Below are 60,948 nucleotides of genomic sequence, written 5' to 3' on the forward strand. Positions count from 1 at the left end.
GCTTCTATGGAAGATATGAGAACAGACAAGCAGTTGTGCATGCTGGGGGTCGCAGTTTCACAATTTTTCCAGTATTAAAACGTAAGAAAAATTATACAAGTGTGGTATCAGTGTTGTAACAGTACTGACCTGGAGAATTAAGATAACAGGTCAATTTTACTGCATAGTGTACAGTGTAAAAAATAAAAACTTTTATCAGAATTACGTTTTTTCCCAATTCTACCCTATTTGGAATATTTTTTCTGCTTCCTACTACATGGTTTACAACCGTAAATGGTACCATTAGAAAGTATAACTTATCCTGCAAAAAATAAGCCCTCATAAGGCTACATGAATGGAAAAATAAAAACGTTAGGACCATGGGAAGGGGGGGCGTGAAAAACGAAAATGCAAAAATGGAAAATCTCAGGGTCCTTAAAGAGGACCTTTCATCAGTTTAGCCCTAGTCTAATTATGGTCTTACCTCATAGGGCGGCCCCAACTGATACCATTTTTTCCCCAAAGAATCCCCCCCCCCCCCCCCTTCGTCCGATGTTGGCCCCGTTGATTTCGGCGCCTTATATTATAATGAGCCGACTCGGTTATACTAGGCGGAGACAGTTTCGCTGGGGGCAGTTCTCTTCTCCCTGGCTATGAGCGTATCCAATCAGAGTGCACCGCTCTGAGCCAGGGAAAATTAGCTCAGTGGGGGCAGCCCTATAAGGTAAGACCATAATTAGACTAGGGCTAAACTGATGAAAGGTCCTCTTTAAGGGGTTAAACAATATTTGCCTGCCTGTTTTTTGTCAATCAAACCCAACAGAGAAGGGGTTCAACCAAAGGACCCACCATGCAACTCATTGCAACGTCCGTTGACAATTTTTCTCAAGCCAAAGTCATCCTGAACTAACTCCAAGTTAGGACACAAACTAAAGAGGAAATATCAGAAGAAATATAAAAATCAGCGGCTCACCCTATATACTGAATGGACAGGGTGCTCACCTCTCGGTCCACCCAGACCGCACGAAAGGAAAAAATGTGTAATAAGAGAATGAGGGGCACTCCGTATAAGGGAACAGGAGACAATAGTTAACAGTACAAATTTAATGTCGCATCAGATCATTACACATAAAATCAACCAATAAGATAAATAAGATCTAATAAAATCTGTATCACAATTAAGGCAGGCTCCTGAATAAATCGTACTAATTCAAGAGTCCATGAAACGCCAAGCATCCGATGTTCAATCACAACAGATGGTGAGGGCAGATTGCCGTTTCCAGGATGTATCTTTCAAATGTATCACAAGGGGGTGCAGAATCTCATCAATGTCCAATATGTAACAACCAATATCAGGCGATACTTTAGTCAGGTACTGAGCAAAGATGCTCTCTTGTGTAATAACACAGTAGCAGCCGAAATCTCTTACCCTCTGTGTCCGCTCCGCTTACATGGAGACTCGAGGTAGCGGCTGAATGTAGCTAACGCGGCGTCCCACGTGGTGTAGAGTCTGACGTGACGTCTCACGTGACTCGCCAGCTTGGATTGTAGTAGCGTATTCCTATGACGCTCACCAGCTCTGTGTTAGACTGGCTATATAGATGACCCCGACCGAAGCAATCACTCAGCGGTCATAGGCCTGGATCCAGTTCCCAAATGTTCTTGCAACTTTTGGTTTCTTCTCTGAGCCCTTCTCTAAAAACACTCCTTGTCCACTGTAATGTGATCAACTGAAAGAAGAGACCAAATATCAATATAATCATCTGCAACAATATTTGCTTTCAAATCCAAAGATGGGTCACCAATGGAGCAATTCCACAATGTCACAAAAAGCAAACCTGGCTGATTTGTTTTCAAAGTGCATCAACCTAGCTTTTAAAACAGATACAAAATCCTCATTCTTAGGCCTCATGCACACGACCGTTGTTGTGGTCCGCATCCGAGACGCATTTTTTGCGGCTCGGGTGCGGACCCATTCACTTCAATGGGACCGCAAAAGATGCAGACAGCACTCCGTGTGCTATCCTCATCCATTGCTCTGTTCGTGGCCCCCGCAAAAAAAAATATAACATGTCCTATTCTAGGCATTTCTACAATAGGCCGCCCGTTCCGCAAATTGCGGAAGGCACACAGACGGCTTCCGTTTTTTGCGAATCCGCGGTTTGCAGTCGTGTGCATGAAGCCTTAGGAGCAGAATGGGAAATGAGAGAAGACCAGACAGGCAAACAAGGGCAGTGTCGGACTGGGGTACTTAGGGCCCACCAGTGTAACTGATTCTGGAGGCCCACCTTAGGGCTCCTGCTCACTAAGTTATTTTTTCCCATGTCTGTACTGTTCACTTCACTTTAAAAAAAAATGACTCAGTGTGCATTCCGTGTCTGTATGTCTGCATGTGTACCACCCTGGAGTTGTGTTACGAAACTCTTTTACCCCGCTACAACCTGTTAAGAGTATTAACCTTGTCATCAAATGGAATTTAACATACAGTGGGATGCAAAAGTTTGGGCAACCTTGTTAATCGTCATGATTTTCCTGTATGAATCGTTGGTTGTTACGATAAAAAATGTCAGTTAAATATATCATATACAGTAGGAGACACACACACACAGTGATATTTGAGAAGTGAAATGAGGTTTATTGGATTTACAGAAAGTGTGCTATAATTGTTTAAACAAAATTAGGCAGGTGCATAAATGTGGGCACCACAAAAAAGAAATGAAATCAATATTTAGTAGATCCTCCTTTTGCAGAAATTACAGCCTCTAAACGCTTCCTGTAGGTTCCAATGAGAGTCTGGATTCTGGTTGAAGGTATTTTGGACCATTCCTCTTTACAAAACATCTTTAGTTCATTCAGGTTTGATGTCTTCCGTGCATGGACAGCTCTCTTTAAGTCACACCACAGATTTTCAATTATATTCAGGTCTGGGGACTGAGATGGCCATTCCAGACCGTTGTACTTGTTCCTCTGCATAAATGCCTAAGTGCATTTTGAGCAGTGTTTAGGGTCGTTGTCTTGTTGAAAGATCCAGCCCGGTGTAGCTTCAGCTTTGTCACTGATTCCTGGACATTGGTCTCCAGAATCTGCTGATACTGAGTGGAATCCATGCGTCCCTCAACTTTGAGAAGATTCCCAGTCCCTGCACTGGCCACACAGCCCCACAGCATGATGGAACCACCACCATATTTTACTGTAGGTAGCAGGTGTTTTTCTTGGAATGCTGTGTTCTTTTTCCTTCATGCATAACGCCCCTTGTTATGGCCAAATAACTAAATTTTAGTTTCATCAATCCACAGCACCTTATTCCAAAATGAAGCTGGCTTGTCCAAATGTGCTTTAGCCCACCTCAAGCGGCACTTTTTGTCCTCTGCATCACTCTCGCATACAGCATCTCCTTGTGTATAATGCGCCGAATGGTTGAACGATGCACAGTGACTATCTGCAGCAAGATGATGTTGTAGGTCTTTGGTGCTGGTCTGTGGGTTGACTCTGACTGTTCTCACCATTCGTCGCTTCTGTCTATCTGAGATTTTGCTTGGTCTGCCACTTCGAGCCTTAACTTGAACTGAGCCTGTGGTCTTCCATTTCCTCAATATGTTCCTAACTGTGGAAACAGACAGCTGAAATCTCTGAGACAGCTTTCTGTGTCCTTCCCCTAAACCATGATGGTGAGCAATCTTTGTCTTCAGGTCATTTGAGAGTTGTTTTGAGACCCCCATGTTGCTACTCTTCAGAGAAAATTAAAAGAGGAGGGAAACTTACAATTGACCCCCTTAAATACTCTTTCTCGTAATTGGATTCACCTGTGTATGAAGGTCAGGGGTCTCTGAGCTTACCAAGCCAATTTGAGTTCCAATAATTAGTTCTAAAGGTTTTGGAATCAATAAAATGACAGCATGGCCCAAATTTATGCACCTGCCTAATTTTGTTTAAACAATTATAGCACACTTTCTGTAAATCCAATAAACTTCATTTCACTTCTCAAATATCACTGTGTGTGTCTCCTATACGATATATTTAACTGACATTTTTTATCGTAACAACCAACGATTTATACAGGAAAATCATGACGATTAACAAGGTTTCGCATCCAACTGTAATATTCTCACAAATGTGCATTGAAAGCCCTGTTACATGTATATTGTTGTCATTCTTCATGTTCACCAGCAGGTGGCAGCAATGTTCTTGCAGGGACTTAAGCCAGTTTAGTGTTTCTAGTCTGGAATAGCACATTCCAGTTTAGCTCCCCCCTCTGTGAGCAGAAGTGGGTTGCTCCCATATCCTGCCTCATGGGGAGGGAAGGAAGTTACATTAGTGTGCCAGCCACCCCATCTAGGGGAAGGCTGTGCGTGTAGGAGCTCCCAGATATAGGGATCCAAAGCCAGGATCTTGTTTCGGCTGAGACATTGATCATCATTCCCAGCCTGAGCATTGCAGCTTCAGCTGGAAGAAGCAGGCAGACAACTCCAGTTCCAGGAAGAACCATACCCTGTGAAGCTAACTGTGAGTACAGACCAGAGACCAAGGAGAAGCCATATTCCTCCTCAAAGCTAGTCAGTCCTCACACAGCAGAAGATAGAGTGCAGAAGCCAGATTCCTGCAACATTATCGAGCTAACAAGCAGACGTCCTTTTCCTGCAAAAGCTCCAGGTACATGATAGAGCAGAAGATATATTCCTGCCACACATTGCCAATACCTGCTGGGACCAAAGACTAATGCTGTACCTTGCTTGGATGAAAGCTACAACTAGTAAAGACAAGTTTGAACTTTACCAAAGGTCTGGATCTCAATTTCTCCTGCGATATCCTCTATTACTCCTACTAGCACCACACTCATTTTATTGCAAGTGAGCCAGGATCCAGTAGTCCAGCCGTACCCAGGTAGGAGACACTGTTGACACAATTACTACTACCATACAGAGACATTACACCACTCTGGCATTCCTAACCTGGTACGTGAGTTACAACACCTTAAAGGGCCCTGTGTTAGTACCCTGCGCACGCTGCAATTATACCCATATCCTGACCCACTGCATAATTTGGCGTCTGTGTAACCGCACCATGGTCCTTGCTCTATTGCATTTTTGGTATCACGAACAGGATACGAACCACATTGTGTGCCTATCCCTGCTACAACAGGATTGATTGAATTGTGTGCTAACAGAACCGGATCCAATTGTGTGCCAACAGGATCAAATTGCATGATTCATAGCTCTGCAAGATCTGAGGATTGTGCCAAAACCCTAAAAATTGACTTTATTGCTTTGTTGTTGTGCCAGAAAGCGCTAAAATGTGCGCCCCAGCACTGAAAGGGTTAATTCGCAATATTCACAAAATGGCGCCGCTTCTTCATGCCTTTCAGAAGCGGGAAAAGTCAAGAACGCCCTCTCAAGAGCGCGAAAATGCCGAATACGCCCCCTAGAAGCGGGAACTCTAAAGCCAGCCCACCAAGAACTTTGCATTGTGAGCCAAGGGAGTGCAGATTCCTCCCTCTGGCCCCCACCCTCGCTTCCTGAACGCACCCGACAGAGGAGCCAAGGAAGATGGCACTCCCTTCACCAAAATGGAACCAAATGGTTATCGGAGGAGAGCCTGTTTATGAAGACCATCTGCCAGAGATTCAAGTCTCTTAACTGGTGAAGAGAAGTGGTCCTTCCATCTTTGCAGCGCTCCCGGAGGCAGTGGATCCCTCCGCAGCTACCGACTCAGCAGACCATACCGCTGCCAGCGCCGAAGACAAGACGTCCCCCATGATGGCCGCCGGCGTCAAGCCTGCTCCTGCGGATAGCAACACCAGGCAAGCTGCCCAGGCCCTGAACGTACTTGCATCACCGACAGCATCTTCAGCTTCGGAGACGGCCCTGATGACGTCACCTATCACGGAGGAACCCGATGCCCACCCGCGACATCAGGTAGGAGCAGACGCGCTCCCTGAGGCCCAGGCCCGGTCCGAACTGCCCCTGCACTGCTCCCGGTGTGTCCCGATACCACTGATAGGCCCAAGCCTGCTCCACGATGGACACATACTGGTGCGGCGGAGGCGGCTGGAACTTCCACTCCGCCGCACAGAGCTAATACCGCCAGAGCGGGATGTTTGAATCCAGAGGTACCACTACCTATGCCCAGATGGCCTGGGAATATAAATCAGCCTTGGAAGAGTGGGTGAAACAAGTTATAGATGATCCCCAGCCAGGAGACCCTAAGCTAACCAGATGTACTGGGACTGTGCTCTGGTTCTCAGTTGAAAGAGGAGTGGGATTCCTCCAGGACAGCCATTCAGGGGCTGAAATATTTGTGGGCCGCTGCCCAGGCCCGGCATAATTTGTACGCAGGGTATCAGGTGGAATATACCCCTATGCGCTCAATCCAAGCAGTGCAGTTTCTAGGGAAAATTTATCTCAGGGCGAGTGTCAATAAAACTCCCCCCCCCCCCCCCAGACGCCGGACAATACAACCTCTGCGCCATGCCGTACAATAAACAGTATAAGGCTCCATTCACATGTTCGTCACCCCTATAGAAATGCCTATTCTTGTCCGCAGCTGCAGACAAGAATAGGACATGTTCTATCTTTTGCGGAGCTGCGGACCCAAAGATCGGGGCCGCGCTCCGCAATTGCGGATGCAGACAGCACACTGTGTGCTGTCCGCATCTATTTAATCCCCATAGAGAATGAATTGGTCCGCTCCCGTTCCACAAAATTGCGGAACGGGTGCGGACCCATTTTGCGGACGTGTGAATGGAGCCTAACCCCTACACAGAGGTATACTGTATATTGTGGGGCACAGTGTAGCGGTATACTGTGTATTGTGGGGCACAGTGTAGAGGTATACTGTATATTGTGAGGCACAGTGTAGATGTATACTGTATATTGTGTGGCACAGTGTAGGCTATGTGTGTATAACATAAACATATTTCACATGAAAACTTACAGTTACTTGGCTTGGCCCTTGGGGATCTCGGACACCACTTCCACACTTTGGCCGGGGGCTCGGCGCAGCTGATGTGTTTTATCCTAATGAGAAAGATTTCATAATAAGGATTAAGGGGCAGAGGGATAGCAGAGCAGAGAGAGGCTGGTGCTGCTCCTAGGGGGTCATACCATGGGGGAGTAATAAAGCCCACCATAATTCCCCCCAGTAGTAATAATTCTCCCTATAATGTGCAAAACATACCCCCTTGTAATGCCCCCAGTTGAGCTAATGTTCCCATAATGTGCCAATATAAAATACCCCTTCTCAGTGCCCCCGTAGATGACCCCATAGTGCTCCTCTCCCCCTTCCCCATAGTACCCACCATAATGTGTACCAGTATAAAATGCCCCTATACAGAGCCCCCATATAAAATACCCCTTCTTTTTAGCCTCTGTAGATGTCCCTATAGTGCCACCCAATAAAGTGCCCCAATAGATGCCCCCAATCATGTACCAGTCATAAGAGCCCCTCACCATCATGTGCCAGTAGCCTGAGTGCCCCCTATCATTTGCCAGTAGCCCCCCATCATGTGCCAGTAGCCCCCCTATCAAGTGCCATTAGCCCCCTATCAAGTGCCAGTAGCCCCCTATCATGTGCCAGTAGCCCCCCTTATGTGCCAGTAACCCCCCTTATGTGCCAGCCCAGCAGCCCTCCTTATGTCTGTGCCAGCAGCCCCCCTGTCTGTGCCAGAAGCCCCCCTTATGTCTGTGCCAGCAGCCCCCCTTATGTCTGTGCCAACCCAGTAGCCCCCCTTATGTCTGTGCCAGCAGCCCCCCTGTCTGTGCCAGAAGCCCCCCTTATGTGCCAGCAGACCCCCTTATGTCTGTGCCAGCCCAGCAGCCACCTTTATGTCTGTGCCAGCCCAGCAGCCCCCCTTATGTGCCAGGATTGTCATTTTTACATATAAAAAAAATAATAAACTTATACTTACCTCCTCCAGGATGCGATGCAGCCTCTTCCGGCCTGTGTCCCTCGCTGGCTCAGGCGGCGCGATGACATCATCACGCCGCCTGCACCGCCCTCTGATAGGCTGTCGGCCTAGTGCTGGCAGCCTATCAGAGGAACAGGGAGGGGACACACCTCTCCCTGCCCTGCCGCATTACAGACGTTTGTATCGCCGTCCCGAGGACGGCGATACAGATGAGATGATTTTGGAGATGAGTGAGGGCTTCCACAATGGAAGCGCAGCGCTCATCTCCTGCTGTGCACTGCTGGCGCCCCCCTTCTGACAGCGCCCCGGGCGGCTGCCCGGTCCGCCCGCCCCAAGAAACGGCCCTGCTCATAATTAAAAGTGAGTATTAAGGGAACTGTTCATTGTATAGTGAATATATATACACCCAATACATCTAATCGCTCTTATTTTTCTTCCATCTTGGAGGTTATCTCTAGCTGGGATGTGGTGGATGGGAACTTCAGTGTCGTTCAGGATCTGATTTTGGATAGGTCGGGTACTCAGTCTCCCCCACCTCCCATTACACATAATCCTATACAGTCCCTTGTGGATCATCTGGATCTTTTTAATCCATGATGCACTCAGCATTTGGTCAGTTATTACACGCCCAACTCTCATGTACACAACTCCCAGGCTAAGATAGATTATTGGCTGTTATCATTGTCCTTACTTCTTTTCCTCTTCCAAAATTGTAGACATTTATATCTCGGATCATGCCCCAGTAGTTATTAAAACGATCTTGCCTACTCCGATTCCGCATTCTAGGAGATGGCGATTTTCCTCTTATCCTTTTTGCTCTGCATAATTGAAATATATTCTAAAGGGGTTTTGGGAATCCTATAAACTAGATAATGCTGCCTACCTCGACAACATTAATCCTTTCTGGTCTGCTTTTAAAACTGTTTTATGTGGCCAACTAATTTCCTACATATCCCACAAATGAAAACGGTAATGGAATCTACCTTTAGAGTTCAGAAAACTCTCACTTGGGCTTATAGGGAGTTTAAATTGCTCAATATCCCAGAAACCTGTTGAATATATCTAAATGCTAAGGTGTCTGCAGATGTGCTGGCTCATGAATTTAGATTATCAAAAACACAAATATTATCGCTGGGGGAATAAACTATATAGGTTTTTGGCTTCTCTTACCAAACCATTTCATGCATTTACTAGAGTTGACAATCCAAGAGCCTCCTCTGGTTCTCTGGTGATGCATCCTAAACACATTAGTGAAGAGTTTAGAACTTTTTTTGCATCTCTCTATGATAAACCCTCTAATTGTACAGACGAGAACTCTGCCTTTTTGCTTCGGGCTCAGTTGCCAGAGTTATCCGAGGATCAGAGGGCTGTCTTAAATTCCCTCATACGTTTAGAAGAGGTGCTCCAAACTATGAAAACCCTGAAACTTTCCAAGGCCCCATATTGTTTCCTCAAAAAGTATCACAGACGGGTTTAATAATATGTGTATTACAGTTCTCCAAAAACCAGGAAAAGACCATTCCCTATTAGGATCTTATCGTAGATAAGATATTGGCCAGTAGACTGAAACTTATTTTTCCTGGTATCATTTGCCCATTTCAAATAGGTTTTCTTCAAGGGAAATAAATCTATTACATTTAATATACGGATGGCAATCTGTGCTATATCGCATTTTTGCTCTCAAAAATACATCAGGAGTATATTAGTTGGCTTCAATGCAGATAAGGCGAGTGTTTTGTTTCCATCTTAATAGAATATTAACTCTACGCAACTTTGGCAAATATTTCTACGGTGCTGTCCAAATAATGTACTTCCAACCAAAATCATTGATCTGGGAAAATAATATCTGTTGCTCCTTTTTTCCAGTACATATGGGTGCTAGGCAGGGATGCCCTCTTTCCTCGATATTATCTAACATTGCATTAGACCCCTTGCTATGTGCTGTACTGACCCTGAAACTAAACTATTGGCCACGGATGATTATCTCCAACCCAGAGCAGGCAATCCCGGGCATAGTGTTGGTTGGTTATTGAGGATTTTGGGGTATTTTCAGGATTTTTGTACAGCCAGGAAACATTGGGGTCACTTATTTAGGAATAATTTTACCTGCTATTACCTCCTTGCTACGTACAGTATATAAATTGAATATTAAACCTACATGAGTAGCTCTTATCTCCATTGTTCAACCCTGACAGCATTTCACAGTTTTATTCCCAGGTAAATGCCATCTTCTTAAACTGGTTGCGTTTCCTAAACTTCTCTATCTACTTCAAACGTTGCCTATTTTGTTACATAAAACTGATGTCCAGTTGCTTCAGAAAACATTCTTGAAATGTATTTTGGTATTAATACTAGACAACACTGCTATGAATCTCAGATATGTCCTTGATTGGATTTGCAGATTCTCTCATTTTGCTAATGTGGACATGGAGAGGCAGTTGTTACCCATATTTCATTGGAGGCAATGTTGCATCTCCCGCTGAATCTTTTCCCTCATCCATTCAAGACTTCCCAATCTTGTGGTCCACTGTACAAGCTTGGAGAAAAGTTAGGAAATTAGGTCAACTAGACAGTCAGTACACCCTTTTCAATCTTTTGTAGGCCCCCTTGGATTTATTACACTCTGGCTACTCATGGTTGTTCATTAGTTTTAGAACTATTAGATAACAATTATTTCATTATTTCTTATGAATCTGCAGCTCAAAAGCCTCCTGCATTCAACAATCATTTGTTTAATTTAATTTTTTTGAAAGCCCGTAGTTTTTTGAGAAGCTGTCTATATGGGGTTACTCTGTAATCTTTGGGGGGCATGCTTAAATGTATTCCTCAAGCATGCGAAATCTCAGACCTCGTCCACTAGCAATGTCTATAATTTCCTTAGACATTCATGGTCATGGAAAATAGTGGATAGTATTTCATAGAGCCTTTATTACCCCATATATCCAACATAAAATTTATCAGAGAGATTCTTTTTGTTGGCCCTGAACTTGGACACTGATGCTGTTGGCAGGAGTCTGCTATGTAACATGGCAGTCACCCAACTAGCTATAGCATCCGCTTAGCTCCTGATTGGGTGCCATCTATGTACAGTGGATGTCAAGAAGGGGTTAAATGTAGCTACTTAGATTTGTTTTATGTGTTAGGATATGTCACTTTGTGATGTGAAGGTTGCCTGGACCTTTACTAATTCTGAGAATGAAGCAGCAAAAACATTGGTATATATGTCCCCTACAGCTCCATTTCCGTGGACAGCAGTGAATAGGATGCAGCACAAAATCAGTGTTGCTTCCGTTTACTCTTAAGTTTCCCATATACATAGTATTGTTGGACAAACCCACTGTCTTCAGCAGGACCATCCAACAATCTGATTTGAGATACTTGCGACTCTCCCCAACAGATAATGTCATGGGTGAAGAGGATTGGGTATGTTGAATTTCAGTGCACAATCTTTTTGTTCTCCTGGGAAACAAGCAGCTCCAGAGATGTCTGGCAGGAGCTTTCTCCATTTCCCCCTTAAAAACAAATACACACGCAGCCAAACCAAACATGTATGTCTATGGGAGAGTCGAGAGATGACTATTAGCTGAACAAGCGTTCAGCTAGCAGTTATTACATTTGTATGGGCACCTTTAGGATCAGTGGAAGTCCTGGTAGTCGGACCCCCACAGATCCTAAAGTGATGGCATGTTCTACCGATATTTTGGGGCAAAACTTATTGTGTCTAATTAATTAGTGCCCTTGACTTGGTGTCAGTGGTTCATAAGTATTGTCAGCTCTTGTCCAGAAGTTTAGTAATACAGTCCCAATGTCCATTACAGTTTTAGTTCTGGAGTTCATTCGGTGAGGGTTCTGATGACTCAGACACTGTTTCTCAGCAGTGTATGTGAGATTAGATGAAGTCATTCAGGCGTCAGCATGCACATCTTGTATCCTGTCTTCTTGTATTCAGTGATCATCGTTTCACAGGATGATGTCATTATAGCTCCAACCCCATCACAAATCTTTACAGCACACATAGCAATATATTATTATGCATCATGGTGGTCTGTATAATGTGACATTTGTTACCTGTCTTAGCCATGACAGTTGCATCTTGGAACTGTTACATTTTGTTATGTATTAATTAATTTAGGTATTTATTTTAAGAAATTAAATGGCAGGCACTGAATTGGCAAAAAGAGATGTACAATTTGTGCACTGAAAAAATAGTGACACTTATAAAGCAATGAATACAATATGGCACTATAAATGGCTTGGTGATAAAGGAAAAGCAACAGTTTTGTTTTGTTTTTTGCAGTAGTAAATTGAAATGGTACAAAATCGTTGGCATTTGTGCACATTACATTTCAAACACATTAACATAGGCACTGTGTCACAGTAATTAACCATTTGTTGTTAGACGCACACAAGCTGGACTTCCATCTCTACAGTTAGTGCTACTGGGGGAGGGGGCCCCGCTTCTGCTGGTTTCACTTCTGTATCTTTTTGTTTTTCTTTTCCTGTTTAACACACAAAGGAAATGGGATGAAGTGAAACAACAATAAAGCACAGGATAACAATAATAGCATACTATAAATCAGAGGATTACATGTTAAGGTCCCCTAAGTAGACTTAAATGTTTTTACAAATATATAAAAAATATAAAAAATTCAAACCACCATTTCCCAATTTTTACACATAAAAATAAACAAAAAATTAAACATAATTGGCATCACTGTGTCCAAAAATGTTTGATCTACTAAAATATTTATGTGAACTGCGTAGAATAGAAAAAAAAACTGGATTAGATTTTTTTTGTCACTTCACTCCCCCCCAAAACTAAATAAAAAGTTATCAAAAACTCAAAATGGTACCAATAAAAACTACAGTTTGCCCCACAAAAAAAATAATCTACATAAATTTGGTATTACCATTATCATACTGACCCAGCAAGTCATTTTTAATACACAATGAATGGTGTAAAAATAAGACAAACATAAAAATGCAATAGCATTTTTTTTTTTTCAAATTTACCCCCCCCCCCCCCGATTTACGATAAAACTATTGGTAAATTAAGTGGTGCCATTAAAATTACAACTTCTTTACTTACAATACTTTACTCTTTACTTACTTACATTTAATCTTTACTTTGAGATGAGAAAGTATTCATATATATTTACAGAATGTATTGTACAAGGGTGCAAATACAGTATGCACACTGACATTAGAAGATAAAACATCTAAGTGAGGTATCCTAGGTATGCTCCTATGCTGATATACAGTACGCCAAATGCACATATATCAGTGTAAGTATATGTTCAATTAAATGTACACTATTTCTGTTGAAATAATTGTCAGGAACAAACTAGAATTATTCTATACGTGTAGAGATTGCCCAGCACTCGATCCTGTATAGCGCTGCAGCAGGAAGGAACAAGTCCAATATCCGTGTTATAGAAGTCCCAGCATCTGCTATTCTCATCTTTAGAGTTTCTTTATTGTATTACTTTATCAAGAAAGTACAGGACGCGTTTTGGCCAGTCCTAACCTTTTTCAACTCCCTTTTTCATAGAAGTAGGTTAAAACTAAAGCTGTCCATACACATTGTAATACTCGGCTGGCAAATAAATTTGGCCGAATTGGGTCCATCATACCATTCATGTAGTTTTGACCGACCACAGAAAAACACGGCCAAGCAAATTTTCAGCACACAGAAGCCTTACCATTCGACCTTCACTAATAATGGTTAATAGGGATGAGCGAACTTCAGTTTTTAAAGTTCGAGTTCGGGTTCAGGTATATGGTGAATTGTGTTATTGTGTTGTGGATTCCGTTACCATGGACCATAACGCAATTCAAGGACTGAATGAATAACAAAATGCCTTTAGAGGCATTCTGTTATGCATTCCGTTCATAATAGAAGTCTATGGCCTGCATAACGGATCCGCCCGGTTTCCGTTATGCAGGAGAGGACTCCTGCATTCCGTCATAATAGAAGTCTATGACCAGCATAAGGGAAACCGGATGGATCTGTTATGCTGGCCATAGACTTCTATTATGACGGAATGCATAATGGAATGCCTTGCCTTAATAGAGTATCCCTGGCAACAGGTCTATAGACCAATCATAAGGCTGATGTGGAGGTAATGTCTCAGCCTCCGTGTTATAAAAGATTTTGATATAGCTGGTATAAACAGGTAACCCTTGCAGATTCTGTTGGTGGAACATGAAGAGGATATTCTAGGCATTGGATGTAACATCTAGAACTCAAACAAAGAATCTGCCCTGAGTTCCAGGACAAGGCTGTCCAGGCAGAGCCAGGGTAATCCTAACAGGAGAGAGTTGGTAGATGCAGGTAGAACAAACAAAAAGATCTTTTTTGTGTGGAGTGCCCCCACTTGTAAGTCCATGGGCACAGCGACAAAGTGAATGGACTCTGTGAGAGCCCTCTCATCAATAGAATTCATCACAAGGGCAGGGGCTTCTCAGGGCACTAAACAGGTATTCATTATGGCAGTGATGGCGAACCTTTTAGAGACCGAGTGCCCAAACTGCAACCCTACCACCCACTTATTTATCGCCAAGTGCCAATACTGCAATGGCAATGAATACCAATATAGTATATCTTCAATGTAATTTATCATTTAGCTATAATATCCTGCCTACACCCAATGTGCTGCCTGTGCTGTTCATAGTGCGCCCTGCGCTGATGAATGGCAGGAAAATTCTAAGGCATATTGGTACACCATAGACTTTTTCCAGGGTGCGAGTGCCCACAGAGAGGGCTCTGAGTGCCGCCTTTGGCACCTGTGCCATAGGTTCGCCACCACTGCATTATGGGATCACCACAGCCTGATGCGTGAGTACCACCGAAGGAAAGTATCACAGGTAAATTCCATCTAGATGAGGACAGATCTTCCCGCCTTGCGGGTTAATGTGCGGACATAGTGTTCCTCCAAAATACAGTACAAACATAGGTTGTTGGAATGCTTGCGCAGACACTCCTTTTCTGTCACCCTGACTGTGTCTACGTGCATGGGATCTGGTGTAGAAGTTGAGGCAGAAGTAGGAGAACACCAGTTTTTGAAACATATGTGCCTGTCAAGGTGGGCTTCACTCACGGGCTGCCTCATTGGCATGCACCCAGGACCGAAAGTCAATTTGGGTGGGAAGGGATATAAAGGTCTCTAGAGTGTATAGTATGTCTCGACCATTCAGTTCATCCTTGATTCGCTCTGACAAGCCTTCCCAAAAGACTACCACTAGTGCTTCATTATGCCAGGCCAGCTCCGAGGCCAGTTTTCAGAACTGGATGGTGTATTGGCCAATAGAGTAGTTGCTGTGACGTTGCAGTAGAGAGGAGGCCACGGTAAAAGTTTGCATGGATTCTTTGTGAGCCATTGTGAAATGTGTCCAGGAACTCTTGCAGATTATTAGTGACCGGATCACTCCTCTCCCATAATGGCTTAGCCCAGACTGGAGCTTCACCAGACAGATATGAGATCAGAAATGCCACCTTGATACGTTGGTATGAAACTGGTGCTACAGTAGTTCTTAGAGCGTTATGCTGGGCTTACATGTTGTGCAAATTTGACAGTATTTGCTGCTGGCATTCACGCTGATGAGCCAATTCTAGAAATACTTCAGGTAGACCCACTCGGGGGGGGGGGGGGGCAGTGGAATCCATGTGGAACCACTGTACCAACTAAACAGTTTGGCTTTGGGATAGTCCTAAGGGTGTTATCCTGGTGGTCCCCCTCTTTTCACCCTTTAGGCGCTATACAAGGATCTGGTCTTTGCTGCAGGGATGCCAAGTTTTTGAAAATCTAAAAAAAAATTATAATCACCCCCCTTTCCCCGTATTGCAAAATAGAAATAAGCAATAAAAAAAAGATTATTAGCATTGCCGCATCCCAAAATGTCAATACTAGTAAAATACAAGTGCGGCAATCTTTTTAAACAGCTGACCAGTGGGTGTCCCAGGAGTCGGACTACCATGATGTGATATTGATAATCTATCCAGAGAATAGGTAATCAATATCATAGCACTGCAAAACTCCTTTAAGATACACTAATTCAACAACCAAACTCTGAGTATAGAAACTCTGAATACCTATTAGATGACCTTTTAAGTCTAACAGAAAGTGTACTATAAGCAGTTTTCTAATCTAAACGAATATGATATTTTGTTAATACAGCAGAAAATCAAATATGAGTCAGAGATTACCAGATGAAGATCGAAAGGTCTTAGGAGCTTCTACATTTTCCCTACCACTTTTCAGCTTGCGCTCCTTGGTTTTGTTGCTGTTTTGAGGACACTAAAATAAAAATGTGGTTGGAATCATAATTCTTATGGTTACAGATGCAAGAAGAATTGCGAATGTAAAGAGAAATATATGAAAACCACACTGACACTTTGTGTGTTTTAAGGGTCACTGAGCCTTCCGGAAACTTTTTATATGTAATAGCTACATATGAAAGGTTTTGATTGGTGGAGGTCTGAGTGCTGAGATCCCCACCGATCACAAGAACATAGTGCACTCTCTCGTCTCACTGCAGGACAAAGAAAGTCTATGGGCCCATCTTGATTCTGTCCCCCAGCAAGAAGTGAGTGTATGGTATGTGAGCTCTTCTCTCATTCTAGTGATCAGTGCAGGTCTCAGACCCCATAATTCCAGTCAGAACCTTTGATATGTCACTATGACATGTTATTTGAAAGCTTGGTGACCCTTCAAACATTTGGGGAATTCTAATACCAATGATCCTAAAATGTACTTAAAGAGGACCATTTACCAGTCCTGACATTACCATATAAGTACCTGGCAGGGTAGGGCGAACTGATGGCATGTGAAATCGCAAAGACGAGCGTCACAGCCAGGTGAGATTTTGTGCTGAATTGTGCTCTGTATGATATTAGTCAAAAATCATTATAATGCATCATATAGCGTTATAACCAGATAGTCCTTGACAAATGTATTTTGATTTACACAGTCAATGGTAAGTGAACTATTGTAGTAGGAATACTCTAATAATGGGATTGCATCACCTTTTCATTTTCATGCTGTTGCTCTATGCTGCTGTAAAATGGCTCCAAGTTACAAACAGAAAATGTTTGCATCACCCCCGATACAAGATTGTTTAAAGGCATTACGGCAGATCCAAGAGTCTTCACAATTGGGGGATCATGACAAAGTTCAATTAGATTTTCTTTTTTCTTCTTACTCTTTCCATCAGTTTTACTTCCCTGGGACAATAGAAATGAAGTTATAAAGTAATTTTCAAGAAAACTGGCCTTATACAAAGCCAATAATTGATGGGACAATTATCGGGCATTTGGACGAATTATTGTTTCTGATAATTGCCCTATAAATGTAACAACAATCAGCCAACAAAAGAACAAATTCTTGGTTGTAACCTGGCACAAAACATTTTATTGGTAACACATTACTCTGTGCAAACAGGGATGTGCTGCTGACAATTATATGACATGGGGACGACGACGACGACTGTAGTAAGGGTCGTCTATCTTGTACAATCTCCGTATGATTGCTGCATATAAATGCAGCTAACAAGTGGGAAAAGATCGGGATTGAATGTTCTTATGAATGTTCGTTCCCTGTCATTGTCCACTCTATCAGTCCCTGTTAAAAGGGCCTTTTTGTATTGTAGTGAATGGTATGAGCAGTGGCAATTACACTGCACTACCGCTGAAAAGGAGAAGATGGCGCACAGGTAATTTTTAAGAGGAAGCATCTCTCTGAAGCGCTGCTACCCCTTCAAACACCTGATCAGCGGGGGTGTCAGGAGTCACACCCACGCCAATTTTATATCAATAACCTTTCCTGAGGATAAGATACCAGTATTACACCACTGCATGACCTCTTTAACGATTATCATTTAGTTAGTCAAGACTTAAAACAAACTTACCCTTGAGCTACTTCTGGCCTTGTCCTTTTCCTTGTCCTTCCCACCAACTTTTTTGTCAAGTTTTGATACAGCAGCATTCTCCTCTGGATCTTTGGGCCATGAGAGGATCTAATGGAATCATGGATTTCTGCATGAATACAAATCTTGCAGAAGTAAAATGATGTAATTTGGCGCATCTAGGTTTAGAGAAATGATCTACGCCTAGTATGAAAATGGGGTATGGCTTACGAGAAAGCGGAACGGATTAATACGTATCATTTTGGACCATAATTGCACTACAATTCTAGAGTAAAATTCTGTCTCCAAATAAGCCAATCAATAGTAGGTATAAAGGTAGACAAAAGAGTCTATCCTTGCACCACATCCAGCCTGTGATAAATCTGGTGCATATCTAGACAGCTTATCTAAGTTTATTTAATCTACATAATTGGTAAACCTGCCCAGATAATTGTTAATTAATACTTTTCTGTTATTTATTATGTGGTTTAAAAGGGTTAACTGAGCCTGGCAAAAAAAAATTGTTATAAAAATGAAAAATAAAACCCAAAACACTCAACGTTTAGGAGGTTCCTGGTTCCATCAACGGGGTTCCCATCCCCACTGCTTCCAGTCACCACTGGACTGCAAATGTGACTTGCTGCCTACATGGACATAACTGCTTCCAGTCAATGGCCTCAGCAGTGATGTGTGCAGGAACAGCATATGACCGCTCATCCTCATTGATTAGTCATCAGCAGTGACATGCATTTAGATGGCATGCCACATTTCCCAGGTTGCGGGGACCAGGCTTTGGTGCTGGTTTTGGCTTCAAAAGCTGCATCAAAAAATCTGAACATGTGACAGCACCTTCACCCAAATGTGGATGATCATGGGCAACTAAATTGCCACATGCCAGTCCAAATTACTTAAACCAGCATTACATGTACTAATATACAGCAGGAGTGTATTCTATCCATAGTAAGTTTATGATTACATTATCCTGTACTCATATTAAGCATGTATACTTTGTATGGTAAAGGGCTGCACACATTACCTTTTCCTCTCTGACAATCACCTTCATTCCAGAGAGAAGAAAAGACTTTAAAGCCAATAAATCTGTAGATGTGTGTTCCTTCACATAATCGTACTCTATATTTTCATTCCAAAAGGATCCATCAGATTTGAAAAGACCTGGGACAGAATGATGAATTAAAACACATATAAGTAAATATAAAACAACAATTTATTGTAATGTACCCATGTGCACCTGCAAGATAAGAAAATAACAGACAGTTAGATTGCATATAGCGTCCTTCAAGAAAGCTCAGTGATACATCACTGTGGGAACAGGTTGGACGATATTTAAATATGTATAAGTGTATGAGAAACTCTGTAGATAAAATTACCCTTTCCTTTTCTAAGAAATGTAATAGGTGCTATCCACTTGTTGAGTGGTCTGAGGATGTCAAAAATCACAGAAACATCCTGCACGATATGATAACTAAATATGCACAATAGATGCAAACATTATATATGGACTAAGCCCTCACTCGGATATGTTAAAATCTGAGACTTTCAGCTAATATATTTTGATCAAAACAAATCTGTGCCCACCTACCCACGCCAAGGTGGTCTCAGTCACGCAGGTCCTATGCTAAACCTACCTATGCCGTTCGGCATCTACATTCAGGAGAGCAGACCCTGCACATATAGTGTGCTGCTCCTAGTTACCTCTGTGTGCACCAAGCAACCAATAAGAGAAGCAGCACACGCACCTATATGTACCACCTAATCAAAGTCGCATGTGAGAAAAAGTGCACAAGAATTCTACTCTTCAGAGATGTTTTGTATCATTTTCTGTGATTTTTAATAAATTTATGTGCTTGAAGGAGTGGCACCTTTAAGTGTGAATGAGCTCCTATTATCTGGGGGGTAGCATTCTTGTGCACTTTTTGCCCCACCTATCCCACATGCGACTTTTATTAGATGGTACATTTAGCTGTGCGTGATACTCCTATCATTGGTTGCTTGATGCACACAGAGGTAACTAGGAGCAACACACTATATGTGCAGTGGCATAGGTAGGCTTAGAGTAGGACCTGCCTGACTAAGAACACCTTGGCGTGGGTAGGCGGGCACAAATGTGTTTTGATCAAAATATATTGGCTAAGAGTCTCAGATTTTATCATATCAGGTGAAGGCTTAGTCCACATATAATGTTTGCATTATTTTCAGTGATTTTTGGTCAGAGGATGTCCAAATATCTCAACAATTGTCAGTATAAAAAATAAGACAGTCACGAGTCATGAATATGTGAAAGAAGTTAATTATAAATAGAAACAAACAAACAGAGATTAGTTGTGATGTCATAGAAGCTAAAATATACTCATGATTTCTCAACAGATCACCTAACAGAAACATAGTTGTGATTTCACAACAGTCACCAGAAAGAAATCTACTTGCCGCTGACTTGGCAGAGAATAGTGATGTCTCAACTGCTTGCCTGACTGGTATACTGTTCTAATATCATAAAATTAAACTGTGGCAACATTACATTAAATCCACAGCCTAAGGAGGTTTCTGTGGATTTTAAAATCCATAAAACACACACACAAAATTTTGCTGACAACAGCCTTTTAAAATTTGTTTAACTTTTTGTTTAGCGCTGTATATTTCATATCATGTTTTCCCATCAGCAAAGCTCTTTATATATGTAATATAAGAGGTTCAACTCTAGCATTGCTATTTTTACATTTTCAACAGCATAGACTAATTTACCAGTATGAAGGTTTAGTGGGTAGAGTTGTTCCTCGTGTCCTTCGGTGCTCTGTTCTGGCTGATCGCACGTATATGACTGAAATAAAATACAATGAAATGTACACACCTATTGGATTATACCAAGTCTGAACTTTTAGTGAGAACAAGAAAAAATTGATTATAATCAACAATGCAATTTTTTCTTAACTTCAATTTATCATTAATTCACTTTAAAATGAACTATTAGTCATATTTTCTTCAGGATGCAGAGTCATTTTTAAAGGGGTTGTCCGACTGTTTGTAACTGATGACCTATGCTCTGAATAAATCATCAGCATTTGATCAGTGGGGGTCCGACACCCAGGTAAGCAGCAAGAAGGCCATGACGCTCACAGGAGAGTAAGGGCATTCTCAAATAGCTGATCGACAGGGGTTACGGGAGTCAGACCCCTACTGATCAGATGTTGATGACCTATGGATAGGTGATGTCAGTGATTGATAGCATTCTCTATGTCAGTGTGTATACAGAGATAACATACTCACTGATAACATCTCAAATAAGAAAACTCCCAGCAGGCTGTGTTTTGATGCAGGTAAACTATTTTATTCCATTTGTAGGAATGGTCCTATAACCAGGACGCGTTTCGGCGATGTGCCTTTATCAACAGGTGTATCCAAATGTAGTGAGAACAATATATATATACAAACGGTACCGCCCACAGGGACTGGAGGCCCATCCCACAAGGGGAGTGGCCGCAAGAGGATACAAAACATCAATCTGAACATAAACAAACATAGTAGAATCACAAAAAGCGCTAGGATAAGAGAATTGCCTTACATGTTGTAGTCTAATCCCGTAGTAGGTCTAGTCACCTGTTCCAGAACCTGGAACTTCAGCTGGGCTATGGAATGTCTACATTTATCGAAGTGATTTGGTATAGGTAACAACAAATTTTTTGTCCTGATAGTTGACTTGTGTTTATTAATTCTGTCTCTCACTGCCTGCATTGTCTCTCCAATGTATAGCAGACCACAAGGGCATTTAATGAGGTAAATAACATTAGAAGGTTCACATGTAAAGAAACCCTTTACTTCGAATGAATGTCCAGTATGTGGATGATGAAATATAGGGCCCTTGATGATGTGCGAACATTGGAGACAATGCAGGCAGGGGAACGTTCCTTTACGTGGAATTGACAGCACCCTCTGGCTTGATATACGTTGGGTGCTGTCATGGAACCATGAACCAGACGTACAACAAGTGATGAGTGGAAATAAGAAGGCTTTATTGAAAATAAAGCTGTAAGGCAAAAGTCCAAACGGATGGCTAAACCGAAGCAGGGTCTTGCGAAACCAGAGATCAGGAACCAGAAGGGTAGTCAGATGAAGCCAGGATCAGGAATCAGCAGGGTAGTCAGACGAAGCCAGGATCAGGAACCAGAAGCAGCAGCAGTCTTAGAAGCATGTGAGCACAGGAGGACCAAGCAAGGAACTGAAGCCCCAGACCTCCTATATATATGAGCTAGGCATCCAGCTCCTCCCAGTGGGAAGGAGGAGCCGCAGGGTGGGAGGCTACAAGAAACCCAGAAACCAAGATGGCCGTCAGCACATGTCAAACGAAGGAGAACAGCAAGGAGGTAAGACCATGACAGTACCTCCCCCTCAAGGGCCCCTCCTCCGCGGAGTAAGGAACGGTTTCTGTGGGAAGCGTGCGTGGAAGGCTCGGAGCAAGGCAGGAGCATGGACATCTGCGGAGGGAACCCAGGAACGCTCCTCTGGACCATAACCACGCCAATGGACCAAAAACTGCACCCGGCCGCGGACCAGGCGTGAGTCCAGGATATTGCTCACCTCATACTCCTCACGATTGCCCACTTGGACCGGACGAGGCCGAGGAATCGAGGAAGTGAAACGATTACACACCAGTGGCTTCAACAGGGAGACATGAAACACGTTGGAGATCCGCATGCCAGGAGGAAGCGCAAGGGCATAGGCTACCGGGTTTACCCTGCGAAGCACTTGGAAGGGACCAACAAAGCGAGGCGCCAGCTTGGGAGTGGGCACTCGAAGGTTGAGGTTGCGGGTGGACAACCATACGCGGTCTCCGACCTGGTAGGAAGGAGCGGGCGCTCGTCTGCGATCAGCCTGGAGTCTCTGGCGCTGCGCAGAGACCTCAAGGGACCTCTGGATCTGTACCCAAGAAGCACGTAGGACGGAAAGGTGATCCTCCACAGCCGGAATATCCTGGGGAGAGAATACCTCCGGTAACACGGCAGGTTGGAACCCATAATTGGCCATGAAGGGAGACGTCCCAGAGGAAGAGTTCACCGCCGTGTTCCTGGCAAACTCAGCCCAAGGCAGGAGGTCAACCCAATTGTCTTGGTGATCGGAGACATAGCAACGAAGGAATTGCTCCAAGGCCTGATTGGATCGTTCTGCGGCCCCATTGGACTGAGGGTGGTAGGCCGAGGAGAAAGAGAGATGAATCCCCAACTGGGAGCAAAAGGCGCGCCAGAACCTGGACACAAACTGACTCCCCCGATCCGACACAATCTCCTTGGGCAAACCGTGCAACCGGAAGACCTCCCTGGCAAAAATCGAGGCCAACTCTTGTGCAGAGGGTAACTTCTTGAGAGGAACACAGTGGCACATTTTGGAAAACCGATCCACTATCATGAGAATGACCGTATGGCCTCGGGATGCAGGGAGGTCCACAATGAAATCCATCCCCAGGTGTGACCATGGACGCTCCCCGGTGGCTATGGGTTGCAAAAGGCCCAACGGAAGGTGCCGAGGGGATTTACTCTGGGCACAAACGGAGCATGCCGCTACATATGCGGCGATGTCGGAACGTAGAGAAGGCCACCAGAACAGACGTGAAACAGCCCAGGACAGCTGATTCTTTCCAGGATGCCCCGCGGCCTTGGAGTTATGGTAGGTTCGCAACAACCGAGTGCGCAACTCCTCAGGCACAAAACACCTGCCGTTGGGTCTCCCAGAGGGAGCACCAGATTGAGCCGCTAAAATCTGCTCACCCAGGGGAGAGGTCAGGCTGGTGCGAATGGCGGCCAGGATCTGATTCGGAGGTATGACCGAAGTCGGAATCGACTCCTCCCCGGACAGCTCGGAGTACTGCCGTGATAAGGCATCCGCTCTGATGTTCTTGGAACCGGGTAGGTAGGAGACCACGTAATTAAAACGTGACAAGAACAGAGCCCATCTGGCCTGACGTGGTGTCAATCTCTTGGCCTCAGAGAGGTAGGTCAGATTCTTGTGGTCCGTCAGGATGAGAACCGGAACCACCGAGCCCTCGAGCAAGTGCCTCCATTCTTTAAGGGCCTGCACGATGGCCAATAACTCCCTGTCACCAATCTGATAGTTGCACTCCGCGGAAGACAGTTTCCGGGAGTAAAACCCACAAGGAAGCAGAGGACCCTCCGGTGTTCTACGCTGAGACAGGAGGGCGCCTACTCCCGTCTCAGACGCGTCCACCTCGAGGACAAACGGCAACCCAGGGTTGGGATGTGACAGAATCGGAGCCGACACAAAGGCGGACTTTAGAGCCTCAAAAGCTCGGATGGCCTCGGGCGGCCAGACCTGGGGATTACTGCCCTTCCTGGTCAGATCCGTGAGAGGCTTGGCTAGCATGGAAAAGTCCCTGATGAACTTCCGATAATAATTGGCGAAGCCCAAAAAGCGCTGCAGGGCACGAAGACCACTGGGCTGGGGCCACTGTAAGACAGCCGAAACCTTCTCAGGATCCATGGAGAACCCCTCAGCGGAAATGATGTAACCTAAGAAGGTTACCTGGGATCGGTGAAATTCGCATTTCTCAAGCTTACCGAACAGCTTGTTCTCTCGTAACCGTTGCAACACTCGTCTGACATCCAGAATGTGGGCCTCCATGGATTCAGAATATACCAAGATGTCATCCAAATAGACCACCACACACTGCTGCAACAGGTCACGGAAAACATCGTTGATGAATTCCTGGAAGACTGCGGGCGCATTGCACAACCCAAAGGGCATAACCAAGGATTCATAATGACCGGTCCTGGTGTTAAACGCGGTCTTCCACTCATCGCCCGCCTTGATCCTTACCAGGTTATATGCCGCCCTCAGGTCGAGTTTGGTAAAGACCGTGGCCCCTTTGAGGCGATCGAACAGCTCGGAAATCAAGGGTATCGGGTAAGCGTTCTTGATCGTGATGCGATTGAGACCCCTGTAATCGATGCAAGGCCTCAATTCACCGCCCTTCTTTTTCACAAAGAAAAATCCAGCCCCTGCCGGGGACGAGGATTTGCGAATGTGTCCGCGTGAAAGCGCCTCCCTCACGTACTCCTCCATGGCCTCATTCTCCGCTACCGACAGTGGATAGACTTTGCCACGAGGAGGAACAGCACCAGATTGTAACTCTATGGCACAATCGTATGGGCGGTGCGGAGGTAGGGCAACCGCACGCACCTTATCGAATACATCCCGGTACTCCTCGTATTCAGGAGGCAACAGAGAGTCCGAGGAAGTACTCAGCAACTTGACAGGCCCATGGATGCAACTAGCCCCACACTGTGGTGACCACGAGAGGATCTCGGCCGATTTCCAATCGAAAGTCGGATTATGCTTCTGGAGCCAGGGGTACCCCAAGACCACAGAGTAGTGTAGAGACGAAATAACCTGGAGACAGACCGACTCTCTGTGAACGGCACCAATGGCCATCCCCACTGGAAGGGTCTCATGAGTCACGTGTGGCGGCAGAAGGGGTCTGCCGTCTACCGCCTCAAGAGCCAGTGGGGAACCTCGAGGCTGCAGAGGAATGGAATTGGCGGCAGCGAACACACTATCAATGAACAAACCACCAGCACCAGAGTCCACCAACGCCTGGGTCGTCACCGAGCCCCCGACCCAGGAGAGGACAACAGTAATCAGTGGTTTGTCAACACGGGAAACCGGGGACGAGGAGACTCCACCCAAGATCTGCCCCCGACAGGATCTCAGGTGCGAGCGTTTCCCGGACGGTTCGGGCATGCCAACCGAAAATGCCCACCGAGACCACAGTACATGCATCGGCCCTTGCGTCTCCGGAGTACCCTCTCCCCCTCGGACAGGCGAGCAAACCCCAGCTGCATGGGTTCACCCCCAGACAAGTCATCCCCAGGAGGCGTGGGAGGAGAGGGAGGCACGGGTGGGACAGCAAAGGATCGTTAAAACCGGAGAGGAGGAGGGGTCTGCCTCTATGTAAAGTCCGGTCTAAAGCCCACACTCCGCGAAGATATAAATGAGGGACATGAACATGTGGAGTCACTGTGGGTAGAGATACATGGAGCTAAAAACAACAATAAATTACTAATAGGAGTTTACTATAAGCCACCTAATATACCAGAGTCCACAGAAAATCTATTACTAAACGAGATAGACGAGGCGGCAAATCATAATGAGGTGGTTATTATGGGGGACTTCAACTACCCAGACATAGACTGGGAAACTGAAACTTGTATATCTCATAAAGGAAACAGGTTCTTGGCAATAACCAAAGACAATTACCTCTCCCAACTGGTTCAGGACCCGACTAGAGGGACGGCCATACTGGACTTAGTATTAACCAATAGGCCGGACAGAGCAACAGACGTGCAGGTTGGGGGACACCTGGGAAATAGTGACCACAAAGTAATAACCTTCCAATTATCATTCAAAAGAGCGTTTCTACAGGGAGGAACAAAAATACCAAACTTCAAAAAAGCTAAAATTAGCCAACTAAGAGAGGCCATAGGCCAAACTAACTGGGACAAAGTCCTCAAAAATAAAAATACAGCCACAAAATGGGATATCTTTAAAAACATCCTAAAATCTCATTGTGAGAGGTACATACCGTATGGTAATAAAAGGTTAAGGAATAAAAAGAAACCAATGTGGATAAATAGAACTGTAACGAAAGCAATAAATGACAAAAAGAAAGCATATCATTCACTGAAACAGGAGGGGAGCACGGAAGCACTGAAAAACTATAAGGAAAAAAATAGAACATGTAAAAAACAAATAAAAGCGGCCAAACTAGAGACCGAGAGATTAATTGCCAAAGAGAGTAAAACTAACCCTAAAATGTTCTTCAATTATATAAATGTTAAAAAGTATAAATCTGAAGGTGTCGGCCCTTTAAAGAGTAATGAGGGGGAAGTCGCAGAGAGCGATGAGGAGAAAGCAAAGCTGTTAAATATTTTTTTCTCCAATGTATTCACTGAGGAAAATAAATTGTCAGATGACATGCAGAATGCAAAAATAAATTCCCCATTAAAAGTGTCCTGTCTGACCCAGGAAGAAGTACATCAGCGACTTGAAAAGATTAAAATAGACAAATCGCCAGGACCGGATGACATACACCCCCGTATCCTAAAGGAATTAAGTAATGTCATAGCCAGACCCTTATTTCTGATATTTGCAGACTCTATACTAACAGGGAATGTCCCACAGGATTGGCGCATGGCATATGTGGTGCCAATATTCAAAAAGGGGCCAAAAACAGACCCTGGAAACTATAGGCCGGTAAGTTTAACATCTGTTGTGGGTAAACTGTTTGAAGGTTTTCTGAGAGATGCTATATTAGAGCATCTCAACAGAAATAAGCAAATAACGCCATATCAGCATGGCTTCGTGAGGGATCGGTCATGTCAGACTAATTTAATCAGTTTCTATGAGGAGGTAAGTTCTAGACTTGACAGCGGCGAATCAATGGATGTCGTATATCTGGACTTCTCCAAAGCATTTGACACTGTACCACATAAAAGGTTAGTATATAAAATGAGAATGCTCGGACTGGGAGAAAACATCTGTATGTGGGTAAGTAACTGGCTCAGTGATAGAAAACAGAGGGTGGTTATTAACGGTACACACTCAGATTGGGTCACTGTCACTAGTGGGGTACCTCAGGGGTCAGTATTGGGCCCTATTCGCTTCAATATATTTATTAATGATCTTGTAGAAGGCTTGCATAGTAAAGTATCAATTTTCGCAGATGACACTAAACTGTGTAAAGTAATTTACACTGATGAGGACAGTATACTACTACAGAGGGATCTGGATAGACTGGAGGCTTGGGCAGATAAGTGGCAGATGGGGTTTAACACTGATAAATGTAAAGTTATGCACATGGGAAGGAAAAATGCAAGTCAACCGTACATACTAAATGGTAAAACACTCGGTAACACTGACATGGAAAAGGATCTAGGCATTTTAATAAACAGCAAACTAAGCTGCAAAAACCAGTGTCAGGCAGCTGCTGCCAAGGCCAACAAGATAATGGGTTGCATCAGAAGGGGCATAGATTCCCGTGATAAGAACATAGTCCTACCACTTTACAAATCGCTAGTCAGACCACACATGGAGTACTGTGCACAGTTCTGGGCTCCTGTAAACAAGGCAGACATAGCAGAGCTGGAGAAGGTCCAGAGGAGGGCAACTAAAGTAATAACTGGAATGGGGCAACTACAGTACCCTGAAAGATGATCAAAATTAGGGTTATTCACTTTAGAAAAAAGACGACTGAGGGGAGATCTAATTAATATGTATAAATATATCAAGGGTCAGTACAGAGATCTATCCCATCAGCTATTTATCCCCAGGACTGTGACTGTGACGAGGGGACATCCTCTGCGTCTGGAGGAAAGAAGGTTTGTACACAAACATAGAAAAGGATTCTTTACGGTAAGAGCAGTGAGAATATGGAACTCTCTGCCTGAGGAGGTGGTGATGGTGAGAACAATAAAGGAATTCAAGAGGGCCATGGACGTATTTCTGGAGCTTAATAATATTACAGGCTATAGCTACTAGAGAGAGGTCTTCCTCTGGATCAACTTGCGGGATAACAGGCCGAACTGGATGGACAAATGTCTTTTTTCGGCCTTATGTACTATGTTACTATGTTACTATGTACTATGTTATGTACTATGTAATCACAACATGTATTTAAGTGGTCAATGAACGTCGACAGGGTCTCACGTGGCCCCGCCCATATGCAAAAAATATCATCAAGGAACCTTTTCCAAATGAGGACATTTTTTCTATACAAGTCATTAGTGTAAACACAGGTTTCTTCAACTAAAGCTATGAATATATTTGCATAGGACGGGGCCACGTTGCGGTCCCGCGTTTCTGGAGGTAATAATTATCTCCAAACAAAAAATAATTTTCCATCAGGACAATCTCTAACAGCCATACAAAGAAATCACATATGGATGGCGGGTATTCACTAGTTTCTAAGACCATGGAGACTGCCTGAATGCCCTCCCTGTGGCCAATCGAAGTGTATAAACTAACCACGTCGATAGTCACCAGGAGGCTGTCTCCAGGAACATGACCCAAATCATTAACAATCCTTAAAAAATTAGGCGTGTCCAGTAAAATATATATATATATAATATATAGCACCGGGGTGATTGGTGACTAATTTATGAGATTTATGAGATGTCTCAAAATAGTTGACCATAGTGGTAATCTTCTCTTTAATTCTAAAGACCGGGTCTCTATCAAGGAGTTGGTATGTTTGAGAATTAGACAGCTGTCTCATGACCTCACTTGTATATTTCTACTTATCCATCACCACAATTGAGCCCCCCTTATCAGCAGGTTTTATCGTTAAGGAATTATCCTCCATGAGGGCCTTAATCGCTTATTTTTCTTCTCTTGTTATGTTATATGTGTCATAAAAAGTCCGCCATTCTTAATCTTGTCACAATGCTCCCTTACTTCTTTAGTTACCAGCTGTATATATGTTTCCACTGGGTGATGTATTTTGGGGGGCATAAACGTGGACTTATTGCTCAATCCTAGATCTTTTAAACATAGACATGTCTTCTCCGACTCGATATCTGTACGCAGAAGAGATGTGGCCGATTCATCAAAGTGGGCTTTCAGCCTCACTGTGCGAAAAAATTGTTGTATATCAATGTCCAATTGAAAACTATCGAATCTGGGTGAGGGGCTAAATGACAGGCCTTTCTGTAATGTTTCAACTTGCTGGCTACTTAAACAGCGGGACGATTCATTACCAGTGATTGATTCTTACCTGCAACCGAGTCTGCACTTGATTCAAGCCAGTCTCTGGTGTCATGTCAGCGATGTTTACGGCCCGCTCGTCTCTGCCTCCTCCGCGCGGACGCGACTGCCTCTCTGAAAAGGGCGGGCCTCCCGCGTGCCAGTCGATTCGTTGCCGGAGCTTGAGGTAAATGATCCGGATCTCGCGGGCTTTCTGAATCCCGTCCGCGAGCGGAATGATGTATCTTGCCATCTGTAAACCTTGTTCAGGTAATAATCCTCACAGTCCCACAGAAATTTTGACCTCTTCTTATCCTCTGTGTCTTTCTTATAAGATGCGATATGAGAATCTACAGTTTCTTTGAGTTTCCTAAATTCATCAAGATTCACCCAGATTCAATAGTTTTCAATTGGACATTGATATACAACAATTGTTTCGCAAAGTGAGGCTGAAAGCCCACTTTGCTGATTCGGCCACATCTCTTCAGCGTACCAATATTGAGTCGGAGAAGACAAGATCTAGGATTGAGCAATAAGTCCAAGTTTATGCCCCCCAAAATACATCACCCAGTGGAAACATATATACAGCTGGTAACTAAAGAAGTAAGGGAGCATTGTGACAAGATTAAGAATGGTGGACTTGTTATGACACAACATAACAAGAGAAGAAAAAGAAGCGATTAAGGCCCTCGTGGAGAGAAATTCCTTAACAATAAAACCTGCTGATAAGGGGGGCTCAATTGTAGTGATGGATAAGGAGAGATATACAAGTGAGGTCATGAGACAGCTGTCTGATTCTCAAACATACCAACTCCTTGATAGAGACCCGGTCTTTAGAATTAAAGAGAAGATTACCACTATGGTCAACTATTTTGAGACAGCTGGGACAATTGACCAAAATATGAGTAGATATCTCATAAATCAGTCACCAATCACCCCGGTGCTATATATACTACCAAAGGTACACAAGACCCTTACAGACCCCCCAGGACGCCCAATTGTGTCCTCAGTGGACTCTATTTTAAGTCCATTAGCCATGGTACTAGAGAAGGCCTTAAAGGCCTAAGTCGTTTATACTGGACACACCCCATTTTTTAAGGATTGTTAATGATTTGGGTCATGTTCCTGGAGACAGCCTCCTGGTGACTATCGACGTGGTTAGTTTATACACGTCGATTGGCCACAGGGAGGGCATTCAGGCAGTCTCCATGGTCTTAGAAACTAGTGAATACCCGCCATCCATATGTGATTTCTTTGTATGGCTGTTAGAGATTGTCCTGAAGGAAATAAATTTTTTGTTTGGAGATAATTATTACCTCCAGAAACGCGGGACCGCAACGTTGAAAAGGTTCATTGATGATATTTTTTGCATATGGGCGGGGCCACGTGAGACCCTGTCAACGTTCATTGACCACTTAAATACATGTTGGGATTACAGTTCACCATGTCATGTGACAGGGACATGGTTAGCTTTTTGGATATGATGGTTATGAAAAATCAAGAGGGCCAGCTATCCACTGACCTTTACAGGAAGGACACAGATAGAAACAGCATTTTACACTATACGAGTGCACATCCCCCCTCTTTAAAGAAATCATTACCTAAATCCCAATATCAGCGGTGAAACAGATTGTCTCAGATCCATCTACACATAACCAAAGACTTGAAGGAATGACCATAAGATTCAAGGAACGAGGATATCCCCTACATATCCTAGCCAGTAGTAGTGTTGACCAATCTGAAATGACAACTAACCCTAGCAAAAGGGACACCGCTAGGGTAGCAGTTATACATAAATTTCATCCTTTTAACAAACAGATTGATAATACTGTCAGGAAACATTGGCACTTATTGGGTAAAGCCTATCCAGAGGTTATGGAGTTTAAAAGCCCACATTTAATTTGCAATAGAAAGAACCCTAGCTATAGGGATATGCTAGTTAATGCAGACATAGGAGGCACCCAACGTATATCACGCCAGAGTGTGCTGTCAACTCCACGTAATGTTTGCACATCATCAAGGGCCCTATATTTCATCATCCACATACTGGACGTTCATTCGAAGTAAAGGGTTTCTTTACATGTGAATCTTCTAATGTTATTTACCTCATTGAATGCCCTTGTGGTCTGCTATATATTGGAGAGACAGAATTAAAATCAGGTAAAAAAAATTGTTGTTACCTATACCAAATCACTTTGATAAATGTAGACATTCCATAGCCCAGCTGAAGTTCCAGGTTCTGGAACAGGTGACTAGACCACACAGAGGGGGTGATATTAAGAAAATCCTCTTACGAGGAGAAGCCTTTTGGATCCACACACTGGATACACTGCACCCTAGAGGCCTAAATAGGGAATATGAGATTATGCATTTGTAATATTTTTATTGATCACAACTGATTTACTGTTAATTTTTTTCAGGCGGCAACTATTTAATTATCTACTACGGGATTAAACTACAACATGTAAGGCGGTTCTCTTATCCTAGTGCTTTTTGTGATTCTACTATGTTTGTTTATGTTCACATCGATGTTTTGTATCCTCTTGCGGCCACTCCCCTTGTGGGATGGGCCTCCCGTCCCTGTGGGCGGTACCATTTGTATATATATCTTGTTCTCACTACATTTGGATACCCCTGTTGATAAAGGCACATCGCCGAAACGGGCCCTGGTTATAGGACCATTCCTAGAAATGGAATAAAATTGTTTACCTGCATCAAGACACAGCCTGCTGGGAGTTTTCTTATTTGATTATCGTGGAGTACGCTCTTCTCCCGGGCAGTGTGCACCTGAGCGAGTGCTGGTTTTTTCATACCTATCACTGATAACATCTCAACTCCCCCATGAACAAAGAAATTAGAAATAGCAGAGATATATACTAGGCATTCGGGAAGTCTTCAGACCCATTAACTTTTTTTTCACATTTTGTTATGTTGTGGCTAAAATATAAAAAGTTCACATTTTCCCATCATTCTGAACTCAATACCCCATTAATGAGAAAGGGAAAACAGAATGTTCAAAATCTTTGCTAATTTATTGAAAAGGAAAAACGAAAAAGATGCAGACATAAGTATTTAGATCCTTTACTCAGGACTTAGTTGAAACCCCTTTGGCAGGGATTACAGCCTCCAGTCTTTGTATGATGCCACAAGGTTTGCACACATGGATTTGGGGATATTCTACCATTCTCCTCTGCAGATCCTCTCATGCTCTGTAGTTGAATGGGGACCGTCAATGGACAGTCATTTTCAGGTCTATCCAGAGATGTCTGATTGGGTTCAAGTCAGGGCTCTGGCTAGGCCACTCAAGGACATCCACAGAGTTGTCCTTAAGCCACTCCTGTGTTGTCTTGGCTGTATGCCTAGGGTCATTGTCTTGTTGGAAGGTGAACCTTCAGCCTAGTCTAAGGTCCAGAGCACACTGGATCAGGTTTTCATTAAGAAAATCTTTGTGCTTTGCTACATTCAGCTTTCCTTCTACCCTGACCAGTCTCCCTGTCCCAGCCACTGAAGAACACTCCCACAGTATGATGCTACCACCACCATGCTTCACTGTAAGGGATGGTGCCTGGTTTTCTCCAAATATGACGCTTAGAAGTTAGGCTAGAAAGTTCAATCTCGGCTTCATCAGACCAAAAAATCTGTTTCTAACAGCTTTTTTGCAAACTTTCCTGAGTCTTTTACTAAGGAGAGGCTTCTTTCTGGCCACTTTGCCATAAAGCCGAGATTGGTGCAGTGCTGCAGTGATGGTTGACCTTGTGGAAGTTTCTCCCATCTGCACATGGGATCTTTGGAGCTCAGAATGACCATTGGGTTCTCAGTCACGTTACCAAAGCCCTTCTCCCCCGATTACTTAGTTTGGTGAGGCAGCCAGCTCTTGGAAGAGCATTAGATGTTTCAAACCTCTTCCGTTTAAGAATTAAGAACTTTCAGCGCAGCAAAAGTTTTTTGTATCCTTCTCCAGGGTACGCAATCCTGCCTCTGAGATCTATAGGCAGTTCTTTCCTCTTCATGACTTGGTTTTTGCTCTGATATGCATTGTCAGCTGTGAGGCCTTATATAGACAGGTATATGTCTTTCCAAATCATGTCCAATTAACTGACTTTACCAAAGGTGGACTTTAATCAAGGTATAGAAACATCTCAAAGATGATCAAGTGGAATGGGAGGCTGAATACTCGCATCGATAAAATTTTTTCCTTTTTAATAAATTTGCAAACATTTCTAACATTCTGTTTTAATTTTTTATTTAGGTGGGATTGAGTGTAATTTGATGGGGAAACTTTATTTTATTTTATTTTAGCACAAGGTCGTAACATTAAAAGAAAAAAGAAAAATGCACTATAAATGTATAAGTTATAGGTTTTAGTGAACACCTTTTCCTTCCAAACTATATATCAATCTACTCAGCACCTCCTGCTATCTAACATGGTGCCTGCAGTTTGCATTGCATTTCATGCTGACAGGTTCTCTTTAAAGGGAACCTGACATCAACTGTGTGCTGCCCATACTAACAGCAGAATAAAGTGAAGACAGGTGAGTTGATTTCAGCGGTCTGTCATTTATAAGTTAAAAGTAAGTGGTTGCCGAGAACCAACATCACAATCATTGCAGACTGGGCCTGGAAAAGAGTCACTGCCACCTGAGAAGAGTCATCGTTATTCATGAATTCCTGCTCTCCCTGCCCACCTACTGATGACTGACAGGCTACTACCTAGTTTTTTCCCTTTCTCTCTAGGAGAGAGCTGCCAATCATCAGCAGATGGGGGAGAGAGCAGGAGATTATGAATTACCATGACTCTTCTCAGGTAGATTTGACTCTTTTCAAGGCCTGGGCTGCAATGATTATGATGCTGGTTCTCAGCAACCACTTACATTTAGCTCATCAGTGACACACCGCTGACATCAGCATTTCTGTCACTAATTGCCCTCAGTGAGGTCAGCATAAAGTTGATGACAGGTTCCCTTTAAGCGCAAGCTGGCTTTCTCAATTTAACTTCAGTAACAGATTTTCCATCTTACCTGGCACATGTCGCTGCTAGGCTGGTCTTCTATGAATTCATAGCATACATGATAAGTGACTGTAGTTACTGGATAGTCCCCTGAATTCTGCTGTTCTGCGTGTGCACTTGGGTTTGGAATACCTTGTACTTTCCTTATGCGGACATAAAACTTAGCTTTATTCTCCCTGTCTTCTGCAAGACAGAAAAAAAGGTTCATCCCATAAACAATTCATATCATTAGAACAGAAGTGAATCTGGACATAAAATACATTAGTATGCAGTTTCATAAGGAAGATATATATATACATATATATACACAGCTAGTTATAAAATGGAAATGTTGCAGTGTGCAGTATGGCTACACTATAGTATGATGGTTTAAAAAATCACTAGCAGAAGGACTCGGCTTTGCACGGGTATATTTCAGCTATTTCATTTAATGTTTGTGTATGTCCATAGCGGTCCGTCCCCTTAACTGTGACCTCCACAGTTCCCTGTCCCCTTAATAGAGACCTCCACAGTGCCCGCCCCCTTATCAGAGACCTCCACAGCAGGCCGTCCCTTTAACAGTGACCTCAACATCATCCCGCCCCCTTAACAGTGACCTCCACAGCAGCCTGTCCCTTTATTAGTGACCTCCACAGTATCCCATCTCCTTTACAGTGATTTTCACAACACCCCGTCCCCTTAACTGTGGCCTCGACAGCGATCTGCCACTTAACACTGACCTCCATAGCGGACCGTCCCCTTAAATGTGACCTCCACAATATCAAGAGATGCAAGTCATCAAACCATGAGTAAGAAGAACACTTTTTTAGTTTTTACCATTTCTTTGACATCACTATAATTGCAACATTAAAGGGACTCTGTCACCTCGTTTTAGGTTATAGAGCTGCAGACATGCACGGCTAGATCGCCGCTAGCATGTCTGCAATATACTGTACCTGTCCTATAGGGCTGTGTGATTTTATTGTGCTTAAAAAATGATTTAAGAGATATGTAAATGAGCCTGGCAAGGTGTATATTGCGGACATGCTAGCAGCGATCTCTTTAAACTGAGTTTTTTTTTTTTTTTTTTACACTGGTGAGGAGTCTCACCTTTTGTTCTAATCCTTCCATTTTATGTTTATTCCTGTTTTTTTTTTCTCTTATAAAGTCCTGTCTTACACCATAAAATTTCTGCATCAGTATGATTATCATCCTTATTCATGTGATTGCTGAATACTGTATTCTTGACTTACTTTTGATCGCTTTTGATATGCATTGTTATGTATATGCAGATTTATATAATAACAATTTTTTTATCTAAAAATACTCTTTTTAGGCTGGAATTACATTACACTTTTATGCGTTTTTGTGGGCCAAAGCCAGGACTGGATCCAAAAGGAAGTAGGAGGTGTCTTTTATCTTTTCTATCCAGTACCTGCTTCGGCAATAAATACTACATAAAAAACCGACACAAAACATAAAAAAACTGTATGAGCGATGTAGAACATATTGGCTATTAAAACCTAATGATTTTTAAATGGACCATACATGTCATAATCTCACCTTTCTTTTTTGACAGTCCACTGTACTTATATTTTTCATCCGGTAATATTAAAATATCATCCAGAACACATAGCTTTGGCAGAGAGTCTATAGTATAGCCTCTATATTTGGTAACAAAAGTCAGTGGATTTCCTTGCAGCATGAGAATGCGGAGATTTTGTAAAGTAGAGATTCTGGATACTAGGTTAAAGAGATCAGTAAGATCATTGTAACTAAGGTCAAGAGAAACCAAATTTGGCCTAAAAAAAAAAAAAAAATACATTCTGTTAAACTGTGACCTAAAGAATCATGAGTCGGAAAATTGGTGGTGCAAATACCAGAAACCTTCTAGGAGATACACATTTTTGGATGTAGACAATTTCAATATTTTAAGAAACTCTTAGGCCTCATGCACACGGCCGTTGTGCAGCCGTTCCGTGCATTGGGGCCTGCAATTTGCAGTCCCCAATGCACAGGGGCAACATCAGTGCGCGGCTGGGACGGAACGAGACCCATTGAACTTGAATGGGTCCGTGATCCGTCCGCACCGCAAAAAAATAGACCATGTTCCATTTTTTCTCCAGTGCGGAGGCACGGGCAGAAACACCACGGAAGCACTCAGTAGTGCTTTCGTGGGGTTCTGTGCCTCTGTCCGCACCGCAGCTCCGGATTGGGAGCATATCCGTGATGCAGGGAGCACACGGCTGTGCCCGCATATTGCGGACTCATATACAAAACTCTCTGCTCTTTCTATGCTTAACCCCTTAATGACCGGGCCATTTTGCACCTTCATGACCAGGCTTATTTTTGAAAATCTGACATGTATCAGTTTATGTGGTAATAACTTTGGAACACTTTTACTTATCCAAGCCATTCTGAAATTGTTTTCTCGTGGCACATTGTACTTCATGACAGTCATAAATTTGAGTCAACATATTTCTCCTTTTTTTATAATAAAAAAATCCCAAATTTAAAAAAAAATTGAAAAATTCACAATTTTCTAAATTTCAATTTCTCTGCTTTTAAAACAGAAAGTGATACATCATAAAGTATTTATTACTTAACATTCTCCATATGTCCACTTTACGTTGGCATCATTTTTAAAATGTCATTTTATTTTTTAGGGACATTAGAAGGCTTATAATTTAAGAAGCAATTCTTTAATTTTTTAAGAATTTCCAAAACCCACTTTTTATGGACCAGTTACTTTGTGGGGCTTACATAGTAGAAACCACCCATTAATGATCCCATTTTGGAAACTACACCCCTCAAGTTACTCAAAACTGATTTTACAAACTTTGTTAACCCTTTAGGTATTGCACAAGAATTAAAGGAAAATGGAGATAAAATTTCTAAATTTCACTTTTTTGGCAGATTTTCCATTTTAATCCATTTTTTTCTTTAATTATCGAGGGTTAACAGCCAAACAAAGCTCAATATTTATTACAGTATTTATTATGATTCTGCAGTTTACAGAAACACCCCACATGTGGTGGTAAACTGCTGTATGAGCGCATGGCAGGGCGCAGAAGAAAAGGAGCGCCATATGGATTTTGGAAGGCAGATTTTGCTGGACTGGTTTTTAGACAACATGTCCCATTTGAAGCCCCCCAGATGCACCCTACAGTAGAAACAATCAAAAAGTGACCCCATTTGGAAACTACGGCATAAGGTGACAGTTTTATTGGTATTATTTTGGGGTACATATGATTTTTAATCACTCTATATTATGTTTTTTGTGAGGCAAGGTAACCAAAGAATGGATGTTTTGGCACCGTTTTTATTTTTTGTTTTTTACAACATTAATCTGACAGGTTAGATCATATGCTATTTTTATAGAGCAGGTTCTTGGATGCGATGATATCAAATATGTCTACTTTCTATGTTTGTTTCAGTTTTACATAATAAAGCATTTTTGAAAAAAATGTTTTTGTGTCTCCATTTTCTGAATGCCATATTTTATTTATTTTTCTACCAATCGTCTTGTGCAGGGGTTCGTTTTTTCAGGAAAAGTAGATGTTTTTATTGGTACCATTTTTGTGTACATATGATTTTTTGATCATTCGTTATTACACTTTTTGGGGCAAGGTGAACAAAAAATAGTTTTTTATTATTTATTTATTTTTACGGCATTCACCTGGGGGGTTAGGTCATGTTATATTTTTATAGAGCAGGTTGTTACTGACATGGCAATACCTAATATGTATATTTTTTTATTATTTATTAAAGTTTTACACAATAATAGCATTTTTGAAACAAAAAAATTGTGTTTCAGTGTCTCCATATTCTGAGAGCCATAGCTTTTTTATTTTCTGGCCGATTGTCTTAGGTAGTGTCTCACGTTTTGCAGGATGATATGACGGTTTGATTGGTTCTATTTTGGGGGGCATATGTCTTTTTGATCGCTTGGTGTTGCACTTTTTGTGATGGTAGGTGACAAAATAATGTCTTTTTGGGCACTGTTTTTATTTTATTTTTTACAGTGTTCACCTGAGAGGTTAGGTCATGTGATATTTTTATACAGCTGGTTGTTTCGGACGCGGCAATACCAAACATGTTTAGGGTATTTTAATTTTTTCATTTTTACCCAATTATAAATGTGCGTATATGGGAAAATGTTAGATTTTCTTTTCCCCCACTATTTTTACTCAGACCCATATAGTTCTTGAAGATCCAGTGGGTCTGATGGCTCTACAATACACTGTATAGTGTACTGCAGTGTATTGTCATTCACAGTAAGCCTGATCAGGCTCCTGCTTCTGGCAGGACCCTTTCAGGCTTACAAACCATGGCAAGCCTGGATGCCTGTGTAAGGCGTCCAGTTTCCATGGTAACCATCGGGACGCTGCCCCATCACATGACGTACTGTGCACATCATGATGCGGTAATTAACACCACAACATGCCGTACACAGTATGTCATTAGTCACTAAGGGGTTAAGGGTCCAGTCAGTGACAGCTATGTTTGTATTCAAACTCATTTAGGGAAGGCTGTCATTAAAGAGGTTGTCTCAGTTAAGCAAATGGCATTTATCAAGTAGAGGAAGACACTTACTAATGTATTGTTATCATCGATATTGCTTCCTTTGCTGGCTTGATTCATTTTTCCATCACAATATGCACTGCTCATTTCCATGGTTATGACCACCCTGGAATCCAGCATTGGTAGTCGTGCTTGAAAAAAGCGGAAAAGTGATGGCCTATTTGGTGGCCAGGACTGTGAGAGCGCACATAGGCTAGTGCCTTTTTCTATAGTGTGCAAGCATGACCAACACTGATGGATTGCAGGGTGGTCGTAACCATTGAAACGAGTAGTGTATAATGTGAAGTAAAAATTAATCAAGCCAGGAAGAAATATGGATAACAACAATACATTAGTAAGTGGCTTGTACATAATCAATGCAAACAATGTTTACATTTTTCCTCTTACTCTTCCTACTTTTCCACAACCTCGTGAAATACTCCCACATCCATTCACCCAGCAAGGCACTATTCATCTCTTCTTCCATCTTACCTTCTCATCTGACCGCTTGCACAAACCTGTTTGCAAACATAAAACACTTCCTTCCCAAACACACACAGACACCTCATGCCCTCTCCTATTCTCATCTATTAACACTTTCTCTGCTTCTCCTTACTGCTGGTGATATCTCTCCAAATCCACGACCCCCTCAGCAAATCCCCACTGTCACTACCATGTCCCACTACAAATCTCCTTCTGCAAAATTCTGCAACCCCTTAAACCTAATTACCATTCCTCTGACCCCTGCCCCTTTGGTTCCTCTTGCAGGAGCATTATGGAACGCGCGCTCTGTCCGTAACAAACTGTCGTACATTCATGAACTGTTTATCTCTCAAAACCTTTCCTTTCTGGGTCTCACAGAAACATGGATGACACCCTCAGACACCTCCTCCCCTGCTGCACTCTTTTATAGTGGATTTCAATTCACTCACACACCCCGCCCCGGCTGCAAACATGGTGGAGGAGTTGGTATTCTCCTATCAGACACCTGCTCCTACAACCCAACTCCACTGCCACCCTCCATTACGCTCACCTTATTTGAAGTACACTCTGTTCGCATCTACTCTCCCTCCAACCTTCAAGTAGCAGTCATTTACCGCCCTCCAGGCCCAGCCACCATATTTCTTGACCACTTCAACACCTGGCTACTACACTTTCTTTCTGCCGACATCCCCACTATCATCATGGGTGACTTCAACATCCCTATTGACACCTGCCACTCGGCCACCTCTAAACTCCTGTCGCTCTCTTCCTCCTTCGGCCTATCACAGTGGTCTTCAGCTCCCACCCACAGAGATGGTCACACTCTGGATCTGATCTTTACCCACTTTTTCTCCCTATCTAACCTTTCTAACTCGCCTCTCCCCCTATCCGACCACAACCTACTCACCTTCTCTTCACTGGTCTCTTCTGTAGCCCCCCCGGTCTACACACCAGTACACCCCCGCAGGAACCTTAAACATCTCGACTTTCACTTGCTTTCTGACTCTCTTCTCCCACTCTCTACCATCTGTTGCCTCCAAGACCCAGAAGCTGCTACCACCCTATATAACACCACAATAAGTACAGCTCTGGACACTGTTGCCCCCCTCACACATAACAAAATCCGGAAACTCAACAGACAAACCTGGCACACCAACCTGACCAAGAAACTCAGACAAGTTTCCAGGGCTGCTGAGCGGCGATGGAAAAAATCCCCTTCTAAAGATCATTTCACTGCATACAAGCAGTCCCTTCTCATATTCAAATCCTCACTCACTGATGCAAAACAGGCCTACTTCTCATCTCTCATATCTTCCTTGTCACACAGCCCTAAACAACTTTTTAGCACTTTTAACTTCCTTCTCCGCCCCCCAGCGCCCCCACCCTCTCCTCTCTACTCAGCTGAGGACTTTGCCAAATATTTCAAACAAAAGATAGTCCACATCAGAGAAAGCTTTACTACACAGTCCCCACAGACCCTCTACACAACTGCTCGGTCCTCTCCCCCCAAAACCCGCTTCTCCACCTTTACAGAAGAAAAACTCTCCACTCTACTCTCCAAATCACATCTCACCACCTGTGCACTTGACCCAATCCCATCCCACCTCATCCCTAACCTCACCGCAGTGTTTATCCCATCCCTAACTCATCTCTTCAATCTATCACTAAACTCTGGTGTCTTCCCCTCTGCTTTTAAACATGCTACCATTATACCCATCCTCAAAAAGCCTTCACTTGACCCATCTTCCTTGTCCAGTTATCGCCCCATATCACTTCTTCCGTATGCCTCAAAGCTACTTGAACAACATGTCCATTCAGAACTGTCCTCCCACCTCTCCTCCTGCTCCCTCTTTGACCGCCTACAATCTGGCTTCCGAACCCACCACTCGACCGAGACTGCCCTTACCAAAGTCACCAATGACCTACTGACAGCCAAAACCAAGAAACAATACTCTGTCCTCCTTCTCCTTGACCTGTCCTCTGCCTTCGACACTGTTGACCACTCCCTTCTGTTGCAAACTCTCTTATCTCTTGGCATCACTGACCTGGCTCTCTCCTGGATCACATCATACCTCACAGACCGGACGTTTAGCGTCTCCCACTCCCGCACCACCTCCTCGTCTCATGCCCTCTCTGTTGGTGTCCCGCAAGGCTCTGTCCTAGGACCCCTGCTCTTCTCAATCTACACTTTTGGCCTGGGACAGCTCATAGAGTCCCATGGCATTCAGTATCACTCCTATGCTGATGACACACAAATCTACCTCTCTGGTCCAGACATCCCCACCTTACTATCAAGAATCCCACAATGTCTATCTTCTATATCATCCTTCTTCGCCTCTCACTTTCTTAAACTTAACATGGATAAGACAGAATTCATAATCTTTCCCCCATCTTGTTCAACCCCCCCAACAGACCTATCTATCACGATCAATGGCTGCACATTATCCCCAGTCAACAAAGCCCGCTGCCTTGGAGTGACCTTAGATTCTGCCCTTTACTTTCGACCGCACGTCCAAGCCCTTTCCACCACCTGCCGCCTCCAACTCAAAAACATCTCCTGCATCCGTGCTTTCCTTAACTTTGAATCTGCGAAAATGCTCGTACATGCCCTCATTATCTCCCGCCTAGACTACTGCAACATTCTCCTCTGTGGCCTTCCATCTAGCACTCTCGCACCCCTCCAATCTATCCTCAACTCTGCTGCCCGACTAATCCACCTCTCACCTTATTACTCCTCTGCCTCTCCCCTCTGCCAATCCCTTCACTGGCTCCCCATTGCCCAACGAATCCACTTCAAAGTACTAACAAACACATACAACGCCGTCCATAACCTGTCCCCTCCCTACATCTCTGAGCTACTTTCCCGATACATCCTCACACGCACTCTCCGATCCTCACAAGACCTCCTTCTCTCCTCTCCTCTTATCGCCTCTTCCCACAATCGACTCCAAGATTTCTCCCGTGCATCCCCCATACTCTGGAACTCGCTACCCCAACGTATCAGAGTCTCACCTACAGTGGAATCCTTCAAAAGAAACCTGAAAACCCACCTCTTCAGACAAGCCTACAACCAGTGACCCTGCTGCCTCTATACCGCAATGACCAACTTAACCCGCACCTAATGTGTCCTTCTCCAATACCATGTAGATTGTAAGCCCTCACGGGCAGGGCCCTCTCTCCTTCTGTACCAGTTTGTAACTCATCTTGTTTATAATTAGTGCAATTGTCTGTGTTATGTTTGTGCACCGCTTATCATATTTACAGCGCTATGGAATGAATAGCGCTTTAATAATAAATAATAATAATAATAATAACTTCCTCGACATAATAAATGCTATTTGATGAAGTGAGACAGCCCCTTTAATTATTTTTTTATTTTTTATTTGAAAGCGGCATTAATTCCATGGTGTTGTACAACAAGAGGGGATTATACATACATAATATAAAAATATAGTAAACAATAAACTATTAGACTGGTACAGAGGGGGAGAGAACCCTGGCCAAAAGAGCTAAAGTAAGGGTAAAAACTGCTCATTATATTTTATATTAATAAAACCACCCACCTCCCTAAGCATTAAAAAGACATAAGTATTATAATGGATCTTTTCCCACAAAAGTATATATCAATCTGCTCAGCTCCTTCAGCACTATAACATACCTGCAGCTCAGATGTTTAGCTTAACAGATTCCCTTTAAGCTTTGATAAATGATTCTCTTAAAATATATAAATCTAATTCATGCCAGTTATGATGCCCTGTATACAGTGGCATGCAAAAGTTTGGGCACCCCAGCTCAAACTTAGTTTCTGTGAACAGTTAAGCAAGTTGAAATGATCTCAAAAATGCATAAAGTTAAAGATGAAACACACTTTTCAATATTTTAAGCAATAGCAATGTATTATTTTGGTTTTGTACAATAGAGTGAAAAAAAAGAAATGAGTACCTCACAAAAGTAATTGAACCCAAAGAAGATTTGAATGCTCAGACTGAACTTTCAGACCTTAAATAGCCTATTAGGGTTAAAGCGTATTCACAATCATCATTAGGAAAGACCAGGTGATTCAATAAATACCCAGACTCCTCTAACCTTGTCACAAAAAACAGCAGCCATGGGTTGTTCTAAGCATCTGCCTAACACTATGAAAATGGTTCAGGTCCACAAAGTAGGAGAAAGCAAAGATAGCAGAGCCTTTCAGGTTGCCATTTCCTCAGTTTGAAATGTAATTAAGAAATGGCAGTTAACAGGAACAGTGGAGGTCATGAGGAGATCTGGAAGACCAAGAAGCATTTCAGAGACAGTTGCTCATAGGATTGCTAGAAAAGCAAATCAGAACCCCTGCTTGATTGAAAAGGACCTTCAGGAAGATTTAGCAGACAGTGGAATTCTGGTACATTGTTCTACTGTTCAGCAACACTTGCACAAATATGGCCTTCATGGAAGAGTCATCAAGAGAAAACATCTCCTGAATCCTCACCACAAAATTCAGCATCAGAAGTTTGCCAATTAACATCTAAATAAGCCTGATGCATTTTTAAAACAAGTCATGTGGACCAATGAGGTTAAAATAGATATCTTTGGTCACAACGAACAAAGGTATATTTGGAGAAAAAAAGGGCACAGAATTTAATGAAAAGAACACCTCTCCAACCATTAAAAATGGGGATGGATCAGTCATGCTTTGTGGTTGTGTTGCAGCCAATGGCACGGGGAACATTTCATGGGTAGAAAGAAGAATGGATTCAATGAAATTCCAGCAACTTCTGGAAGCAAACAAAACACCAACTGTTAAAAGCTGAAGTTGAAAAGCAGATGGCTTTTACAAATGGATAATGATCCTAAACACACCTCAAAATCCACAATAGACTACCTCAAAATGCACAAGCTGAAGGTTTTGCCACACAGTCCCCTTATCTGAACATCATTGAAAATCTGTGGATAGACCTCAAAAGAGCAGAGCATGCAAGATGGCCCAGGAATCTCACAGAACTGGAAGACTTTTGCAAGGAAGAATGGATGAAAATCCCTCAAACAAGAACTGAAAGATTCTTAGCTGGCTACAAAAATCATTTACAAGCTGTGATACTAGGGATTGCTACTGGGAACTAACCATGCAGAATATCCAAAGTTTTCTTAAAAGATGAAACAAAAAAACATTTTTGTGTACAATGCAAAAAGGGAATGTGTCATATTTAACTGTATGCCTTTTGGAGATTACGTCATCTTCAACTTGCCTAACTGTTCACAGTAACATTAATTTTGACCAGGGGTGCCCCAGACTGTTGCATGCCACTGTAGATATTAGTGTAAACCTAAATGTATTCCAAATTCATCCATAAACCAAAACATCTTACCAGATGTCTGCAGTCAGGAACATACTCTCTGAAGAGCCACGAATTCTGTTATACGCAAGTCCTAAATGCTGTAGCAATGGTGGTGGATTTACACTTACATCCTTTAAGCTTGAAATGTGATTAGAACATAACTCCAATATCTGAAACAAAGAATAACAAAGTATACCTGATAGATTTTACTGCCATGAAACTGTGATTAGTCATGAAGAAATTGCTAGAGAAAAGACATTGATTAGTATATTCACCTTTAATTTTCTTGGAAGATTTCCAGAGTTCACTGTATTTAATTTATTTACACTTAACACAAGTTCTTCAAGGTTCTGAAATTTAAGTAGCTGTGCATCTACTTCAGTTACCTATGTAAGAGAGAGTGGTAAATACAGATTGTAAACATCAAGATCAATCATCTGAATTAAGGATTTCACCAGTTCGGGATTTGGTCTGAACTTCTCAGAAAGTTCGGATTTGAACCCAATTTTTTTGTGATTAATTTCGGGAGACAGTGAGAGAGAGAGACAGAGAGAGAGACAGCAAGAGAGAGACAGCGAGAGAGAGACAGCGAGAGAGAGAGAGACAGCGAGAGAGAGAGACAGAGAGAGAGAGACAGCGAGAGAGAGACAGCGAGAGAGAGACAGCGAGAGAAAGAGAGAGACAGCGAGAGAGAAAGACAGTGAGAGAGAGACAGCGAGAGAGAGAGAGACAGACAGCGAGAGAGAGAGACAGAGAGAGAGACAGCGAGAGAGAGACAGCGAGAGAAAGAGAAAGACAGTGAGAGAGAGACAGCGAGAGAGAGAGACAGACAGCGAGAGAGAGAGAAAGAGAGAGACAGCAAGAGAGAGAGACAGTGAGAGAGACAGTGAGAGAGACAGCGAGAGAGAGAGACAGCGAGAGAAAGAGAGAGACAGCGAGAGAGAGAGAGAGAGAGACAGCGAGAGAGACACAGCGAGAGAGAGACAGCGAGAGAGAGAAAGACAGACAGCGAGAGAGAGAGAAAGAGAGAGACAGCGCGAGAGAGAGAGACAGCGAGAGGGACAAAGAGAGAGACAGACAGAGAGAGACAGAGAGAGAGAGAGACAGAGAGAGAGACAGAGAAAGAGAGAGACAGAGAGAGAGCGAGACAGAGAGAAAGAGAGAGACAGAGAGACTGGTCTCCATAATAAAAATTGTACCCACCCGGAGGTTCCCCCTAAGGCCTTGCAAATAGAAATGTTGTTTTCTGCTATTCTCTGACTAAGGCCTCATGCATACGAACATATTTTCTTTCCGTGTCCGTTCCTTTTTTTGTGTGGACTGTATGCAAAACCATTCATTTCAATGGGTCAGCAAAAAAACGGACGGTACTCCGTGTGCATTCTGTCTCTGTATGTCCGTTCCACAAAAAAATAGAACATGTCCTATTATTGTCTGCATTACGGACAAGGATAGTATTGTTCTATTAGGGGCCAGCTGTTCCGTTCTCCAAAATACGGAATGCACACAGACGTCATCCGTATTTTTTTGCGGACCACAAAATACATACGGTCGTGTGCATGAGGCCTAAGGCCTCTTTCACACGGGCGTCAGTTTTTTTGCCCGGATAAGAGGCGGGTGCGTTGCGGGAAAATGCGCGATTTTTCCGCGCGAGTGCAAAACATTGTCATGCGTTTTGCACTCGCGTGAGAAAAATCGCGCATGTTTGGTACCCAAACCCGAACTTCTTCACAGAAGTTCGGGCTTGGGATTGATGTTCTGAAGATTGTATTATTTTCCCTTATAACATGTATACAGAATGCATAGTATAATAGTGCTGGAGGGGTTAAAAAAAAAAAAAAGTTAACTCACCTTCTCCTCTTGATCGCGTAGTTCCTGGTCTCTTCTTTACTAGCTGTGGGCTAAATGACCTGTGGTGACGTCAGATCACATGCTCCATCACCGTGGTGATGGAGCATGTGATCTGACGTCATCAAAGGTCCTTTACCTGTATTTAATGCTCACCACAGGTCCTGCTCAACAAAGGATACAGAAGGAGATGCCGGGCTTCGCGATCAATTGGATTAAGGTGAGTTAAATTATTTTTAATTTTTTTTAAACCCTCCAGCGCTGTTTTACTATGCATTCTGTATTCAGAATGCTATTATTTTCCCTTATAACCATGTTATAAGGGAAAATAATAATGATCGGGTCTCCATCCCGATCGTTTCCTAGCAACCGCGCGTGAAAATCGCACCGCATCCGCACTTGCTTGCGGATGCTATGCGATTTTAACGCACCCCATTCACTTCTATGGGGCCTGCGTCGCGTGAAAATCGCACAATATAGAGCATGCTGCGATTTTCACTCAACGCACAAGTGATGCGTGAAAATCACCGCTCATGTGCACAGCCCCATAGAAATGAATGGGTCAGGATTCAGTGCTGGTGCAATACATTCACCGCACGCATCGCACCCGCACGGAAAACTTGCCTGTATGAAAGGGGCCTAAGGGCTTTCGTCCTGAAAGAACTCGTTTTTAAAAGTCAGGAAAGTATCTGCCAATCCACTGTGTAAAAAGTAATGCAGTGTTCATTGCTGCTGTGTTCTCCTTACTGTTTATCTACTTACTGTACAGCAGCAATTAAGTATAATTATAGCTCTCTGCTGTTTCACTTCAATGAGACAGCTCCTTCCTAGTCACCTGAGGATACATCATCAGTATAGCAAAGATAGCTAACACCTTCAGCAATTTTATTTCACTGTTTTGTATCAACTTCAGACAAAGACACCTCCACAGTAACCTTCAACTGAAAATGAGACAAGAGAATTACAACAGCCTACAAAGCTTACACCTCTCTCAATAAAGCATGAAAGCTAGTTATTTTTATATTTTTTTCTTAGGCCTGAGAAACAGGACTTTCTACACCTGTGCACCAAAATCATGCAGCGTGCCACACAAAAAACATGCACTAGGTCACGGTCTATTGCAGGCCCTCTCAATAAGATAAATGCCCCCCCCTAAACCATTCCCAGACACTCTGGGCAAGGTGGATGAGGAACCTGATAGTCACACACACCCTACCTAGAACTCAGGGCATAGCCTGTAAGGGCACCACAAATTACGAGTGATAAACAAATGTGAACAAAAAAAAAAGTGAATACGTGCCAAAATTCCTAATTTTACACAAACTAAAGCTGAGCTAAAAAGAGGTTTGTGCGCTCAAAGTGTGTGAAATGCATGCAAATGTGCTGTCACTCAGCAGGCTCCCACCCCTAGTGAGTTCAAGCACCCCAGGGTCACCACTTCTGGGGCACTTCTGCATCCCAGGCTTTCTAGCACATCTCAGTCCATGGCCTTGATCTGGCAGTCCTTAGTCACCTAGCATATTGCACCAATGGCCAAAGTCATACACCCTAGGGACAACCATTTTGTTCTCTGCTGTACTCAACATCTTAGAGGCCCAGACTAAACCTCCTGGATGGATAAGAACAAATACTACACTTAATCTTAGCCAAAAGGTCAAGGCGCTAGTTCTCTTTCTAGAAGGACAAGAGAACCAGAATGTCTCAAGAGACTTGTCTTACTTGGTTGACTTGCCTTGTGTGGTACTCTTTGTAATTCTGTTTATCATTAGGGAGACAAAAAAGCATGAATATTGTATACCAGGTGACACTAATTTTGGTTTCTAGGAAGGGCATATGCAAATCACATATTTGTCTGGCATGAGAAAAGATTAGCATTGTTTTTTGTTTTGGAAGAAAAGCTAATTTGAATGTTTTCCCAGAAAGCCAAAAGGTATGAAAATTAGCTTGCCTGATGATAAAAAAGGGGATATCCTATCTAATGCAATAAGAATTAAGATATGTGATTTGCGATATACTCTTCCTAAAAACCACAAGTAGTGTTGCTAGGCATACAATACACATGCATATTTTTTGGTATCCCTAATGATAAAAAGCACCCAAAGAGAACCCCACAAGGTCAGTCATATAAGAGACATTCTGGATATCACCTGGACTACAATACTGCACATATTGTTCTAGTCTCTCTCTCCCTCTCTACAAGCCAAATAAAATACGAAAATTGCCTAACTTTAAATTAAATAAAACTTGTCTAGTTCGCTGATCTCTAATCTGAATGCAGGGTGGGTCATTCAACCAAGACCTGTCGATCACTGTTAACCAGCATCTGGGCTCAACCACTGGGCCACCATAGACAATAGACTTTCTCCTGCACTACCTGTAAACTGGAATTTGAGCACCGACTCACAAACAATAAAGCAGTAAGCCAACCCAATTAGAAATAGATTTTGTTAATATTGGTACTTTTGTTTTCTGCTGCTATAAGTTGAAAACTCATTGCCTAGTGGTCAGTGACATTTCTAATACTGACTAAATAAATTGACTGTTTTCCTCAGTATGCTAGGAGGACACCATTGTCTCTTATTAGTCACATCACAATGTAGTGTTCCTGTGAACCTCTCATTCATGAGATCAGTGATATAAAGGTAAACTGTAACCATGAACATGCAGTGCAATCTATGGGCAGCATATGTTATAGAGCAGGAGGAGCTGAGCAGATTGATGTATAGTTTTGTGGAATAGATTCAGTATAACTTGTAGTTCATTAATTTCAATTCCTGCTTATTCTGGCCTTTGAAGGTAAGGAGGTGGTCCTATTAGTGACTGACAGATCTTTTTGTATGCACAGTCATAGAAGGAAGGCTGTCAATCACTAATAGGACCAACTACAAAGTCCGGGGTTGAACAGCCTGAATACTGGAGTCCATACTAGACCTCACATATGAACAGTGTCAGACTGGGGTGCCTAGGGCCCACCAGTAAAATTAAATTTGGGGGTCCTTCTTACGGATACATTCAAATATTACCTGCTCACACAGCAGAAGATGCTACCAGATTGAATATGAGAGTCCTGGCAGCAACTTTGAGAAGGTAGGTCATGGGGAGAAGAAGATAATGGTAGCTTTCCTCTATACCTAGAAGTCATCTCAGCTCTGATCATGTCTATAATAATAAACTGGGGAGTTTCTTTAATAATCTATCAAGTTTTTTTATATGAACATAGGCTGGTTGAGGTGCTGTACATTGAATATATGTATGTAGTGCAGTAAGTCTACTGTGTTATGTGCCACTTGTGTAGGGGGGTGGGAGACTAGGGGCCAACCTTCCTCAGGGGCCCACCGGGGGATTCACCTGTACCGCTGTGGGCCAGTCCGAGCCTGCATATTAACCCTCTAAGCTTTGAGTTGGAGAATAAATCATCCCCTTTTCTTTGGGTGGGGGGAACTTCTCTTTCTGTAGCATAAACAGTGACCCAAATCTCCCAGTTTATTACCTCTGTTCTGTTCACTGCTTCAAATATGGGATCTTACAGAAATCTTAATCAACATACAGTCGTGGCCAAAAGTTTAGAGAATGACACAAATATTAGTTTTCACAAAGTTTGCTGCTAAACTGCTTTTAGATCTTTGTTTCAGTTGTTTCTGTGATGTAGGTGAAATATAATTGCACGCACTTCATACGTTTCAAAGGCTTTTATCGACAATTACATGACATTTATGCAAAGAGTCAGTATTTGCAGTGTTGGCCCTTCTTTTTCAGGACCTCTGCAATTCGACTGGGCATGCTCTCAATCAACTTCTGGGCCAATTCCTGACTGATAGCAACCCATTCTTTCATAATCACTTCTTGGAGTTTGTCAGAATTAGTGGGTTTTTGTTTGTCCACCCGCCTCTTGAGGATTGACCACAAGTTCTCAATGGGATTAAGATCTGGGGAGTTTCCAGGCCATGGACCCAAAATGTCAACGTTTTGGTCCCCGAGCCACTTAGTTATCACTTTTGCCTTATGTGCCATCGTGCTGGAAAATGCATTGTTCTTCACCAAACTGTTGTTGGATTTTTGGAAGAAGTTGGTGTTGGAGGGTGTTTTGGTAACATTTTTTATTCATGGCTGTGTTTTTGGGCAAAATTGTGAGTGAGCCCACTCCCTTGGATGAGAAGCAACCCCACACATGAATGGTTTCAGGATGCTTTACTGTTGGCATGACACAGGACTGATGGTAGCGCTCACCTTTTCTTCTCCGGACAAGCCTTTTTCCTGATGCCCCAAACAATCGGAAAGAGGCTTCATCGGAGAATATGACTTTGCCCCAGTCCTCAGTAGTCCATTCACCATATTTTCTGCAGAAGATCAATCTGTCCTTGATGTTTTTTTGGAGAGAAGTGGCTTCTTTGCTCCTCTTCTTGACACCAGGCCATCTTCCAAAAGTCTTCGCCTCACTGTGCGTGCAGATGCGCTCACACCTGCCTGCTGCCATTCCTGAGCAAGCTCTGCACTGGTGGCACTCCGATCCCGCAGCCAAATCCTCTTTAGGAGACAATCCTGGCGCTTGCTGGACTTTCTTGGACGCCCTGAAACCTTCTTAACAAGAATTGAACCTCTTTCCTTGAAGTTCTTGATGATCCTATAAATTGTTGATTGAGGTGCAATCTTAGTAGCCACAATATCCTTGCCTGTGAAGCCATTTTTATGCAACGCAATGATGGCTGCACGCGTTTCTTTGCAGGTCACCATGGTTAACAATGGAAGAACAATGATTTCAAGCATCACCCTCCTTTTAACAGGTCAAGTCTGCCATTTTAACCCAATCAGCCTGACATAATGATCTCCAGCCTTGTGCTCGTTAACATTCTCACCTGAGTTAACAAGACGATTACTTAAATGATCTCAGCAGGTCCTTTAATGACAGCAATGAAATGCAGTGGAAAGGTTTTTTTGGGATTAAGTTAATTTTCATGGCAAAGAAGGACTATGCAATTCATCTGATCACTCTTCATAACATTCTGGAGTGTATGCAAATTGCTATTATAAAAACTTAAGCAGCAACTTTTCCAATTTCCAATATTTATGTAATTCTCAAAACTTTTGGCCACGACTGTACATATCTTACTCTTATCTAGTGGGGTTTATAGTAGCATGAGTGTAGCTGTAAAGTTTTTCCCTGAATTGATGGATAGTCACTTTTGTACTAACAATGTGGCTGTCAACACCAAACCTGTGTTGATCTATTGAACCACTATTGAGGGCACAGTGGACAGGTTCTAAACTGTTTAATGGGAATAAAAGCAATGATACCAACATGTATCCTCCTATTTACTCCAATTAGACTTTATACATCTATACATCTTGCTAAGCTACCATTCAAAATAAAAAAAATCTATGCTAATAGGATAAAAATCCAAGTTCTATGAAGTTAGATAGTTTCACCTAAGCAAAAACTAACTGACAGCCTAGAGGGTGTAAATACATTTACACCTACCTCTTTATCAACTATCCTGAGCCGTTTGAAGTAAGAATAGATGAACAGATCAGTGATGTTTTCCGGACATTTGACTGCAAGTTCCCTCAAGTGTTGAGCTTCAGAATTGTACTTGTCTTCAGGTTCCCACGGTGAGTTCTGTTGATTCAGAATATCCTGTAAAGTGCCCTGGCTCTCCTCATCTGGGTCGCTGTCTTCCCAGTAGGTGTCTGCAGGAATTCTTCTCCCTTTAACCAGATGAGGCTTGTTCTAAGCAGAAATATAACATACTGTTAATCTCAACAGTAGGGCACAAGGAAGTCAGATATAAAGTCAAATATAAAACAGCTTCTATAGAACATCCAGCATTTTATTAAGATATATTAACATTGCCTACATAAATGGGGAAGAAAGTCACAGCCCCCCCAAAATTATGAAGACATTACAGATAAAGGATGTTTTACCCAGCTTCCAGAACCACACGGAAAGGACTTCAAGCACAATGCTTCCAGTTGCTGCCTCAGAGCCTCAGACACAGTGATGTGATCCATGATGACATCTCAGTCCAGGGCAGCCACCATTCCTCCACTACTAGAATGGAGAACACGTGTGATATTCAGGAAAAGCATTCTTTGTTGCCTGGAGACAGCGTTCTGTTGCTGAGTAACCACACAATATCCTGTTTGGCTAGTTTTTAAATGCTTCCTTGTATTCTTGGCTTTCTTGTAGTTACATGATCTTGACAGCATGGATGTGCACAGTTTATATGACGTGAAAGAAGGAAAAAGTCCAGAACACTTTATTTGTAGAAAATTACAAAATTACAAAAAAGGCATTGAGTACACAGGTTAAGAAATTGCTTACACATTTTGCAAATGTACTTACTCATAGCTAAATTACACAGTGGAACATAAAAGGGGAATTTATCATGACGGGAAAATTTGAAGTCAGTTTTGCTTGAGTCTGCGTTAGAGTACTTTGTGCCACATTTAGCAAATGTCTCATGTGGTTTGATAAATTTGTCTCATCCTGAAACCTAAGGCCTCTTTCACACGGGCGTCATGGTTATAAGGGAAAATAATAGCATTCTTAATACAAAATGCTAAGTAAATTAGGGATGGAGGGGTTACATTATTATTTTTTTAATTAAACTCACCGCATCCACTTGTTTGCACAGCTTGGCTTCTCTTCTTTCTTCTTCTTTGAGGACCTGGGAGAAAGGGACCTTTGGTGACGTCACTGCGCTCATCACATGGTCCATCACAATGGCTCCGTGCTCATCACATGGTCCATCGCCATGGTGATGGACCATGTGATGAGCGCAGTGACATCACCAAAGGGTCCCTTTCTCCCAAGTCTTCAAAGAAGAAGAAAGAAGAGAAGCAGTGAAAATCACCGCTCATGTGTACAGCCCCATAGAAATGAATGGGTCCGGATTCAGTGCGGGTGCAAAGCGTTCACCTCACGCATTGCACCCGCATGGAAAACTCGCCTGTGTGAAAGAGGCCTAAGGCCTCTTTCACGCAAGCGTCGCGTGTGAGGGCCGCATAGGATGCGGGTGCGTCTCAGGAGAATGCACAATTTTTCTGCGCGAGTGCAAAGCGTTTTAATGAGTTTTGCACGCACGTGAGAAAATCAGCATGTTTGGTACCCAGGTTATAAGGGAAAATTTTAGCATTCTTAATAAAGAATGCTCAGTAAAATAGGGTTGGAGGGGTTAAAAAAATAAATAAATTTAACTCACGTCATCCACTTGTTCTCGCAGCCTGGCTTCTCTTCTTTCTTCTTCTTTGATGACCTGGGAGGAAAAGGACCTTTGGTGACGTCACTGCGCTCATCACATGGTGCGTCACATGGTCCATCCCGCTCCGTACAGTACTCTAAGGAAGTTTTATGCAAATCAACTTCGGATGTTTCATCCGAAGTCGATTTGCTCATTCCTAGTTACTGTATGCCGTAGGGTTTATCATGTAAAGGAGAATTGGCATTTACATTAGAGCTGGTGGACAAAAGTTTTTGTCTGGATATTTGTTAGACAATGTGTGACACCCTGTCTGTCATCCATTTTTTATAGCCTCATTCACACAATCTACTGCTAACTTCCTGAATTTTTGCAGTGGTACACACTGCTTCTGGAGCAAGCTCTGCCATCTACTGCTTGTGAACACACCTGAAAAGTTGTAGCAAAAGTCATGAATCCTGCTATTTTTCCACCTTCCTCTAGCCAAAAGATATTCTAGTTATATGACGCTATCCCCCATCAGATTAAGGGATAAGTATTAGATTGGTAGGAGTTCTACCACTGGGATCCCCACTATCACAAGAACAAGGGCCTCCTACCCTGTGGAGAGTGCAGCTGCTCCATTAATTCCGGAGATAGGAGTACAGCGCTCCACTGTTCTCTCTGAACAGAGTGGCATCGCGGGTGACGCTATGAAGGCTCGTCCCCATCCCCACTTGCCATTGGCTGCTCCCCCCCGACACCGGATGTTTTAATCCATGTACAGGAAGAAGCAGCAGCCGCGGTGTGTGGACCAGGAGCGGCACAGGGAGTGGGGTAAGTATATTACCTGGGAGGGGCCTAGCACATGGGGGGCTGTTGGAGACATTGGATAACCCCTTATAAGGATGCGACAAGCAACCACCCCTCTGCATTTTGACACTTGTAAAGAATCATTTTGTGATATGCCATCTGGCCAAAAGTGTATGGGCATCTTACCATTGCATCTATTGGATATCCCATTAACAGACTACATAGGTATAACATACTACACGTACAAGATTTTGGAGCCCACATCTGTTGGAACTGCCCTTTCAGCCTAAAGATTATTTGTGAGGTCAGAAACTGATGATGGGTGAGAAGGTCTGCGTTGCATTGCAGTTCATTTCAATGGGGTTGAGGTCAGGGCTCTGTGTGAACCATTCAAGTTCTTTTATACTAAACTCACTCAAACATGCATTTATGGGGGCGTGGCCAACTGCCGACATGGCCGGACGTGTCTGAGAGCGGCTCCGGCTCCGTAACTCCATCCTGAACCATCCTGAGCTGGCAATACGGCGATTTTCAGTTTAGCCGGAGCTGTGGAGTACCCGGAGACAGCAGAACCTGGCCATGGGTCCCAGCAAAGCACAACAAGCGGCGGACCGCTTGAAAGAATTTGCCCGCCAAGAATCACAACATGGCGCCGCCGCCACCTCCTCTCCTCGCGCACCGCTAACCAGGGGGCAAGCTGGACAAGCCCCGGCGGCAGAGTCAGAGGAAGAACCTGAGATCACCCTGCAATCCTCTCACAGCCAGCTGATGGCGGCTATTATGGGCTGTCAGTCGTCACTTACGGGCAAGATAGAGGAGGTCAGAGTGGACCTGGGCCTCTTGCGCCATGACGTCCAGCAATTGAGAGAGCGGGTTCGGCTCACTGAGGAACGGGTGTCTGAGCTGGAAGATACTACCAGACCCTTGGCGGCTAGGATGTCTGCTGTGGAAGGAGCGGTCGAAATGTGGCGTCAGAAATGCGACGACCTGGAGAACCGCTCCAGAAGAAATAACATACGTATTCTGGGTATGCCTGAGCGGTCTGAGGGATCCGACCCTGCCACGTTTATAGAAGGATGGATCAAGGCGACGTTCCCGGACGCATCATTCTCGACGGCTTTTGCGGTGGAGAGAGCCCACCGGGTCCCTGCCCGGATGCCTCCACCTGGGGCTCCTGCAAGACCGCTCCTCGCCCGCATGCTTAACTGGCGGGATCGTGATCTCATCCTCTCCAAAGCGAGAATCAAACAAACCATCACCTTTGGATCTGCCAACATATCCTTGTATCCAGACTTCTCAGCAGAGCTACAAAAGAAAAGGGCTACATTTACCTCGATAAAGAAACGTCTGAGGGACCTGGATCTGCAATATTCCATGGCCTACCCGGCCCGTTTGAGGGTCCTGGATGGCGGGAAATCTCATTTCTTTAATAACCCTAGGGAGACCGAGGACTGGCTCCTAGTGAGGCCCCGGAATGCGCCTCAAAGATAAGGTGTTGCTGCTTTGGAGCGGTGGTATTTGTTTTATCCGATTCCGTCTGGGACTGGATCTCCATCCGTTTTCCCCCACTTTGAGCGGTGGGGACTCCATTGGACTACCTCATAAGCATTATATAGGACGGCCGACGAGGGTGTGAGACTCGTGGGTATGTCTAACATGGGTCTTAGGTTAAGTCTGCACTGTGATAAGGTATTGCCATGCTTGTAATTGATATTGGGAGCTTGCTGTTTTACCTGCACTTGTATATACCATCTCTACACTGTGTGGGTCCCCCACTATCATGGTCACAAATGTTCTATGCTTTAGAATTGTTTACTGCCCGGTTCGCTGGGATTTGATGTTTGTGTTACGGTTTAACTGTTTTTATGTCAGTTGGTGCTCTATGTATTACTACGATATACACTGCTATGCTGGGTTTATTGCATATGATCATGGGATTCCTGGTACATTCTACTTATTGATCTCTATTCAGAACAAATGGCATCTGTGACGTGTATGTCCTGGAATGTGCGTGGTCTGGGTGGCCCTAGAAAGCGTATGGCGGTATTTGCACATGTTCGTACATTTTCTCCGCATATACTGTGCTTCCAGGAGACCCATGTCACAGCGGAAACGGAGGGTAGGTTGAAGAAACCATGGGTGCAATGGGCTAGAAGCGCATTTGGCACGTCGTACTCCAGGGGGGTGTCCTTACTGGTCCACCGGTCGGTTAGGTGGGAGGTACACAGGGAAGTGATAGATCCTGAAGGCCGGTATGTTTTTGTGTTTGCGCATTTGAACGGGGTGCCCTATGTCGTGCTTGGTGTTTATATACCTCCCCCCGCAGGTCTCACTGTTCTGCAAGCTGCGGCGGGTTTTGCAGCTCAATTCCCATCAGCCGGGGTGCTATGTATGGGGGATCTTAACCTGGTGGGTGATGTGACACTAGATAGGTTCCGGAATAGCCCTCATGTAGAAGGGGTACGGGTAAGTGACTCAAGACTTAAACGCTTCATATCAGAATTGGGGTGGCTGGATGTGTGGAGGGAGAGGAACCCGTCTGCTAGAGAGTTTTCCTGTTTTACGCCATCCAGGGGGGCGCTGTCCCGCATAGATTACATGCTCTGTGATGCGCAAGCTTGCCTCGCTATTTCAGATGTCAGATATGTGCCTCAGGGACCGTCTGATCATGCGCCCATTGTGGGGACACTGTCCTCTTCAGCTGGGGAGCCCCGTCGCCACAGTCTTCGCATACACCCGTTTTGGTTGTCCCTGATGGGCATAAATGACCGTATACCTGACCAGTTGAGGGTGTTCTTGGATCTTAACTCAGAGGGGGATAGCGATGCCCTTATATTATGGGATACCCTGAAAGCCTTCTTGAGGGGGTGTATCAAGTCATCCATTTCATATATCAAGAAGACTGGGAGACTTAAGGAGGAGGAGCTGGGTGCGCTATGCAAGGAAGCTGAGTCTGCATACATATCTGATCCCTCTGAGGCGAATAGACTGGACTGGATGCAGAAAGGTAGGAAGTATATGATGTATCTACAAGAGAAGAGTGACCGCAGGCTTTTCTTTATTAAGCAACAAGCCTTTGAGCAGGGTAGTAAGACGGGGAAGCTCCTAGCACAGGTAGTTAGACGTAACACTATGGCTCCTCCGATCATTCGCATTCAGACTGAGGGTGGGAATGTGGCGGAGGATCCGGAGGGTATATTAACCAGATTCAGGGAATTTTACAGCGATCTGTATGAATCGAGATACCAGTACACTTTGTCGGATATACGATCATACCTAGGCGAGGTGACTCATCCTCAATTATCCCCCTTGGATAGGGGGCTTCTTGACGAAGAGATTACTTTAGAGGAGGTTTCTGCTGCAATTAAAGGCTTGAATTTGGGAAAGTCACCAGGAGGTATATGCCAAGTATGAAGACATCTTGGGGCCTCAATTGCGCAAGATGTATGTAGCTTCCCTGGGAAGGGGCCAATTACCAAGCACGTTATACGACGCTTCTATTGTGGTCCTCCTAAAGCCAGATAAAAATCCCCTAGAGTGCGGGTCTTATCGCCCGATTTCATTGCTGAATCTAGATTATAAAATTTTGACTAAGATATTTGCAAATAGGTTAAACAAGGTGATTGCCTCAATTGTTCATGAGGATCAATCTGGATTTATACCGGGTCGTTCTACATCAAGCAACATCAGACGTGCCCAGGTGGTGGCGCAGGTGGGATGCCTGGAAGGCAGACAGTGGGCCTTGGCTTCTCTAGACACGGCCAAGGCATTCGATTCAATTGAGTGGGAGTTTCTATTGAATGCCCTGGAATGTTTTGGCTTTGGACCCACCTTTGTTAAATGGATGAGGGTGCTATATCACCGACCTACTGCAAACATTATGGTCAATGGCTCCCTGTCATCTACTTTTCCTTTGCACAGGGGTACCCGGCAGGGATGCCCCCTATCCCCGTTGCTCTTTGCAGTAGCTATCGAACATTTGGCCATTAGAATACGTCAGGATAACATTTTTAAAGGGGTGTCAATGGGAGGCAGGGAGGATAGACTGGGGCTGTACGCGGATGATCTTATTCTGTTTATGGATTCAGTGGATGTGTCCTTGCCACGGGCGATTGACCTGATCAATAGATTTGGGGATTTTTCTGGCCTGCGCATTAATTGGTCCAAATCGGCTCTAATGCCCTTATGGTCCCCGGGTTGGCCCCCTGTACATCACAATCTTATGGTGGTGGAGCATTTTAAGTACCTGGGAGTCATTATCACCAGGGAAACAGCGATGTCACACCAACTTAACATTGTCCCTATTGAGTCTTATGCTGTAGACAAATTCAGGTCCTGGAGCATGTTGCCTTTATCTATAATGGGCAGAGTGAATCTTGTCAAGATGATTCTCTTACCCAAGGCGTTATATCTCCTAGGACATGCCTGCACCCCAGTTCCAAAGAGCTTCTTCATGAAGTTACATTCTGTTATAACGAAGTTTGTTTGGGGGAAGGAGAGAAGGAAGCTAGCCCTTGATACCTTGCAGAGGGGGTGGCAACAAGGAGGTGCGGCTCTGCCGGATTTCTTTCTTTATTTTTTGGCAGGACAGCTTAGATTCTTGACCACTTGGGTTTCACAGACTCCTTTGCCAAATTCTGAATACTACCTGAAGTGTCATTTGGGTCTGTCTACCTTGTGGCCGATCTTGGAGAACCCACAGGTAATAGAGGGTCGACTGTTGCCCATACATAGGTTAGCTCACCAGGTTTGGGGGGCTGCGAAGCTCCAGCAATACCGAGACCTTCCAGACGAGATAGTGTTATGGAATAACCCCATGTTCCCACACCTACAGCACTGTGGAGGGAGAAGTATTTGGGGGAACTATGGTGTACTTACGCTGAGGGATTTGTATGAGAAGGGTGTTTTATACTCCTTTTCTCAGCTACAGGAGAAGTTTGGAGTTCTGCGGCTTCACTTCTACAGGTTTCTGCAGTTACGACATGCTGTTCAGGCCCAGTTTCGTGGTAGTACAAGAAGCATTTCCAAATACCCACTAATAGGCATTTTCAAGACACAGGGTCCTGGGGGGCTGGTCTCGAACCTATACACACACCTCCTTGATCTTAAAGTGAGATCCAAACCCTTGCTGGCGGAGACTAGGTGGAAGGAGAGGGTGACGCAGATGACTGATGAGGAATGGGCTGTAGCCATGAGTGCGCCATCTACTGTGTCGCCTGCCCTCAACAATAGACTTATCCAATTGTTCATTCTCCATAGGAGCTATTTGACTCCTACCAGGTTACACAAGATGGGTAGACTAGACCACACGAGATGCCACAGATGCGCCCAAATTAATGCGGATTTTTGGCATCTTATCTGGGACTGTCGCTACGTACAAGCATTCTGGAAGAAGGTGATGGATATTATATCTACACTAGTTGCAGAGGTGATTCCATGCTGCCCCAAGCTCTGTCTTTTGGGAGTAGTGGATGGTGATGCACACCCCTTGTATGTCTGCATCTTCTTACGGGAGTCCCTGTTCTTTGCCAGGAAGGCCATAGCTTTGCGTTGGATGGCGGACAGACCGCCGACCGTAAGCCAATGGAAGGCACTGGTAAATCAGATATTGCCGTTTGAGAAAATAATGTATGGTAATAGAAAATGCCCCCAGAAATTTGATAAGATTTGGGGCTCCTGGTGTTCTTCGCCGGTTACTGCATTGCCCTCCCATATGCTGTCGGCGTGAAATGCATTGTAATATACACCTTAGTTCTTCATTATGTGTGTGAGGGAACGGGGGTGGGAAAAGACTGGATCTCTTTTTTGGTGGATGGCTATTGTATACCTCTTGTTTCTGATGCTGTCATGAACTGTATTTAGAGATTTGTTCTCATCAAATGTGTATCGGAGGATCTCACTGACAAATATGTGTATACGTATATGTGTAATGTGATATGGCCAAATATGTACTGTACCAATTTTCATTTGTTATTCTCAATAAAACGAGTTTAAAAAAAAAACATGCATTTATGGCCCTCACCCTAAACTTTTGCCACATAGTTGTATAAATACAATTGTCTAAAAATGTATATGTAGGCTGAAATCTAAACTAAACTATGGAAAACAGCCCAATACCATGATTGTCTATGAATTCCAGTAGGTAGCGTAGTCCAGGGATTTACTAAATCCCAGATTCGTCTATCAGACTGCCAAATATACAAACCCGAT

The 60,948-nt window shown here is 43.5% G+C and overlaps 1 protein-coding gene across 3 annotated transcripts; it reads right to left on the reverse strand.

Moving 5' to 3' along the window:
- Window positions 1-10,815: 10,815 nt before the first annotated feature.
- LRRC43 (leucine rich repeat containing 43) lies at window positions 10,816-53,103 on the reverse strand. 3 transcript variants are annotated; one of them, XM_044290462.1, is made up of 12 exons: window positions 52,670-53,100; window positions 52,227-52,475; window positions 45,178-45,288; window positions 44,933-45,072; window positions 36,099-36,337; window positions 34,567-34,739; window positions 20,546-20,621; window positions 18,822-18,958; window positions 17,789-17,896; window positions 16,908-17,105; window positions 16,089-16,179; window positions 10,816-12,381 (listed from the first exon to the last, which is right to left on the reverse strand). In XM_044290462.1, exons 1-12 carry the CDS (start codon window positions 52,754-52,756, stop codon window positions 12,278-12,280), a joined length of 1,713 nt encoding a protein of 570 aa, XP_044146397.1. In that variant the 5' UTR covers window positions 52,757-53,100; the 3' UTR covers window positions 10,816-12,277. The 3 variants fall into 3 exon arrangements, with proteins under 3 accessions (XP_044146397.1, XP_044146405.1, XP_044146413.1); XM_044290470.1 differs by lacking the exon at window positions 45,178-45,288; XM_044290478.1 differs by lacking the exons at window positions 10,816-12,381; window positions 16,089-16,179 and having other exon boundaries at window positions 16,924-17,105; window positions 17,789-17,931; window positions 52,670-53,103.
- Window positions 53,104-60,948: the final 7,845 nt, after the last annotated feature.

This window comes from Bufo gargarizans, chromosome 1, assembly GCF_014858855.1.
Source record: "Bufo gargarizans isolate SCDJY-AF-19 chromosome 1, ASM1485885v1, whole genome shotgun sequence".
Classification (NCBI taxonomy): domain Eukaryota; kingdom Metazoa; phylum Chordata; class Amphibia; order Anura; family Bufonidae; genus Bufo; species Bufo gargarizans.

Excerpts from the sequence above, each read along its gene's own strand:
- LRRC43 (XM_044290462.1), bottom strand. The coding sequence starts at position 52,756 with ATGGATCACATCACTGTGTCTGAGGCTCTGAGGCAGCAACTGGAAGCA. Across the intron at positions 45,289-52,226 it reads TCAGGATAGTTGATAAAGAG|GTAACTGAAGTAGATGCACA; the intron begins GTAGGTGTAAAT and ends TCTCTTACATAG. Across the intron at positions 17,897-18,821 it reads TGATTGTCAGAGAGGAAAAG|ATCCTCTCATGGCCCAAAGA; the intron begins GTAATGTGTGCA and ends TGATTCCATTAG.